The sequence below is a fragment of the Lithobates pipiens genome, unplaced genomic scaffold (assembly GCF_037356315.1).
Source record: "Lithobates pipiens isolate NorthernLeopardFrog02 unplaced genomic scaffold, aLitPip1_a1.2 Scaffold_23, whole genome shotgun sequence".
NCBI classification, from domain to species: domain Eukaryota; kingdom Metazoa; phylum Chordata; class Amphibia; order Anura; family Ranidae; genus Lithobates; species Lithobates pipiens.
Window position 1 is genome coordinate 243,620,962 of NW_027507785.1, and position 72,089 is coordinate 243,693,050.

Consider the following 72,089-nt stretch of genomic DNA (forward strand, 5'->3'; position numbering starts at 1 on the left):
TAACTTGATTTTTGCTCACTAATTGCTGAGTTTAGAAAGTGTTCCACATATCAATAGACAGTAGTGGCCAAAACCTTTGGGACAAGAAAGAAAGATGTTGGGCACAGAATGATAGTCTTTTCTATTGGTTAACAGTTTGCAACAGTGTTGATGTGAAAATTGTGTGTGTTTGATGAACCAAAAACTAAAACGATGTCCCTTTTCATACACAGGAAGAACTCAGCCAGGAACAGGAGGGTGTGGAATGCAGCAGCCAGGAGGTGGCTGTGGAAAGTGGCAGCCAGGAGGAGGCGGGAGTAAGCGGCAGCCAGGCGGTGGGCGAGCAAAAGAGCCTCAAAGAATGCCAGGTCCCTCCCCTCTGCCTTCCACGCAAAAGGGCGAGAAAGGGGGGGAATGTTGAGGAGTCGGCCCTGAGGCTGATTGGTGAGGCATCAGCGGCCCTCCAAGCAAAACCCACCTACCAAGAGGCCTTTGCCGCCTTGGTTGCATGCAAGCTTGAGAAAATGGAGGAGGGGCAACAGCTCTTGTGTGAGGAGGTTATTATACACACCCTCAACAAGGGTCTGTTGGGCCAAATGACACAAGAAACACACTTGTGTGGTTTGGCCCATGCCCCTCCTCCTCCTCCTCCTTCAGCCACACCTCCAGCACCACAGCCACAGCCTGGAAGGAAGCGTGGAAGGAAGACCAGAGAGTGATGACCTGGGTTCAGTCTGGTCTGACAGAAGATGCAGCCTGTTGTAGTACCACAGCCTGGGAACATAGATGTCATCTGCTGCTGTTCCGGGTTTCTTGGACTTCAGGACCAGACTTCTCTCCCTCAGATATGTACTCCTCAGGCCACCAAGTTTTGCGTTTAAATATTTGATGTGTGCCCTGGGGGCCAAAGGCTTCACTAATCTCCCCAGTTTCTCCATCGCTGCCTCCCTCTTTTTCATTTACTGACACCTAAATAAAGGTTTTTTTTGTTTGAAGAAATACTTGCGTATGTGTTTTACTTCAAAAAGGCCAGTTTATTTGTGAGTAGGCAGGTTCAAAAATACAAAGTGACATGAATAACAAGGGGTACCAACACTAAACAACCTCCTGTAGATTAAAAAAGAAAATCTAAAAAATATAATAATGTTGTTGTGGTAAGTTTACACACAAAACATACCCCAAAAAATGGAAAGATGAGCAAACTGTCAAAAAAAAAAGGAGATGTTTAGGAAAAGAAAAAAAAAATGCAGGCAAAAAAGAATAAACAAAATATAAAATTGTGTAGATGTGACGAATTCAAAAATTGTATTGCCGAAATGAGTAAAAAAAGAGTCAGGAAATACGTTTGGGAGAAGTGTGTGTGACTATGAGCATCAAAAGAAGTTCCTTCTTGCAGCATTGTAAAGAACAAGAGAATGCGCTTCATGAAAGAATTTTTAACATTACAGCGTGGCGAATGTGCTATATCAATTACAAGCAGTAGTTTTACCTGAGCGAGCGCTTCCGTGTCGGAATTTGAATGTGAGCATGTGTGGCACCTTGTCCGTCGGAGTAGGCTACACATGATCGAAGTATGTCCGATCGGAGCATTTTGTCGGAAAATTTTAACAACAAGTTGGAAAACTTGTTCTGTCGGATACTCCCAGGAAACAGTCCGATGCAGACCACACACAGTTGGAATATCCGACAAAATGCTCCGATCGGACACGTTCCGACTGAATCTCCGACCGTGTGTACAAGGGCTTAGAAAGCCTGAAAGCGGTGATATTGTTTTTTGGGTCCTGTACATGGCTAGGCTCCCAAAAAGTCTCACACATGTGGTAACCCCGTACTCAGGAGAAGCAGTAGAATGTATTTTGGGGTGTCATTCCACATGTGCCCATGGCATGTTTGAGCAATATATCACTTAGTGACAACTTTGTGTCATTTTCTTATTTTTTTTTGTCATTTTTCAATCACTTGTGACAAAAAAAGAAAATATTCAATGGTCTCACCATGCATCTCAGCAATTTGCTTGGGGTGTCTACTTTCCAAAACGGGGTCATGGGTGGGGGGGGGGGCAGATAGTACTGGCCTGCCATTTTAGCACCTCAAGAAATTAGATAAGTTGTCATAAACTAAAAGCTGCATAAATTCCAGAAAATGGACCCTAGTTTGTAGACACTATAACTTTTGCGCAAACCAATAAATATAGGCTTATTGACATTTATTTTTACTACAGACATGTGGCTGGATACATTTTGGCCTAAATGTATGGCTAAAATTGAGTTTATTAAAAAAAAAATTAGAACAAAAGGTAGAAAATATCTTATTTTTTTTCAACATTATAGGTCTTTTTCCGTTTATATCGCAAAAAAATAAAAATCGCAGAGGCAATCAAATACCATCAAAAGAAAGCTCTTTATGTGGTAAAAAAAGGACACAAATTTAGTTTGAGTACAGCATTGCATGACCGTGCAATTACCACTTAAAGCGACGCAGTGCCAAATTGTAAAAAGTGCTCTAGTCAGGAAGGGGGTAAATTTGGTGCTAAAGTGGTTAAACACTTATCTGAGTTCTTTCCCAATCCAGTACTGTCCCATGTGCAGCAGTGCTGTTCCTGCCTTTTTACCATTTTCGGGGGGGGGGGGGGGGGGGTGAAGGAAGGCGCACATAGCCCAGCCACAGAGCACACCATGTACCAGTGCAAATTTTTATCTTTTAAAGCGGAAGTAAACCCACTGAGGTTTTTTTTTCTGACCTGCAAGGGAAAAGGCATAATGAGCTAGTATTTAACATATATATATATATATATATATATATATATATATATATATATATATATATTGTGGCAGAGCGTCCCAGAGAGAGCCAGCAAAAGTCCTGTTCGGGGTTTATACCTCTCCCAGGCTCCTCTCATACACATTTAGAAATCTGTGATCCATGGTCTAGTTCGGGTCTTGGTCCTCTTCCCTTGGCTTATTTAAGCTCACCTGAGCAGACAGCCTTTGCTCTCTACCTGGGACATTCACACGAAGTTTGTCTGTGAAGAGAGTAAGGTTGGTAAAACCTGTTAAGCAGTCCTTTGTAGAGACTGACAAGTGTTAGGCTTGTTCAGCCTGGTAGTGAGGGCCTGCAGACTGTATAGCTAGAGCCGTGACACGGCTAGGTTTTGTGTCTTGCTACTTTGCCCTTTATTTTGTTTTCTGGAGCGCTGTACAGCACCTGTATATGGACTTGTATATACCACAAATAAACACTGCACTGTTGGTCACTTCATTTCTGGACTTGGTATCTGTGTCTGAGAAACTGCTCATCCCAGGGAGCTTTATACCTGCTACCTGTCCTCCAGGTCACAGTGTATATATATATATATATATATATATATATATATATATATATATATATATATAATTTTTTTTTTTTTTTTGTGTGGGCTATCACATCATGTACATGGAAGAACTTTTTTTGATATAGTTCACATTGAAGAACTTTCTTATTGTAGTTATTGCAGCAAATGCTGTCACTGGAGGAGTTATCACACGAATGTGTTTTTTTATTTTTGGTGTGTTGTATTCATGAAGGTAAAAGCACTTTAATTAGTCGCACATATGTTATGTATTATTAATTAGCCAAATTATTGATTATCAATAAGGAGGTATTATTCACATTGGTGATTAATAATTTAGCGCCCCCCCTACATGTTATTCATATCTTGAATTGAGAAGTGTAAAATTTGTATCCTCTTTTTTCAGGGGAGCAGCAATAGTATATTCTTAATTTTTTTTTTTATTTGTTTAGTTTTTTTGTGTGTGTATATATATATATATATATATATATATATATATATATATATATATATATTTATATTTGGTGCGGGGTTTCTTTCTATATTTTCTATTATAGGCTTACCTGTAGGTAAAATTTGTAAAAAAAAAAAAAAGACTATACAGCCGCTTTAACTACTGTTCAAGAGGAGAGGGTCATTTAAAAGTGATTTCCTCTTTCACAAATTACACTTTTTTTTTTGGTGGAGGAAGCGGGTACCTAGATTTGCCTAGGTGATCCGAGTGCAAGTTCTCTGCCCCCTTCTTCATCACAGGTCCCAGTAGACTGTGGGACCACTCATCATGTGCAGCGGGCAGCTACATACGGACGCGTGTCCTGTCCACTATATACGGACGCGTGTCCTGTCCACTACATACGGACAGATGGGGACCCGTTGCGTATCTGGCAGAATGAATCGGATGGCAGTTGGGTATAAACAGACCAGAACTCTGTTTACAGCTGATCTCAATAAACATATATTGATTCGTTAGCACAAAAGTTATAGCACCTACAAAATAGGGGAAAGATTTATGCCATTTTTATTTTTTTACTAGTAATGGCGCTGATCAGCAATTTTTAGTGGGACTGCGACATATTGGACACTTTTGACACTTTTTTGGGACCAGTGACATTTATACAGCGATCAGAGCTAAAAATAGCCACTGATTAACGTATAAATGTCACAGAGTGATGTTCTATGGGGGACAAAAATAAAAACTGTATTCATAAACACAAACAATAGAAAAAAGAAAAATATTCCATGTCTTCCTGGATTCCAGAACTGCGAAAACACAGAACTCTAATGGCACTGAGTTGTCCTAAAGTGGACCTCTTGTAAGATTATTATTTTTTTTGCATGCTCAGAAATTAGTCTATTTTTGACACTTGTTGCTTACATGCTTACAAATTAAAATCAGTATTTTTTGCTAGAAAATTACTTAGTAACTAGACTATGGAGAGAATGGTGTCGTTGCAATATTTTATGTCACACAATATTTGCGCAGCAGTCTTTCAAATGCATTTTTTTTTGACAAAATACACTTCACTGAATTAAAAGAAAAAATATTATGAAAAGTTATATTAGGCCGAGTAAATAGATACCTAATGTGTTACGGTTTAAAATTGCACACACTCATGGATAGGTGACAAACTACGGTACTTAAAATTCTCCATAGGTGACGCTTTAAAAATGTTTAACGGTTACCAGTTTGGAGTTACTGAGTAGGACGTTTGCTAGAATTATTGCTCTCGCTCTGATGTTTGTGTGACGGACTGGGGTTTATATGGTCACAAAACAGACACCCCAAAGCAAAGTACATATTCATTTTTTTATTTTATTTCTAAATATGTCCCTTCTATTCTATTAATAACCGGTAGATGGCAGAGAAGGTACACAAACAGTCTATATAAGGCCACACACCATGTGACTGGAAATTAAACTACTTCCAGCCATAAAGTCAGTGGTCATATCTCATGCTGTTTGTGTGATTCTTTGCAGGTATGTACTCTAAATTGTTCCTAATCTGTATTAACCTGTGATAGAAAGATTCCTAAACATCTTGAGCAGATGCAGAAAAAGTCTCAGCAGATGTTATGCTATAGGTTTGCTGTAATTAGAAGTTTAGAACAACATGTGTGAGAAACAAGTGAAAAGGGCATAAGAACATGAAAATACTGCATTAGTCAGAACAAATGTCTATTATAAGCACTAAACCGTTCTAAATAGGTATATTTAAACCTGATTTATTGAAAATTGCATAGATTAAAAAGCACATGTTTTCTGTTATTAATATAGAAAAAAAAAACTATTATATGTAAAGCTTATGCATTGCGTCATACAGACATGCAAAGTGCACCATCTAGTGGTTGAAAAAGAGTACTACCATGATAATATTTGTATTAAAGCAATGCATTGCCAGTATGATTATTGCACAGTTAACGTGTACCAGAGAGATAAAGATAATTATCTATAACACTGAATAACAGGGATATATATGTTGTTAAAATATAGTAATGTTCGTTGTTGTAACTATGTTTTAAAATACTGTAGTTAAAATCTGTATTATATATGGTTAATGGTTATAAACATGTGACTATAAAAATGTAAAAGATGTATTGTTATGTAAAAATTCAACTACTTCCAGCCATAAAGTCAGTGGTCATATCTCATGCTGTTTGTGTGATTCTTTGCAGTCCACGCCAAGCTGATCACCTTATCTCATCGCGTCTACAATCATCGGCTCTCTTAATTCACATTTTGAGGCTGGTAACATTTGCGGCGATACCTCACATGTGTGATTTGAACACAGTTTACATTTGCGGGTGTGACTTACCGTACACATGGTCCTTATTTGGTGAGCATGCAGGGACGGGGGCACTTTGAGAAACGGTTTTATTTTTTTCCTAATTATTACATTTTTTGTCTGTCTCTGACACTGTTAAAAAAAAAATTGAAAATCTGATCACTTTTATTGCTGTCACAAGGAACGTAAATATCCCTTGTGACGGTAAAAGGCAGTGACAGGTACTCTTTATGGAGGGATCTGTGGTCTATAAGACCCCAAATCACTCCTTTGCACTTAAAAGTATTCAAACCGCCAAAATCTGCGTTTCTGAATACTGTTGATTTTTTTTTTTTTTTTTAAATCAACGCCAAGTAATGTTGCAACATCGCTTCCCCAGTTTTTACATCAAAGACCCGATAGAACCGATTCTGGCTTAATTCGGGTCTTCGGCCAGCCAGCAGACGCGCCAGTGTTCCCATCAGATATGACGACCCGTTAGCCCTGCACAAACTGTTGGCACTATATAACTCCTGTATAATAATCCCATATGTCTTTTAATTACATTGAGGTCTTTGTGTTTCATTTTCCTAAAGCGTATTTTCCATCAGTACCTCTCAGATTACTTCCTTCTTGGTTTCCCCTCACATATATACAGTAAAAGGTCCAGAATTTCTCCATTGTCATGGATTTACAAGATTTAGCAAAGTAAAAAAAGTGGTGAATTCAACCATTTGTTTTATATTGGCAAAGTTTTCTGCTTGCCTCACCCACAGGGCACTTTATTAGCTCCTGACAATGGTTGTCAATATTTACTAAAGACCCACATACAATAAATACTCCATACTGGAGTCTGTCTTACAATTCATAGTCCATACTGGACTCGGTCATACAACACACACCACTTGTCGAGAGTAGAGGTTGCTCAATTAACTTAGTACATAAAGTGAAGCTGGGATTACACTGAATACCCAAAAATGTGTGAGAGAAAGTAAGAAAATAAATTTTTGCTTGTACATGATTGGATGATTGTGAACACAGCTTCCCCTCCCTCATTCACTAAGCTCAGTAAACGTTCACTCTGCAACGTGAACAGCCTCTATTCTAAGTAAATCACCCCTACTGTTTTCATATCCCTGCAGCACTCACTCCCTCAGCAGCTTCTGAATTTTTTTGGACCTCAACTCTTGGCAGTAGCACGGGGGGGGGGGGGGGGGCAAAGGCACAATTGGAATTTCACCCCTAATATTTCTTTCTTTCCATGGGGCACCTCACTGGCATAAATCTTTCACTGATTGGCCAAGGCTGAATAAGCATCTTCTTACTCCACTGGAGCCTTTCTCAACATTTTTAACACAGAGGAACCCTTGAAATAACTTTCCGGCCTCAGGGATCCCCCGCTGATACATTAGTGTGATGGTCAGTGGGAAGAATGCTCCTTACACTTGTGGTAATTAGGAATATTTACCCCTGTAGGTAGGTAGGTAGCTAAAAAGATCAATGGTGTCAGTGGGAACTTATCTAATGCCCCAGACACACAAGCAAATTTTCTGTTGGAAAAAAAACTTGTATGGTTTTTCTGACGGAATTCCGCTCAAGCTTGGCTTGCATACACACGGTCACACAAAAGTTCTCTGAACTTTCGACTGTCAAGAACGCGGTGACTTACAACACTATGACAAGCCGAGAAAATTAAGTTCAATGCTTCCGAGCATGCGTTGAATTGTTTCCAAGCATGCGTAGGAATTTTGTGCGTTGGAATTTGTACAGATGATCGGAATTTACGATTGGAACTTTTTCAGACCGAAAAATTGAGAATATTCTCTCAATCTTTTGCTGGCCTAAATTCTGCCAGCAAAAGTCCGATGGAGCATACACAGGATCGCATTTTCCAACTAAAAGCTCTCGTCTGACTTTTGCTGGCGGAGCTTTCGATCATGTGTACGGGGCATTAGAGGCAGAAATTATTAATTGCTCGAGGAATACCTATCAACCTCTGGAGGAACCCTAGGGTTCCATGGAACCTTGGTTGAGAAAGAGGGCAGAGCAGACAGCATCCTTGTACTTCAGAAAATTGCAACTAACCCAAATAACAATAACAATCAAAGCTCAGGCTGGCTACAGCCTAGTTGCAAACATTGCATTTAGACTAGGGACGATCCAGCTCATTGCAGGGTCTCTGTATCCTTCCACAATGACCATGTGTTCAGAATTTATTTGGCTCCTGGAAAGTCATTGCCCATTTTCTCAGTGGCACAAGGAAGCTAAATTGATGTTATGTTATCTTCACACTTTGAGCAACTCTCACCTTTAATATATACTCACAATTAGTGAGAGAGCTGGTTTGTGTTGGGTATAGAGGTTCCTCATATCACTATCATTCATCTCTCAATTTGTTTCCAATTTAAAGTGAATTCTCATTAATTATATCTCAGAGTATTTTATTTTGGTTTCCCCTCACTACGTACAAATTCCAGAATTTCACCTATGTCCCAGAGTCATCAAATACATTGGTGAATTCAGCTCTTTGTTTCATATAGGCAAAAATGGCCCTTATATTTGTTGCTTGGATGTGTATGTGGAATCTGAAGGGAAAACCATATTAACCACTTCAGCCCCGGAAGGATTTACACCCTTCCTGACCAGAGTACTTTTTGCAATAGGGCATTGTGATGCTTTAACTGACAATTGCGCGGTGTGCAATGTTGCACCCAAACAAAATTGATGTCCTTTTTCCCACAAATAGAGCTTTCTTTTGGTGGTATTTGATCACCTCTTCGGTTTTTATTTTTTGCGCTATAAATAAAAAAGTGCGACAATTTTGAAAAACAATATTTTTTACTTTTTCCTATATTAAATATCCCCAAAAAATATATAAAAAAACAAATTTCTTTCTCGGTTTAGGCTGATATGGATTATTTTACATATTTTTGGTAAAATAAATTGCAATAAGCGTATATTGATTGGTTTGAGCAAAGTTATAGCTTCTACAATATAGGGGATAGATTTATGCCATTTTTATTATTATAATTTTTTTTTATTAGTAATGGCAGCGATCTGCAATTTTTAAAATCTGGCACGGCTGTATGAAGTGTTTTATATGCAGTCTGTTTTTACTTATTTTTATTTTTTTTCCACCTTTTAAAATTATGTAGTACAATGTTGCAACAAAAAAGGAGATCACAAATTAAGCCATCACACTGTAGTACCACTGGTTCCATTTTGACCCATCCATACTTGAAGGCTTTAGCTCTATTTTTTTTTTTTTTTTTTTTTTTTAGAAAGACATTTCCTTGTTGTTTCTCAATCTGCTTTCAGGTAGGTCATGGTTTATACCCCTACCTATTTTTGTTTCTTAAAAGGCTCCCGCCAGTTTTTAGTAGAAAAAAACTGTTTTTACAGCAATATTCACCTCCTCCACTATGCTGTCCCCTGCAGTTCCTTACCTGGAAATGAGTTGAATTTTCCAACAGTAACAAAGACAGAATTACTAATGCATATGTAGCACCTTTCAAGCATAGGATGCTAGGTAGTTTCTGGCTCCTTCTGTAATCGAAGTAGCAGTAATTGTTTGTTCCAGCCTGTTCAGGGTTGCACAAGCTGTTTGATTGCTTTCCCCTGCCTCTAGAAGAAGCTTCTAGAGCAGGGATCTCCAAACTATGGCCCTCCACACACTAAAGAGAAGATTGTCCTCTAACTACTATGTGTAAATTTTGGAGTATCCCATGCCCTAACCCATCTCTTGTTAAAGTTCTTCAAGTAATTACAAAAACGACATCCCCTACACTGGTTCATTGGAGCCAGAGAGTCTGGTGCTTGCAGTGGTGAGCAGCCTCTGTACTTTTAGGGAAGAATCAGTTAATACCAGGGCCCCCTACATGGGTAGAGCTACACATGGAACCTAAGAAGACTAAGCCTAATACCTTTCCATCTATTAAATCTTCAACCCTTGTTGTTTTAACTTTGGATAGTAAAACATTTTTTTTCTGCCAGTAAATACTATATACAGCCCACTTCCTCTTTCTTGTCTGGTCATTAGCCTAGGCTTATGACATCATGCACAGCTCTCACTCCCGTAAGAGTTTGCCAGGAAGGGAGGGGGGATGAGTCATAAGAGGGCCAATGAGAACTGCAGAGCTGAATGTGTGCCTCTGTGTGTCTGTGTAAATCCAGGAAGTGAACAGGCAGCAGCTTTAGCTGCCCACAATTAAAATGGCTGCAGCCAGACTCAGTGGAGGGAGATTTCTGCAGCATATTTAGCAAGTACAGAATCACAGTATATATAAAATGATAAGCAAAGTTATTGGAGGGAAGCTTCAGAATGGCAAAGATCTTTTTATTACAAATTATGTGAGCAGACTGCAGTTCCTCTTTAAAGATTCACTACAGAACCAGACTGTTGAAAATATTCTCCTGTGGACACAGTTTGTTCCCAGTTGGGGTGCCTGGTGGGGGGGGGGGGCCCTCGTTCACCGCCCTGTGCCCAACATTCGACATTTGGTAGTAATTACACTAGTCATCAAGGTATAATCGTAAGCTATGCCAGACAATTTTTTCTCAATGTAACTTTGAAACCACGATATATTGTATAACAATTGAATCTGGATGTATTCATTCTTTGTTAATGTGAAACCTTCAATAAAAAAATAATGAATCGAAAACATTCTGGGTTAGCACAGGATACAGTTACTTCATATTCATAGTATTTAACTTCAGTCAGTGTCTGTTTTTTTTTTTTTTTTTTTTTTTTTAAAGCTTCCAACATAACTTTTTTAAAATACAAATTTAACTTTGCAATGCCACAAGGCAAAATTCTAAGGCAATTTCAGAAAAATGTTCCCAATTGTGAAATTTTGCTGACCATCTCTATTGATGCTATGATCTCAGCCTAGGCAAATCACTGCCTACAGCTCAAGGAAGTCTTTTTTAATGATGAAAGGTTTAGCTGTTGTGATAAAAAACATTTTTACAGACTTGTAACATTAAAGAACCTAAATAGACACATGGGTGTGACATGCGCTCCGACTTAGAAAAAAGGTTCCTGCACTACTTTTGGTCCGACTACAGCATGACTTGCATTGACTTCTGTTATAAAAATCATATGCATGTCGCGCTGCAATGTCGGCTTCAAAGTCACACAGAAGTCACTGTGAACCGGACCTTACATGATAACTTCAGACTGGTCTATTATACTTTATATCTGGGAAAACTTTCTGTTTATACATCTTTTTTCACATGGAAAACATTATTTGCATAGCATATGTCAGAAATCTTAAGAACATTTCAGAGAAAGATTCAGTTTATTCTATTATTTCTGATCTACTAACATATAATGGTGTTATCTCCCGAGGGCAGGGTCAGTTTGGCGCGGGACAGAAGTGCAGAGTCTGGCGACGGTTTTCTCTTGTGGTTGTGCTGTTGCAAAATGAATACCTAGAGCCAATGAGAACAGGCTTGTCATTTATATATTTGTACTCTTGTTGTGCACATTTAATATCATTGTTTGATATAGTTTACTATGCTGCACATCTTGCCTTACTAATTAACACAATGCATCACAATACCAGAAAGAAAATTTCACCATATATTTTATTTCTGGACTTCTCATTATATGTACGCGAGGACACCCCATGGGGTGGGGGGAGAGTAAAGGTGAGTAAAGATAGAACCACAAACGGTAGGTGGCAGATCCCATCACTATAGGTCCCAAAAGTTATTGAGCCCCCCCATGCTGAGTCTACCCAACAACTGAGATTCAAGTAAATAGTCAATAAGAGCACCAAATGACAGATCTGAAGGTCCAAGAATGTATTCTTGGACTCTCAAACCTTTCAATTGGCACGCACACTTGACTATATACATGTGAATTGTCATAGCCGGAGTCCCTGTTTGATGGGTACCCCATTTTTGTTGAGAGCAACCTCCCTAGAGCCACTGTGCCCTGCCACAATCTTGAACACTCAGTAGCCTGAAATCCAGCACCTTATCTCTACTTGGAAAAGAAGGTTCCCCCCTCGCCATTGTATGGGATTTCAGGCTCAGAGAGTAGACATAGAATTAAAAAAACAGTAGTTTTATTATCCCCAAAAAAATTTACATATAAAATAAATAACAGACATATCAAAATGTACACAGTAAAAAAAAAAGTGGGGGGGGGGGGGGGACGACACGTTTGCCGAATGTAAATTCACACAATATCTATATTGACATATCCAATGTGTTTCGGAGTCACTTGGCTTCTTTCTCAGGGATAGCTCTGCAGATAGTGTAGATATGGTCTATGAAGTGAAAATCTGTCAGGGCTGGCTTAGCCCTTCCTTCTCTGGGCTGGCTGCTCAGCTGTCGGCTAATTGCCAGCTCTCTTCTCTTTCCACAGTTACCAGCTGTTCCTGATCCTGCTCGTCTGACCACAGATCACATCACAAGAAACTATCTTCTGAATTCCTCTTTAAAGACCGACTTGCTGACATCCCTTCTGGCTCCTTATCCTGCTTGCTGTTCCTCCACTTGGATTCTTGACTTCTGGCCTGGCTGATTCCCCGATCTGGACTCTGGCTATGCTTTGACTACGCTTACTCTATTTACCTTTTTTATTAATAAATAAGTATGATTTAATTGTACTTCTGTCTTGGTCTGGTTCATGGTTTCTGCCAAAATCATATCATTATATTGGCACACATATATACATGTACAGGCATCATATCTGGCAAAATTGATCTATATGCAGTACTTACAGAGTGTCCCCAAACTATGGCTCAAAAGGGCATGTCAATAAAAACTCATCTCTATCCTTCCTATTTGGTGCCAGGTGGTCTCAGTGTATGCCAAACTGACCCCCGCTTGTTTTGAGGCCCCCACCTATTCCCCCTGCTCTACACCCAGATGAGCCAGGGGTGTTTTCTGGATGTGATGGTATTTGATGTGACTATCAATATAAGGTAGATATTGCGTGAATTTGCATTCAGCAATCGTGTACCCCATTTTTTCTTGCAGCACAAAGGTTTTTTCACCTTAATTCATTAAGGTAAAAAACTTTAAGGCTTTAGAATCACTTATGAGTGGAAACCAATCACAATGGTTCTCAATCATTTGTTCTCAAAAATAACATAGTGACTACATGAAGGCAGGAGATTTCATTTCAACAAAACGTTTCAACATTTCAACAAAAAACACCTACAGTCTGCAGATGTTGCTGCATTCTAAAGGTGCCAGTTTTGTTTAATACTGTAGTTGTCAGATAGCCTAACCTGCATGGCTAATTGTAAAATAAAATAGAAGAATAATAAAACTATCTTACTAATCAAAAGAACAGAATTTAAAAAAAAAAAAGCTTTTTTTTTTTTTTCCTTTTAAACCATTACACCTCATACATACGTTGCTTCATTGTTTCCATACTGTACGGTCACAGTGGAAGCACCAAATTCCAGGAAAAAAATATTTGGCCAGTCGCTGTGCCATCGAAATATCACTTTGTGGATGTTCCTAGCACTGATCTCAGCATCTATAAATGCAGAATATGAAGTGTCCGGGGTGATGACTCCTCTGCAAATGGAAAATACAGTCAGTGTTTAAAGAAAACCTGTCAGTATGGGAACATAGGGTCTGCCATCACTCTTATTGACTTCTCTCTGGCCTCCTGATCTGCTTACTTGTTCCAGTCAGTCACTCAGAGAAGGTATTAAGCAAAAAAGCCAAGCACCCAACATTTTTAGAAGGATGTCAGCAATGTCACATGCCTTGTGTCATGAATCTCCCAAGAAGAGAGTAAAAAAGAACAGATTACAGTCCCCACAGCCCCAAAGACCCTTTGGTTACAGACCCCATGTTATCGGTAACATGCCTGTAGATTGTGTGAACCACTGCCGTTTTACTGGAACCTTGTAGAGACACGTCTAAGGACCCCTGGATCTTCTGTGTGCCCACAATATGGACTGTCACTAAGCACCGCCAGCCTGTTAAAGCATAACTTTAATTATCTATCATGAAATGGTAAGTCAGGAGAAGGACTTTCTTTAACAGCATTGGAGACTTCTAATCAATAATCATTTCATCCTGAAGAATTACGGTGGAGGAATCATTGGCATTCCCAAAAGATATAAGAAATGGTCAGTGATTCCATCTGAAACAAACATATTTTATGGTGGCTGATCTTTAATGTTGTATGATCTAGTCACTCTAGTAAATTCTGTAAAGGACGGAAATAATGTGAAACTGGTGCCAGATAATGCTGGATGGAGCTGAAGAGAGTAAAATATTTTAAGTGGTTGCAAAGCTCAGACATCAAATATGCACAAAGCATATCCCTCTATAACAGTGATGGCGAACCTTGGCACCCCAGATGTTTTGGAACTTCATTTCCCATGATGCTCAACTACACTGCAGAGTGCATGAGCATCATGGGAAATGTAGTTCCAAAACATCTGGGGTGCCAAGGTTTGCCATCATTGCTCTATAATGTATACTTGTCTCAATTAAGAGCACCAAATGTAATTTGTGTCTGCTGCTTTGTTCCTCTGCTATCAGTATGAATCACTTCTGACAAGTTTTCCTGACACCAAGCGAAAAATACTGACAGATGAAGGAGCTCTAGCACACAGCTTCAGCTCTGTCCCTGTGTGTGTTGTGAAGGGGGTGTGTGTCCCTTCCCTCCAATTAGCTTTCAGAATTCTCCTCACTAAGCTCTGCAGTGTGTAATATCAGTTCCATGCCCCTTTTTTTCTGACAGCTCAGATAAGCTTTATAAATGTTGTACTTTAAATTGATTTAGAGAAGGGAAGGATGCAGATAGACAAGTACAACTTATGTAGGAAGATTTATTTAATCTTTGTGTATCACCTAAGGCCAGTAACTTGCCTAGGTATATGGAAGGTTTTACAACCTTTTTAAATCCAACTGAAGTCACAAAAATAGACATCCTTCCTAACCCCTTAAAAGAAGGGCTACACCTCTAATGATCAATGTATTCGTCCTTCTCAGGATTAGTGCAGTCTTTACCTTCCCTTCAGAGGCGGTCCTATAGGGCTCCTGAGAAATTCAAGGAGAAGCTCAGATGTGAACTTAGTTCTTCAGAGGGCCAACCGTAGCTAGCTGAAAAAATGCTACAACTTTTTTAAGGCCCAAATAACTTCTAATTTAACAGATAAATACGATGAGGAGAAAACTGAGGGTTTCATCGATACAATGTAATGAAGGCTTACCCAATAATACTTACGGGAATAGCTCTGTGCAACTCCAGTGTTTAGGTAAAATGTTAGGTTGCCTAAGGGTTGTCCAGAATATTTATCAGCATAATGTCCCATCATTGGACACCCAGTGTTGGGGCATGGAAACCCAGAACCCTGAAGGAAAAAAAAAAAGAAACGAAGGACGAAATAAAGAAAAGATATAAAAAAAAAAAAAAAAAAAAAAAAAAAAAAAAGCAGAGGAGAGATTTCCTTACATTCGACAATCAACTCGGGTTATTTTGGAATTCTGCATATTTCAATATATTATATTAGAACTCTAGACAAATACAATCTGCAGGACATAAATGGAAACTATATTATGACTTGTGGAGGATATAAAAATTGTATCTGGAACTTATGAGGGCTGTATATGGAAATATATTTAATTATATTTTAATGAATCCGCTTTTTCTATTTGTCTTTAGCTCTTTTTCAGTTCCTTTCCTGATTGTGTGCTGTTGGTAATCTGCTACTCAAACCTCTTTAAATTGTGTGGTTTCATCTGCACACTTGATCAGTCACGTTGTCATCATAAAATACCCTGTAGACATGTGTAGCGGGACCCCCCATGAGGGCTGCTAATAGACTCTGTACCCCACTGATTACCTTGACTCTGCAAATCCTACCTTACCTCTGACACCCAGGGTTCCATCATCTTGCCAACTGTAGTAGTAAATAGAGACTCACATAATATTGAAGAAACAGTTCAAATATGTTTACTGTGTTAGTAAAACAAAAAATTTGTACAGAATATCACAAAAGTGAGTACACCCCTCACAACTTTGTAAATATTTTATTATATCTTTTCATGTGACAACACTGAAGAAATGACATTTTGCTACAATGTAAAGTAGTGAGTGTACAGCTTGTATAACAGTGTACATTTGCTGTCCCCTCAAAATAACTCAACACACAGCTATTAAAGACTAAACCGCTGGCAACAAAAGTGAGTACACCGCTAAGTGAAAATGTCCAAATTGGGCCCAATTAGTAATTTTCCCTCCCCGGTGTCATGTGACTTGTTAGTGTTACAAGGCCTAAGGTGTGAATGGGGAGCAGGTGTGTTAAATTTGGTGTTATCGCTCTTACTCTCTCATACTGGCCACTGGAAGTTCAACATGGCACCTCATGGCAAAGAACTCTCTGAGGATCTGAAAAAAATATTTTTTTTGCTCTACATGAAGATGGCCTAGGCTATAAGAAGATTTCCAAGACCCTGAAACTGAGCTGCAGGACAGTGGCCAAGATCATACAGTGGTTTAACAAGACAGGTTCCACTCAGAACAGTACTCGCCATGGTCGACCAAAGAAGAGTGCACCTGCTTAGCGTCATATCCATAGGTTGTCTTTGGGAAATAGACATATGAGTGCTGCCAGCATAGCTGCAGATGTTGAAGCAGTGTAGGATGAACCTGTCAGTGCTCAGACCATAAGCCGCACACTGCATTGAATTAGTCTGCATGACTGTCGTCCCTGAAGGAAGCCTATTCTAAAGATGATGCACAAGAAAGCCCACAAGCAGTTTGCTGAAGACAAGCAGACTAAGGACATGGATTACTGGAACTGTCCTGTGGTCTGATGAGACCAAGATAAACTTATTTGGTTCAGATGGTGTCAAGCTTGTATGACGACAACCAGGTGAGGAGTACAAAGACAAGTGTGTCTTGCCTACAGTCAAGCATGGTGGTTGGAGTGTCATGGTCTGGGGCTGCATGAGTGCTGCCAACACTGGAGAGCTACAGTTCATGAATGTCAACATGTACTGTGACATACTGAAGCAGAGCAGGATCCCCTTCCTTTCGGAAACTGGGCAGCAGGGCAGTATTCCAACATGATAACGAACTCAAACACACCTCCAAGACTGCCTTGCTGAAGAAGCTGAGGGTAAAGGTGATGGACTGGCCAAGCATGTCTCCAGACCTAAACCCTATTGAGCATCTGTGGGGCATCCTCAAATGGAAGGTGGAGGAGCCCAAGGTCTCTAACATCTACCAGTTCTGTGATGTCATCCTGGAGGAGTGGATGAGGAGTCCAGTGACAACTTGTGAAGCTCTGGTGAGCTCCATGCCCAAGAGGGTTAAGGCAGTGCTGGAAAATAATGGTCACACAAAAAATTTACACTTTGGGCACAATTTGGACATTTTCACTTAGGCCGCGTATACACGCGGGGACTGTTCGCCCAACTTTGTCCGTCAAACAGTTTCAGCGGACAGTCCGCTCAAAATTAGCATGGACGGACATGCCCACACACGACGAACGAACAGTCCGCTGAAACCGTGCGCAATGACGTGAACGGCACGTACGACGGGACTAGAAAACGACGTCCTATACACTGCAATGCAAACTTCGGCGTGTAAATCCTTTCTGAGCATGCGCGGAACTTAGTTTGACGAACAAGCCTACACACGAGGGGACTGTTCGCTGAAACAAAGTTTCAGCGGACAGTTTTTCGTAATTTCCGAAAAACTTTGTTCAGCAGACTGTCCGCTGAAACTGTCCGCTGAAAGCCCACACACGAGCGGACTGTCCGCCGAAACACTGTTCAGCGGACAAAGTTGAGCGAACAGTCCCCGCGTGTGTACGCGGCCTTAGAGGTGTACTGACTTTTGTTGCCAGAGGTTTAGACATTAATGGCTGTGTGTTGAGTTATTTTGAGGGGACAGCAAATTTACACTGTTATACAAGCTGTACACGTACTACTTTCCATTATAGCAAAGTGTAATTTCTTCAGTGTTGTCACATGAAAAAATATAATAAAATATTTACAAAAATGTGAGGGGTGTATTCACTTTTGCGAAATACTGTATATATCAACTTTGTCCATTAATAACAAAACACTCCTACACACACAGCTGATTTATTTATACTTATCCAAAAACAGTACAATGGTGCAAAGTTCCTTTGGTTGTAAATGAACACAAATATTAACCCAATCACAGTAACCTATGTGAACAGGTTAACAGGAGGGTAGACAATGGACACTATGGGGCTGATTTACGAACAGTTTGCACCATGAGTTGCAGTGCACGCTGATGCGCAACGGCCGTTTTCGTATTCACAAAACATTTGCACCTGTAACACAGCGCAATTCCCCATTTACTATTATATTGCCGGCTGCTGTAGACATGGCACATGCATTCAACTCAGAATTAAAAGAAGGTGGAAGTGCCAATATTATGGGGGTGAAGTGGGTGATGTGAGGAAGTATAGTTATAACTGTCCAAGTAACAAATATGACGAAAATAGAATGACAAAGTAACTTTCTGTGAACAAGCCTGCTGCGCCTGCAAATACACTTAGAACTGCACGAGATCAATTTATGCACTGCGCATGCGCAAGCGGCATTTGCACACATTCAAATGCTTTGGTTCAGTGCGCCGGCAAAATCTTAGTAAATGTCAAGCAACGTAAAGCATTTGCATAAGTTGAACAGGCGCACCTCTCAACTTGACTTTTTTTACGCTGGTTCACCTTTATGGGTTTTTTTTAAGGCTATTTGCACACAGGTCATGTTAGCATTAAGAAAAAAAACAAAATTAAGAAAAAAAAATGTGTGGGGGTCCCCCTTAAAATCCATACCAGGCCCTTCAGGTCTGGTATGGATATTAAGGGGAACCCCATGCCCAAAAAATATATGCCGTGGGGGTCCCCCTCAAAATCCATACCAGACTCTTATCCAAGCACACAACCTAGCAGGCTGGTGAAAAAGAGGGGGGAGGAGAGAGCGCCCTCCCCCTCCTGAACCGTACCAGGCCACATGCCCTCAACATTGGGAGGATGCTTTTGGGGGTAGCCCCCTAAAGCACCTTGTCCCCATGTTGATGAGAACAAGGGCCTCATCCCCACAACCCTGGCCGGTGGTTGTGGAGGTCTGCGGGCGGGGGGCTTATCGGAATCTGGAAGCCCCCTTTAACAGGGGGACCCTCAGATCCCACCCCCCTGTGTGAAATGGTAAGGGGTTACAAAAGTACCCCTACCATTTCACCAAAAAAGTGACAAAAAATGTTAAAAATGACAAGAGACAGTTTTTGACAATTCCTTTAGTAAAGTCTTCTTCTTTCCATCTTCTTTGGGTCTTAATTCTTCCTTCATCCTTTGGTTTCTTCCTCCATCTTCTTCCTTCGATTCCCTGCTTCTTCTCGTCTGGTGTTCTTGTCTGGCATTTTCCTCAGCTACCCCCAAAGCACCCTCCCAATGTTGGCTCTCTCATCCCCCCCCTTTTCCTGCGGCCTGCCAGGTTCTGTGCTCGGATAAGGGTCCGGTATGGATTTTGAGGGGGACCACCATGCAATTTTTTTTTGGTGCGGGGTTCCCCTTAATATCCATACCAGACCTGAAGGGCCTGGTATGCTCTTGGAGGGGAACCCATGACGGTTGTTTCTTTAAAATAAAGTCGCCTGGCCTGGGGGCAACTTAAAGTCATGTTGTAAGTCGCCCCAAGTCGCTCTGTGATTCATACTCAAGTCATGTCCAAGTTGCCTCCCAAAGTCGCGCTGGAAGTCGTGTTGCCCCTGTGTGCGCATTCATCTTAGTAAATGACCCCCTATATCTTCTGTGTCAGATTTCTCCCTTCTGCCTCCTCCAGTGACAGGCCAGTAATCCTGCACAATATGGAGAAACACTATGAAAACTATTACATTAAAATAGGATGGTGCCTTTTATCAGTCCAATGCAATTAAGGCAGATGAGGAAAAAGGATAACAAAAAGGTAAAAGGGTATTCCTTGAAATCCAGATGTCTTCAGCTAGCCTCTTTGTGTTGTAAATAAAGTAATCCTGGATGACAGTGTAGCAGATTTAGTAAAACTTTAGTTTATCCTTGTTGTATTATGACTTCCTTCTTTTGTAATCCTAAATGTGTTATCCAATATGACTACTAGAATCAATCATGTGAACTGAGCATAGGTGTCTGCTTTCAGTGTTTGTTTAAACATAGGATTTACTTCTGTAGGACAAATACCATCAGCGGAACTGTGTGAGTGATGTCTGAAAGCAGTATCCTTAACTATAACATGGGCTATGCCCGCTCACCACTGTGGAACTCAGATGAAGTTGGCAACGATGCAAATGATGAGAAGACTCCAGCCGGAACCCTCTCTCTGTATCCTGGCACTGGGTAATGGCATCCTCCACGCCAAGCTGCAGCCCACTGGAATCTGAATTTCAGACGTCTCTGGATGACCTTTAACACCCTCCGGTCCACTGCACTGAAGAAGCAAAGCTGTCTGCAGAGATCCCTTTGGGTATAGCTGTCTGGCTCCCTGCTGTGTAGGCCGCAAATCATCAGCAACTCACTGTCACACAGACCTTCTGCTGGCAGAGTCAAATGGCATCCATAGAGCCTGATATAAGCAGCACCAGCCCCTCTTATATCCTTTCCCAGCATTCTGTTCTGTCCACTCAGCATTCTGTTAATTGTAGTTCAGATCAGTCCTGCTGGCAAAGTCACTACAGCATTCTGAACTACATATCCCATGATGCTTTGCTCTAAACCCTAACACAGGAAAAGGGAAATTGACACATAGAGTCCAGCAAACACTAGAGGGAGCCAATCCCACATTAATAACATAGAAAATGTCTCTAGATTGTAGGCATAATAGCCAACCCTGGCTACACATGCAGCACCGTAAATATGGATCTGACTATAACAAAAATACAGTGATATATGGTACAGCATAAATACAGCGTAAATAGAAAATAATATAGAAAGATGCTGTAGGTGTGTCTGTAACCCAAACTCAGGCTCTATGCATAATTCCTAAAAAGGCAGAGAAACAAATACAGGAGCAGGAGAGAGGAGAAGGCAATACATTTTCAGAATGGGGAAGAGGATCCTGTCATTCTTCCGTTTCTCCCCCATTCAGAGTGTTGTATTATGTGAAAACAAAGCAAGGAATTTTATGAGTGCAGGGCAGAACAAGAAGGGATGAGTGACGAATTAGAGGACTTGTCATCACTGGAGAGAGGATTTCTAGACTCAGGCCGCGTACACACGGGCGGATTGTCTGTCCAACTTAGTCCGCTGAACAGTGTTTCAGCGGACACTCTGCTCGTGTGTGGGCTTCAGCGGACTTTTTCAGCGGACAGTCTGACGAACAAAGTCTTACGGAATTTCCGTAAGACAGTCCGTTCAAACTTGGTTTTGTCCGTCCAAACTTGGTTTCAGCGGACAGTCCGCTCGTGTGTAGGCAAGTTGGACGGACTAAGTATGGCGCATGCTCAGAAAGGGTTTACACGGCCGAAGGTTGCATTGCAGTGTATAGGACGTCGTTTTTCTAGTCCCGTCGTACGTGCTGTACACGTCATCACGCACGCTTTCAGCGGACTGTCTGCTCATCGTGTGTGGTCAAGTCCGTTCATGCAAATTTTGAACGGACTGTCTGTCGGATTGTCTGCCGAACTTAGTTGGGCAGACAATCCGCCCGTGTGTACGCGGCCCAAGAAAACAATAGAACATGGGTAAGCAATGGAATTAGGATAGAATAAAGCTTACTTCTAAAAATTCCTCATATGACGGACTCTGGTAGCCGATAAACCCATCAGGATGCAGGATACTTTCTCTATAATACTTCAAGCTTCGCATATGGCTACAGCTGACAATATCTGCAAATACTAAGGAGAACAGGAAAATAATCAAGGTTTAGGGTTTGCTTCACATCCAGAAGTAAAAAAAAAAAAAAAAAACAACTGACATTTTCAAAATGGGCAGATATAAATATTAGGATCATTCCTCTGCTACATCCGTAAATTGAAATTTTGAACAAGAAAAAAACCCTGGGTCTGACCACAACATTTATATTAAAAAATATATTTTATCTATACATAGGAAATATAAAAATAGTTTACATATACAAATAGAGAAAAAAATAAATTTAATTTAAAAATATGTATTCACATATGTTGTGCACGATCGACGCACACTGGGCAGATACTTCCAAACTATTGTTCATGTTACAAGATCTCATGTAAGTGGGCCCCCGTGCGTCAATGCATTTCGTTGGCCCACTTCCTCAGGACACACAAAGGGTAAATATAGGAAAAAAATGTGTAAATGAGAAGATAAATTAAATGACCTGATATCTTTTGTTATGTATGAAAAAGATGTATATATATTGGAAATGTCTCAAACAGTCTACCCAATTGCATTTTTATTCATCTTGTCTGAATATGAATATGCATGCATACCGTCAAGTCCCACGCAGTATTTTTGTTGGGTCTCAGGATCCACTTCCTGATTGGCAGAGAAGAGAAACAGAAAGACATTAGTGAATATTAATTCACTAATGTCACACAAGTGGGTGGGCTCACGGCACCGTGCTCTGCACCCTGAGCCCACCCTTTTTTTAAGCCAATTAGAGCCTCAGGCTCTAATCATGTGCTTAAAAAAAATTAAATCCGTGCGTCCGGCACCCTGCATGTATATTAGGGGCCGGGCGCATGGACTAGGGGTGCTGCCCCCTATATTGGATGGGCCGCCACTGTGGGTAACCCAACATTTTTGAGTTGTCACCAGAGAAAGTGGTGAGGGGAAATCTTCCAATGGGCAAATCTGTTATATTAAAAACGCTCTAACATGGGAATTTCCCTCATTTTGGAAAGATTTCCCCTAATTCGTACTGCACATAGAAATATGGTGAAGGGAATCAATAAGACAGAGAGTCACACAACTTTCATTAGCATTATGTTAACTACTGTATAGATACTGTACTACTACTGTATAGATAATTTGTGGCCCCTTAGTGAGGGGACCACATATGAGGCCCCGTTTATCAAAAAAATAGACACCACTGATCTATGAAGTGTCTATTGATTGGGGAAAGGACCTGAATACAGGAGAGAAAAAATATCCATTAATGAAAAACATGTGCCTCTAATTTTGTTGCTTGTGTGATGAATGTTGCATAATGTACACAGATATGAAATACTTGTATAGCGCACAATGCGAACTGAATCGCCTCTAGATTGCTCAGTACCTTCCATCACATCATCAAGGTCCCCCTTGAAAATAACATCTTCTTTTCCACATCCCGGCATGTGTTTTCCTCCGTTTGGATAGAAATCCAGGTGACCAACCATATGGCTGATGCCATACCCACCAAATCCTAAAATGAGGACATTTATATAATCATATTACATCACATGCAATTATATATTCTTCAGGACACAATTGGGCCGAGGGGAAAGCTCTCTGTACTACATCTCTATCAGTCAGGGCCAGGTTAACATAGGGGCTATTGGAGCTGCAGCTACAGGCCCCTTACCTTAAAGCGGGAGTCCACCGGGACTCCGCGTTTTTTTTTTTTTTAAAAGCCAGCAGCTACAAATACTGCAGCTGCTGGCTTTTAAAATAGTGACACTTACCTGTCCAGCGCGCCCGCGATGTCGGCACCCGAAGCCGATCGCTAGGTCGTCTGTCGGGTCCTGCCGCCGCCATCTTGGGCATGGGAATCAGGAAATGGAGCCTTTCGGCTTCATTTCCCGGTTCCCTACTGCGCATGCGCGAGCCGCGCGGCGCAATCCGGACGGTCCCCGCTGCCTCTGGGAACTGTGTGTTTCCCAGCAGGCAGCGGGGCACTTGCGCAAAGGGGCGGGCAGTTGCGGAAAGGGGCGTAATCTACGCCCCTTTCCGCAGACAGCTATCCCGGAAGTGGGTGCAGTTACCTGGATTATCCAGGTAACTGCACCCCCCTCCCACCTGAAAGGTGCCAATTGTGGCGCCGGAGGGGGGGGGGATTCCGATGAGCGGAGGTCCATTTTAGGGTGGACCTCCGCTTTAAGATAGGCCCATTTGCCAAAAACAAGTTTCGAGGGTCGTATAGACCCTCAATTTGGGGGGTAGGTAGCTGAAGACCTACCCCACCACTGGTCAAAATTGGGGCTCTTAGGACCTATGGTTTTGGAGATACAGGGCTCCTTATGCAGCCTGTCAGAAGCTACATACAGAACGGCGAGTTTAAATACAAGCTGGCACAGTGATGAGCTCACAGTGTCTCTCATCACTTCTTGTCAGAAGCACTGAGCTCAATGGACAGCTTGGAGCCTTAGACCAATGGTAAAGTACCATTAGCCCCAGCTGTCCAATAAAAGACATATGCTCCTTCCAGCCCAGCCCTCTTAATTACAAGGAAATACGTGGGTTTATGGGTATACGGGTTACCCATAATCCCATGTTTTTCTCACACAGTTAAGGGGGAAATTGAGACTCTTCTGCTGCAGAAAGGTACTGTTTTAATCAAGCTAAATCATATATTATTATGCTATGTGTTTAAGGCTACTTTCCCACTGGGATGGGCATTGGTGGTAAAGCACTTCTAGTTTTAGTGCCGCTTTACCGTAGTTTTAGCAGGGCTATTCAGCCGCTACTGGGATGCTTTTAACCCCAGCTAGCGGCCAAAAAAAGGTCTAAAAAAGTCCTGCAAGCAGCATCTTTGCAGCGCTGTAGGAGCTGTGTATACATCACTCCTGAAAGCGCCCCTGCCCATTGAAATCAATGGGGGCAGTGTCGCCAAACTGCCGGCAAAGCACCACTTCAGTGTGAAAGCACTCGGGCTTTCACACTGGAGAGACAGGAGAGCCTCTTTACAGGCGCTACGCAGGCGCTATTTTTAGCGCTGTATCGCCTGTAAAGCGTCTCAGTGTAAAAGTAGCCATAAGATAATAAATATTAAACACAAAAGTTAGCCCGTGTTTTTTTTTTTTTTTTTTGTATACTATGAACGATGATGTTACTCTGAGTAAAAGTGTACCTAACATATCACACTTTACAATGGCTCCAAACTTCAGGACTTAAAAATCTCCCTAGGCGACGCTTTAAAAATTAGGCGACGCTTTAAAAACAAGTTACATATTTAGAGTTACAGAAGAGGTCTAGTGCTAGAATTATTGCTCTCGCTCTAACATTTGCAGCGTATGTGTATCTGGGTCTGATACTAGCCAGTGCCTCACCAGCCACAGACCTTACCACATGTCCCAACCCAGACCCAGACCCAAATTTTAAAAATACACTTGGACAGGGCTGTACGAATGCCATTGCTGTGATGCTTTACATCACAGCTGCAAATTTTAATGTAATTTCTTTAGCTGCAGCATCTTTAACTCAGCCTGCAGAGTTTGACAGGCAGCACCGCCTGTCAAACTCTCCTATGGGTTTCAATGGGGCCACTCTGCAACTGTAAGTCAAACTTGCTCGCAGTAGCAGCATAGTCCAACAATGTAAAACTAGCATTCAGCAATGTAAAAAAAAAAAATAGGAGGCGGCAGTAGCACCTCATGAACATCTGTTAGCTGCTGCTATACTACTGGTTGAAAAGCAATCCACCACAGATCACTTTTCAGAGGGCAGTAAGCATTACCTCAAAAATGTGAAAGAAATGTGAAACACATCATCCATTTCACACTCCCCACCAACCAAGTCACTCCCCAGCCACTTCCCATGTTAGCCACCTCCCTTCAACTTATATCACAGGTGACCAATTTCCCAACCTGCAAATGAAAGACCCTACTCCAAAAAATATCACTCCCAGTTACTCCCCAAACCGCTGATTGATATCCCTCCATGACCACCTCACACCCCCCTGCTGACAGACCTCTCTCCCCAGCCTGTCCCCACACACCCTCTCACCTGCTGACCTGTGGATGGGGGAATCAATCCCACAGTGTTAATGTGTTCTACCAGTGGGGAGCCTCCCCTACCCACACAATACAATGATCAGTGTTGCTAACTATAGCTTCCAGCACTGATGGTTTTGGGGAAAACCTGACAGACTGGTTGTACTCAAGTCAATTCATTAAATTTGACTTGTGTACAACCAGCTAGCCCATAGATGGATCGACTATGGCTGGTCTCTGCTTAATTGGCTTAATTTCAATCCATGTAGGGCCCGTTTAACCACTGTGCAGTCCCTAAACGGGGACAAATGTAAAGACCCTATCTTGTTTGTAACCTGGGGACTGCCTGTAATATAAAACATTATCTTATCTATATTGTGCCAGGTGATAATAAAATGTCATATCACTGCTGTTTATGAATATTTCTCTAGATTAGATGGAGCCATAGACATTGAAAGGTATATTTCTGAATCTCAAACCTACTTGGAAGCCAGAGCAACTGTAAACATGCTCACATCCAACAATTTATGCAGCGCTTTACAAATATTGTACATTCACATCAGACCCTGCCCTCAAAAGAGCTTACATTCTAGGATTTATACAGGTACTAGGGCTAATTTAGACAGGAACCAATTATCCTACCATTATGTCTTTGGAGATTGGGAAGAGGGGAATGAAAATACCTGGAGCAAACTCAATGCAGGTAGTGTCCTGGTGGGATTGACTTTAGTGCTGCAAGGCTAACGTACTCAGAGGCGGCTCTCTAATTAGGCAAATTAGGCGATGGCCTAAGGCCTCGCCCTCTCAAGGGCCTCGCCCTCTCAGGAGCCTCATCACCGCCTAGTTTGCCTAAAGAGCTGCCTCTACTATCCTCCTGCATCAATCCTAGTACAGTCAGCGCAGGGGAGCTTTGTGCCCGCCTCCTTCAGTTTACAAACAGTCCTCCTCCTCCTTTCTGCTCTGTTACACCACGCCCCATGAGATGACTGCCCAGTCTCCATTGGAACAGCCGACAGACTAGCAACTGCCCCGCCCCTCACAGCCCCGCCAGCAAATGATGTCCGTCCCTTGAGCAGATATCTTGTGCAAAGGCTGGGTACAGCTAGCACCTCAGCAGGATTGCGAGTCCACCCTCCTTCCAGGGCGGGGCTTCTGTGGTGGAGGCGGAGCCAATTCCAGTCCTCTCGCTGTAGCCTGTCTGTGTGCAGCCGACTGACTACTGAGCTCAGTGAGCTGAGGATGTGCTGACCGAGCTGTGAGGGGACAGAGCCTTTATGTGTGAGGTACATGTGAATGGGGGGGTGTGTGCATGTCACTAGGGGGGTGAATATGTGATTGGAGGGTACATGCATGTGACTGGGGGAGGTGTGTGCATGTGAATGGGGGGTGTGTGCATGTCACTAGGGGGGGTGAACATGTGATTGTAGGGTACATGCATGTGACTGGGGGAGGTGTGTGCATGTGAATGGGGGGTGTGTGCATGTCACTAGGGGGGTGAATATGTGATTGAAGGGTACATGCATGTGACTGGGGGAGGTGTGTGCATGTGAATGGGGGGTGTGTGCATGTCACTAGGGGGGGTGAACATGTGATTGGAGGGTACATGCATGTGACTGGGGGAGGTGTGTGCATGTGAATGGGGGGTGTGTGCATGTCACTAGGGGGGTGAAAATGTGACTGGGGGTGTGTGTGAATGTCACTAGGGGGTGAACATGTGACTGGGGGGGTGTGAGCATGTGACTGGGGGGGGTGTGTGCATGTCACTAGGGGGGGGTGAACATGTGACTGGGGGCACATGTGATGGGGATGTGTGTATGTGACTGGGGGAGGTGTGTGCATGTCACTAGGGGGTGAACATGTGATTGGAGGGTACATGCATGTGACTGGGGGGGTGTGAGCATGTGACTGGGGGGGTGTGAGCATGTGACTGGGGGGGTGTGTGCATGTCACCAGGGGGGGTGAACATGTGACTGGGGGCACATGTGATGGGGGTGTGTGTATGTGACTGGGGGAGGTGTGTGCATGTCACTAGGGGGTGAACATGTGATGGTGGGAGGTGTGTGCATGTGACGGGGGGAGGTGTGTGCATGTGACGGGGGTGGTGTGTGCATGTGACGGGGGGGAGAACATGTGATGGGGGAGGTGTGTGCATGTGACGGGGGGAGGTGTGTGCATGTGACGGGGGGAGGTGTGTGCATGGGACGGGGGAGGTGTGAATGTGACTGGGGGGGTATATGCGACAGGGGGGGAGCATGCAACGGGAGGTGCGAATGTGACTTGGGGGGATACATGTGCCTGGGGTTTACAGTCAGGTCTGCTCAGTCCTCTGCCAGTGTCCCAATGTGCCTGCCTGTGATTGACAACCCGTGTCCTCCTGACCTGAGTCCACCCCACCCTCATCCCCAGCCATCCAGGGCTCCACTGCGGTGGTCGGGAGGTCCCAGCTCAGTCCAGTGTGATCCTCAGCCAAGGTGGGCAAGGCGCTCTTCATTCTGCGCTGGCACTGCTCATGATCGGCTTCTCTGTGGCTATCTCCCACCAGGAGCTTTTCCACTATGAGGAGTCCGAGGGGACCTACTGCTGCACAACAGGGATGATGAAAGAGACAGAGCACTGACACCAGCACTGAGAGAGACAGAGCACTGACACCAGCACTGAGAGAGACAGAGCACTGACACCAGCACTGAGAGAGACAGAGCACTGAGAGAGACGGAGCACTGACGCCAGCACTGAGAGAGACGGAGCACTGACGCCAGCACTGAGAGAGACGGAGCACTGACGCCAGCACTGAGAGAGACGGAGCACTGACGCCAGCACTGAGAGAGATGGAGCACTGACACCAGCACTGAGAGAGAGCACACTGCACTGAGGTGGAGTGCCCTGACACCAGAATTGGGAGCGTGTCAGCACTGACACCAGCTTTGAAATAGAGGACACAGACGCCAGTACTCTTAATATGCAATTCAATTTTATTGCTTGAATTATTTTTTCCCTTATGAACATGAGTGGGGCCTCATGTCTAAGTTATGCCTAAGGCCTCACAAAGCCTGGAGCCACCTCTGAACGTACTAACCACCAAGACAAAACTTCAATTCATTTAAATATTGCTTATATGTAAATTAAAGCTTTGTCCTTTGACCAGCATAAAATCTTTCCTAATTAGTTAGTGTTAAAGTATAACTAAAGGCAAAACTTTTTATTTACTTTTGGATAGAGCAGAGATGGATTAGAACTCTTGTTAATTTGTATTGCTGTCTGTGCCCCCATTAAGGAGATGCACCCTCTCTATTTGTCCTGTTTACCATTATCATTTAAAGCGAAAGTAAGAGAAAATCCCCAAATTTTTAGTTATCCCCAGAAAAGTGATAGAGGGGAAATTTTGCAATGGGGATGCTAGTTCTGGACTTGGGGGTCCCCATGGAATTTTCTAGGGATTTTCTCTCACTTCCTGTTTGCCTATGAGACCGGAAGTGAAGGGAAAACTCTGCAATGGGACAAAAAATGTTGCCTATAGTTCTACTTTAACTCTTTTCTTTCATCGTTAACATGTATTCATCGTTTTTTTAACATGTTAATACAAGTGGTACATGGCATATGGAGGAGAAAATAGTGAAGGGCCAAGATGTTTTAACCTGTTTAGTCACAATTTCCCCCTAGAACCTTCAATACTGGGGGGTGTGAGGTTTGCATTGAGTGGTAGAAGTAAGAAGCTACGATATCCATAGATTTCCCCTTACTCTGTCTATTTGCCCCGTATTGGCACTATATGTCCATTAAAGTATGCTGTAAGCAAGCATTTGGCATCTTGAACAGTAGAGTGGGGATTGACCAGAGAGGAATCACTTAGACACAGTTGACCAGCTTGAACACATATTGCAATATACGCAAACCAAAAATCCCTGGAAAAGTTTGCTAGTAATATGTAGGGGGGTAAAGTAGTGTGAAGAGGGTTAATTTAGAATTTTTAGTGTTCACAATGGAAACTGTCCCCAGACTGTGTGCACATTCATAAAAAAAAAAATACTACACAACCTAATACATTCCATCACCACAGTGACCTTTACACACTGGCACCATCTACCGTATAGGGGAAATAATACCAAGGACTCACCCAGGTTGGCAGCAGTGGAAGAGCTATCAGTGTGGATGACATCAACAAAGAGTGCATCTAATGGATCCAGTCTGACCTCAGCCGGGGTATCCTGGAAATAGGGCTGAGCTGGGTCCAATCCTGAATCGGAAATCAGCAGAAAGGGTCAGTACCAATGTTCCTCTAAGGAGGGCAATTTATGTCTGTAAATCATTTATTTTCATAAAGCATTCTTTAAAAATAAAACCTGCCATAAGAGTTATATGGATGTTGCAATTCCAGACTCCTCCTTTAAGTAGATAGATGTGTGTGGTACTGTTAAAAGGTAGTGGTTAGGATTAAGGATAAGCTTATAGTTTAAACACCACTTTGGACCAAACTTGGACTGTTTAGGTATTTGAATGAATGCCCAAACATTTGTCTGTTCAGCGGGTGTCAAACATCATGTATAATAGCAGTATTGCTATCAATATTATACTTGACAGCTTCTGGCTGTCAATGGTTGTAAAGGTGGAGTGGAGCCCCAACAACCAATTACCTCACTGGCCATATGCACATACATAGCTAGAAATTCTTAGCTGTGTGAGCAAAGAATCCAAGGATACAGTAGGTTAAAAAAAATATGGTGTAAGAGTTCCCCCAAAATCCATACCGGACCCTACAGGTCTGGTATGGATTTTAAGGGGGAATCTCATGCAACAAGAAAAAAAAGTATGAGGTCACCTTAAAAATTCACACCAGACTTTTATGAAAGCATGCACCCTCACTCCTCCTGAACCATAACAGGCGGCCATATGCCCTTAACATGGGGGTGGAGAACCTTACCAGTGGGAGACCCTCCTGGCAGAGCTTTTTGTCCCCAAGGGCCTCTTCCTCACAACCCCGGCCCAGTGCTTGCAGGGGTCTGTGGGCTAGAGGCTTATCAGAGTCTGGAATTCCCCCTATTTGAATGAGTAAGGGGTACATAATACTTACATGAGTCCACGTGATGTCTTTTACAATATATGGTCATGTACATATGGCCATAAATGCCACCCCAGCCCTTTTGTAAATATCAGTTCTCATCTGCCAGACCTTTCATTTGGTGGGCGTTGTGTACCAGACATATGTTGGAGGTCTGAAGGTTGTATCTTTAAATTACTTGTCAAAAATTATGTATGTTTTTTATTTGCACTTTACATTTTTTATGAATGAGCAAGTTAAGTATGTTCCTCTTACCCCATCCCCATTTGAATGAGTATCTGTGGCTCTCTTATTAAAGGGAGCTTCCAAAATCTGATAAGTTCCTTACCTGTAGACCCCCACAACAACTAGGCAGGGTTGTGGTGAAGAGTCCTTTGTACTCATCAGCATGAAGACAAAGTGCTTTACCAGGGCACTACCTACAGTACCCTCTCACGTATTGCAGGTATGTTTCCTGTTATGGTTCAGAAGGAAGGGAGCACATGCTCCTTCCCCCCTTTTCTGGCCTGCCAGGCTGTAAACTTAGATACGGGTCTGGTATAGATTTTTATGAGGGACTTCATGCTTTTTTTTTGTGTGGGGTTTCTCCTTAAAATCCGTACCAAATCGGATATGATCTTATAGAAGACCCCATATCTAGGATAAGGGTCTGGGATAGATAAATGGAATCCCCAACCACTTTTTTTACAAACAGAACAATGGCCTGGGAGCCGTCATTTTGCCGGGAATTTAAACACTTTTTATAAATGGTAGTGTTGCTTCAGTAGGTACATATACATTGCAAAGATACACTACTTCACAAGTAGGATCAAGGCATCCACCAGGCATGTTATTTAAATAAATCTTTAAATAACATGTCTTTAAACATTACAAAAATTGCTGCTTCCAGCATTAAAAAAAATCAATTAAAAAAAATATAGGATAATTTTGATAAATTATATATATTTCATAGGAAACCAATGTGCAGCTACACATTTCAATGATTGTTGACTCCTTCGGGGCTTGGGAAAAGTCTTGTGGTTGGGTTTAGCCTGTGCACAAATTAAAGATTGGAGTGAAGATATGGGAAGCTGGGTGAGAAGCGTCCTGTGTCTGCGGTATTGGCTATACTTTGCTTCCCTCGAAAATAAAAATTGTCAAATGAATTACATAGTTGTACAACTGTTTGTACTAGTTGCTCCTCACCACACTACCATGGGTTGACCTCTGTTTCTGCCAGCTGCCTGTTTTTCAGCAATCAGTGTTGTGTTTAGAAGTCAGGAGTACTATGTGTGGCCAATCCTGGAGAACCCACCAGTGATTCTGGAAATTCCCGGTCTCCTCTTCCCAGCCTCCCCAGCGGCGTGAGCCCCCAGACTGTGTCCAATGAGATGGATATTAGAAGGAAAATAGTCAAACTTGTCCTAGATGAGAAACAAAACTAAAAGTAAGGTTGATTAGAGGATATAAAGCTTTCTCTCTCTATGCCCTTGTACACACGGTCGGACATTCCGACAACAAAATCCGTCGGATTTTGTCCGAAACTTGTGCTGCATACACATGGTCGGACAAAGACATTATTTCGTTACGACAGGACTACATTCAGGCTAGTAGCCAATAGCTTTGGTCTAGGAATTTGATCTGAGCATGCGTGGCACTTTGTCCGATCGGAATTCTCTACACACAATCGGACAAAGTCTGTTCAGATCATATTGTCAGAAAGTTTTACAGCCTAGCTCTAAAACAGTCCGATGGAGCCCACACATAGTCGGATTATCCGACAACACGGTCCGATCAGACATTTTCCATCGGAATGTCCGACCATGTGTACAAGGGCTATGTCTTACCCTCCATTTTCTTAACCCCTCTCTCTCCCTTATTCCAACTTTACCCCCCCTTTATCCCCTTTTCTATCTCTTACTCCAACCCTCCATTCTATCCCTCTCTCTTTCACTATCTCTTCCTTTATCTTTTTTCTCTTTCTCTCCTTTAACTTCCATTTACACTCACATCTGTAAAGCTCCATACACACTATCAGATTTTTTGCTGATTTTTGTCTTCAGATTTACCAAAACCATGTAGTGCAAGGGCCTGTCTGATTGCATACAAATTGAAACTCCTAAGGTTTGACCTTATATTATATGGTTTTGGTAAATCTGAAGGAAAAAATCGGCAGAAAATCTGATAGTGTGTATGGGGCTTAACTGTTTAGAGTATAAGCTGCAGAACTAATTTAAGCCTGGTATACACAATGAGAATGTGTCCACACATCGCCTGTTTTTTTTTGTTGCCAGATAGTCTCACATCGAAACCTTATAGGTTACTAGAGTTATGAAAATTCTTGCAAGACTGAATACAACTTCCTGTAATGATGTAATGTATTGTATTGTAATGTATTATTTTGTTTCCGAGCATGTGCTGTCTTGGTCACTCGATTTTTTTTTTTTTACTATACTATACTGATTAAATGGAAATCGCTTGTTCTGTCATCTTACGAAAAAATACATTTGTGCATGTATGTTTGAATATTTTTACCTGAACTGTTATGATCAGCTCTTGAAAGCTGTGTACTAATTATCAGATTATCGAACGATCACTTCAAAAATATTTTTTTCCTCTGATTTTAGCTAAAATCTGACTTTTGCCGAGAGGAGGGGGGCAAACCACGACAATGCACCAACAAATGGAAATCCAGAGCTATTCAGGACTTTCAAAACTCACATTTAGCACTCCGTAATGCACAAATGTGAACTATCTGTGCATTGTGGGGGGGCACGGCTTTAAAAAAAAAAGTGTGCAGGTCGTTTTTTATGTCTCACATTAATGCAATGCATAGGGATCTAGTTATAAAAAAAATGTTAGTTGAACGTCACAAGCATTCACCCAGCCTGCATGATTACTGACCATACTTTGCCTAGATGTACTATGACTGTCAGCTCCATCTAATGACCCATAATGCGGTATTTCGTTTAAATAGCTCAATTAGGGAAAATACTGCATTCCAACCACTAGATGGAGCTGGCCGTATTAGGTAATCATTGTATAAAGCACAATACAGTTAGAATTTGTGAGTGATCAGTGAAAGCTTGTGACATTTGTGCAACAACTTTTGTAAATAGACTCCATTTTGTGAATGCTACCTCATGGAAAAATTATATTCTTGCTAAAAAAACAATATGTAACATATATAGCAATTAAACAAACTATCTTTTAACTTAATGTTATTATAAATGACCTTTACATTTCAATCTACAGATAATGGGATTTTCTGAAACTTTTAAAACATTTTGATTAATGCTTTCATGCATCAATGATCATATCATAAGATGTTAAAGCCTATTGTAGGGGCCTTGGTCCTTCAGCACAACACCAGAATGACAGCAACTGAGAGTTTGCCCTGCTAGCAATGCTTTAATGCCATAGAGACACACAGCATTACTGTGTATGTTCAGTTCCTGCCCACAATCAATAAATCATAACTACTCTGGAAACTTTGTGAACCAGAAGAAAATATATTGGAGAAAAATAGGAAATTACTTTTTGCAACGCTAAATACTCTGGCCTTTGCAACATTTTGGAACATTAGTCCAAACTATTTTTTAAAGACAACATTTCTTCATGTTTTGCTCAAAATGGAAGACATTTTGATTTTTTCTTATACCTGGAGAACATTGATGAAATAGGCCACCTCTGCCCCGACAACTTGGATATTATTAGCAGCTTGAGTGTAGAATGCCCGGGATCCGGCACCCCAATCCACACATATACAATTCACATCTTCCACTTGTAGCATCATCTGGAGGAAATATAAAATATAAAAGCATATCCCTTATTCCATAGAAAGGTGAGGGTTCAATTGTGCAACTGTGGTTAGTGGGTTTTGCAGTGCAGCTGGATCTCACTGGGTCCAAACACTGTAGATAAGGATAAACCAAGCTAATTTAGATATCAACAGGTGGGAATGTCAGATGAATGTATGGAGAATGTAATGTTCACCCTGTTCTTACATACAATGAATGTTACAGTAAAGACCTTAAAGCCCCATACCGGGCTAAGTATGACCCCCATCCCTTCCCTCTTACCAATCCTGCTGTAGTGTTTGCATTTTCCTTTCCTGATGAAGCCATATATATCCTAATAGGACCTGCCACTGGACATCCAATAGGAAGTGTCCACACCCCTGACTGTCTACACAAAGTCAGTGTCCACACCCCTGACTGTCTACACAAAGTCAGTGTCCACACCCCTGACTGTCTACACAAAGAAGGACCTATTTTGGAAGTAAACAGAAGAGGAAAAGACTTGGACCAGCAGCGCATATGGCCATGGCTTAAGGTTCTTTACTAAAAGGTTCCATTAAAGGGGAGTGGGAGGGAGATGTGGGACAGGAACAACTTTAACCCAGTAAGGGGCTGTACCTTTGGTAAACTAGTTTTGGAATTATGTGTAAACATGAAGCATTTAGGATCTTCATTTTGTAGACCAGAATTCCCAACAGTTTGAACTTTGAATGGGATCTGACTTATTTTTACAGATGGATGATAAATTGGATTTATTTTTGCGTGGGAATATCCAGCTTTTTTGTGGTTTTTGGTTTACTCCTTTAGAGAGTTGATTCTAGAAATCATTTTAAAATGTGTTTGCTTTAGGTCAGCTTTATTTATGCATATATACAGTATATTATTTTGTGAAAATATTCACCACAACTGTGCACATATGTTTTTAATCTTTAATATTCATGTTTTTTGTTAATTGTAAGTTTATGTTTATTTTTCAATCTTTATTTTATTTTGTTATTTACTATACTATGAGCTCCATCTCTGTGCATGGGTGTATTTAAGTGCTGTTGCCACTTTTGTGTGAGGCTGGAGATGATGGTTGCAGTTAATTGATTGTGCTCACCTGTTTCTTTATTCAATATCATTATATATAGAGTGTGCAGACAACCTATCTTTTCCCTCCCCTGCCTTATCAGCACTTGTTGTTTTTTTGGATTTTGTACAGGCATAAAGCCGTTTTTGCAAGGATTGAGTGTGCAGCCATTCTATCTTTTGTGTTCCCAAAGAAGGACCTATCTTGGAAGTAAGCAGAAGAGGAAAAGACTTGGAACATCAGCACATATGGCCATGGCTTCAGGTTTTTTAGTAAAAGTTCCATTAAAGGGGGGTTGGAGGGAGATAGAGGCATGACTTTTAACCCTTGAAAAAACCCATGTGACTAGGGGGAAACATGTTGGTCATGACACCACAGCAGTGACATTTTTACGTTGCGGATAACGCACCACGTCATGTCAGCACAATACACACCTTGAGGATAGTGGGAGCCATCCTCGTCTAAACAAACAGGACGTGTCTAGATGGCTCAACAACGCCACAGCGCAACAGGCAGATCTGTTCTGTGATACTCTCAATCGAGCATCCGAGATGACTGCAACTGGTCAGTGTAAGACTCTCCTACAGACGGATCCTCACGGAGATACCCAGGACACTTGCCAGCCAACAGACTCCTGTTTAATGGTTGGGTGAGCGCACCATTCATCCTCTGACTGTCTAATCACTCCATAGCTATCCTGGTTGTGACTTGTTGTTAACTTCTTACCACTGTCCCAATTATTACCCCTCCCACGAGCTACCTCTGTCAATACGGTTCTGTCTGAGGTTGCAATATTGACTGATAGTGGCTATATGGCACCCTTTACAATCTACACCATTTACTGCCTACAGTCAATCTAGCCTTCTTAGTGGCACTGGCTCTATAGGGTGGGGCCTGATGGCCAATGGTGGCTGGATATGCATGTGCCCAGATGGTGCTTGACACCTGGACAACGTTGTCTTATTTTAATCTAAATTAGTCTACGTGTTGGTGGTGGGTACCTAGTTTTTGTGTTCCCATAAACTAATTGTGCAATAAAACTTTTTCCCTATAAAAGCTGCTCAGTTGTCACCTGCTGGTGGCGCTGTCAGACCTTCGCCCCGCAGTACTGGTGTCCACCAGCGGGTGTCTCCTAGCAGTCTGGAACTGTCAGGAAAGGTTTCAGGTGCTGGTGGCACTGTCTGATCTTTGAACCGCAATACTGGTGTCCACCAGCGGGTGTCTCCTGGCAGTCTGGAGCCGACATCTCCTGCGATCAGGCGTCACCTGAGGCTAATTACAGATGTGTACTTATAACCAGCAAGCACTCATACACTTGTCTTGGTATTGTCCTTGAGCCCTGACCTGTATCCTGTGATTCTGAGAACCTGTACCTGTATTTGTACCTTTTCCTGTCCATTCTGGGATCCTGTATTCCTGTACCCCTGTCCTGCAGCCTGATCCCTTCCACCTTTTTCTTGTCCTGTCTTGCTCCTTGCCCCTACTATCTACTGATCTCCTGTTTATGACCCTGGTCTGGCTAGGTTTACTATTCTGGTATTCCTCATCTATTGTACATACCTGTTTTGTTTGTTTTGATTTGTGGGTCACTGTCTGGTTATTGGATTGTTGTACACTGTTTGGTATTGGAGGTGATTTATATCTATATTTACTTATCTTAATAAACTACATTATTTCCCTTTACATGCGTTTGGTTCCCTTTGTTGCAGTCCACACAGTTCTGGTCACACCTGTTCATGACATCAGTCTTCCCGTGACTTCTTTCTCAGGGGTCTCTTTCACCTGTAATTCTGGTTTTGTCATAGCTATCGGAGACCGCACCTTTACAGATGAGTCTGCAATTTAGGGGGCGCTGTACCTCCAACTCTCAATTATCTGGTGATACAGTACCTATACTATAAATGAGTTGATGGTTTCTTTTTCTGAGGGACAACTTTAACACAGAAAGGTGCTGTACCTTGGGTAAATCTTATTATTATTATTAATTATTATTACTAGTCAAACAACATTAGAATTCGTTTATAGCTTATGGGCGGAGCATTTGACCATAAATGTCTACTCGCATCGTTTGTATGTTTTTAGCTGCTTCGTTGAATTCTTATGTCGAAAGGTATATACATATTTTTGATCGTATCGCATGATACGGTACTTGTTTGTTTCTGCTCATGTAACATTCATCATCATCATCATCATCATCATCATTTTACTTCCTCAACCCATTCCAGCAGCGACCACTAACAGCTCTTTTACTATTGTATTTATATGTCAAATCTTTTCTCGCTATGTCGAATAATCTTGGACTGATAGAGTTAGGTTAGGCACATTCGATAGGTTAGATAGACACAGAACAATATTGTTACCGTCATGTCGAATATTCTATCTATATCGAACTGTTGTCGCAACGATCCGAAAATATAATGGATACGAAAATAAAGCATTTTTTATTTTGGATTTCATTTTGTTAAAATGAACACGAAAATCCCCGAAATTTGGAGGAAAATGCATTTGGACGATAACAAATGCACATGTCTAGAATATTCAATACAATCGGTTCAAACAAAAAAATTCAAGGAACTCCTAACCTTTGGCTTTTCCAGGGTAACTAACACACTTGGGTCACTCAGGAAAAAAAAAACTTTTTCAATACTTCATTATTATTGTTAACAAGAGAATATTCCTCATGTTAAATGGTTTGAACTTTGAACTTTGATATCTAACTTTATTTTATTGCCTTTAATCACGACAGTAAAAAAAAAAAATCACTACCAACACATTTGTACATTGTAATTCCTCCACATATTTAATGCTGGGTGATATGATTTGATTGTAAATGGCTGCACAAGTGCTCCTTGGAACTCTACATGAAAGACAAATGGCAATGAAGACCCTAAACTCTGTTCAGAGCTGGTTGTTCTCTTTTAGCATAGAATTTGAGAATTGGTTGTCCTCTGTCCAAAACCTTACTAACCTCGAAAGAAGGACAAGGTGGAGAAATCTGCTATAACCATAGAAACAAGCTATAATTAATTTCCCATGCGGGATAGAAGGGCTAAATACTGGGATATTTCTAGTACCCATTGCCCCATACACATGCCCTTCTCACCCCAGCTATAAACGAATAGATCTTGTTTCCATTTCCGTGTCCTTCCTGTTCCATATAGGATGCACCTACCTTACACATGTCCGAGAGCCAGATCTTCTCCCCATCATCCAAATATCCGTGGATTATGAATCGTGATTTCCGACTGGTCTTAAAATGGGACTTGGAGATGGTCTGTGGGTTTCCAGCGCTGATCTCCTGATATAATATAGGTGGGATATTGTGAAATTTAGTGATGAGAAGAAAAGTTTGATGGGGGTAACACAAGGATGAAAGTGTAGTAGTATTTATGTGTGAGGTTGGGGATAGATAATAAGAACACTGAGGGGTCAGGTAAGTGATATCTCTACAGAGGAAACTTACTTGATAGTTGTTGGGGTTGTCTCTGGTGTAGAGCAGGAATCGAGTATTTATCTCCTCTGGTGACCAGGGTAAGCGGTTAATCGGTCTCTGTGGAGTCCCTGACCAGGGAGGGTTCCCTGAGAAACAGCCAAGATGATGGTAGCACACCTCCCCTGGGAAGATGAGGCAAAAACAACCCAGGATCATTAAAGTGTATTTAAAACCAAAACTTAGTTTTGGATGGAAGTCTTAGAACCCCTGTTAGGTTTTTATAACTCGTATAAAAAGTTTAATGGGAGGGCATGACCAAAGAACTAGAGTACAAAAACTTTTAATGTTGATTTTATGTTTAATCAAGTTTCAAGATCTGAAAAAAAAAATTGTTGCTCTACATGAAGATGGCCTAGGCTATAGGAAGATTGGCAAGACCCTGAAAATGAGCTGCAGCACGGTGGCCAAGACCATACAGTGGTTTAACAGGAAAGGTTGCACTCAGAACAAGCCTCGCCACAGTCGACCAAAGAAGTTGAGTGCATGTGCTTAGCATCACATCCAGAGGTTGTCTTTGGGAAATAGATGTATGCAGGGCCGGCGCTACCACTAGGCGGACTAGGCAGCCGCCTAGGGCGCACTGCCGCCTAGGGCGCAGCCATGGCCTGTCACCTCCTCATCCCCGCTGGATGTAACCTATGGATCCGCTGTCCCCGTGTGGCGGGTCTGCAGGAGTGTGTCCGGAGGAGGAGAGGGAATGTCTGTTGCCAGGGATGGTGCAGGGGCGCGTGGAGGGAACTATCACATGTATTACACTGACAGATCCATCCCCCGACTCCCCCAGCTGCAGAGCTGTTCGGCGGCTCAGGGCTCTGACTGATACCGAGGAGTTGGCCCACCTCCTTCATTGTCACTGGTCAGGACTTGTGAGGGGGTGTGGTCAACAAGGGGATGATCCCAGATGTCACTGGGGGACGGGGGACAGGGGGCGGAGCAGCCAGCCTCAGGGATGATCGCAGGTCCTTCTGGGCAGAGCATCATGGAGGTAAAAAAAGGCTCTAAAAATTCTGTTTTGTTTGTTTATGCAACCACTGGACTGGGAGAAATTGGGTTAAAATCTGCTCTGCCCAATATCTCAGTCAAGACACTGCTACAGGAAAGAGCAGATATCATCTTGGTCTTTGTCTACTTTATTATTTCTATCTTTAGACTTTTAAACATAAGTAAAAAAGTGACAAAGATCAAGATGATATCTGGTCTTTCCTGTAGCAGTGTCTTGACTGAGAAATTAGGCAGAGCAGTTTTCAACCCAATTTCACCCAGTCCTCTGCCCTGCTGTCACCCAGCCCCCTGCAGACACCCAGCCCCCTGCTGTCACCCAGTCCTCTGCCCTGCTGTCACCCAGTCCTCTGCCCTGCTGTCACCCAGCCCTGCTGTCACCCAGTCCTCTGCCCTGCTGTCACCCAGTCCTCTGCCCTGCTGTCACCCAGCCCTGCTGTCACCCACCCCTCTGCCCTGCTGTCACCCAGCCCTCTGCCCTGCCGTCACCCAGCCCTGCTGTCACCCAGTCCTCTGCACTGCTGTCACCCAGCCCCCTGTTGTCACCCAGTCCTCTGCCCTGCTGTCACCCAGCCCTGCTGTCACCCAGTCCTCTGCCCTGCTGTCACCCAGTCCTCTGCCCTGCTGTCTCCCAGCCTTGCTGTCCCCCAGTCCTCTGCCCTGCTGTCACCCTGTCCTCTGCCCTGCTGTCACCCAGCCCTGCTGTCACCCAGTCCTCTGCCCTGCTGTCACCCAGTCCTCTGCCCTGCTGTCACCCAGCCCTCTGCCCTGCTGTCACCCAGCCCTGCTGTCACCCAGTCCTCTGCCCTGTTGTCACCCAGCCCCCTGTTGTCACCCAGCCCTCTGCCCTGCTGTCACCCAGCCCTCTGCCCTTCTGTCACCCAGTCCCCTGTTGTCTCCCATTCATCTGCCTATCACCCAGTCCCCTGATCTGCGTTCACCCAGTCCTCTGCCTGCTGTCACCCAGTCCTTGGCCCTGCTGTCACCCAGCCCCCTGTTGTCACCCAGCCCTCTGCCCTGCTGTCACCCAGTCCTCTGCCCTGCTGTCACCCAGACCTCTGCCCTGCTGTCACCCACTCCTCTGCCCTGCTGTCACCCAGCCCTCTGCCCTGCCGTCACCCAGCCCTGCTGTCACCTAGTCCTCTGCCCTGCTGTCACCCAGCCCCCTGTTGTCACCCAGCCCTCTGCCCTGCTGTCACCCAGCCCCCTGCAGACACCCAGTCCCCTGTTGTCACCCAGTCCTCTGCCCTGCTGTCACCCAGTCTTGCTGTCCCCCAGTCCTCTGCCCTGCTGTCACCCAGCCCTGCTGTCACTCAGTCCTCTGCCCCCGCTGTCACCCAGTCCTCTGCCCTGCTGTCACCCAGTCCTCTGCCCTGCTGTCACCCAGCCCTCTGCCCTGCTGTCACCTAGCCCTGCTGTCACCCAGTCCTCTGCCCTGTTGTCACCCAGCCCCCTGTAGTCACCCAGCCCTCTACCCTGCTGTCACCCAGCCCTCTGCCCTTCTGTCACCCAGTCCTCTGCCCTGTGTTCACCCAGTCCTCTGCTGTCACCCAGTTCCCTGTTGTCGCTCAGTCCTCTGCCCTGCGTTCACCCTGTCCTCTGAACTGCTGTCACCTAGCCCTCTGCTGTCACCCAGTCCCCTGTTGTCTCCCATTCGTCTGCCTATCACCCAGTCCCCTGATCTGCGTTCACCCAGTCCTCTGCCTGCTGTCACCCAGTCCTTGGCCCTGCTGTCACCCAGCCCCCTGTTGTCACCCAGCCCTCTGCCCTGCTGTCACCCAGCCCTCTGCCCTGCTGTCACCCAGCCCTCTGCCCTGCTGTCACCCAGACCTCTGCCCTGTTGTCACCCAGCCCTCTGCCCTGCTGTCACCCAGCCCTCTGCCCTGCTGTCACCCAGCCCTCTGCCCTGCTGTCACCCAGTCCTCTGCCCTGCTGTCACCCAGCCCTCTGCTGTCATTCAGTGCCCTTTTGTTGCCCAGTCCTCTGCCCTGCTGTCACCCAGCCCTCTGCTGTCGCCCATTTCTCTAAAAAAAATAATTTTAAATGTTGTCAACTATGCTCGCTGTGTACAACAGTTCAATGGGGGGGGGGGCAACAAACATCACAGAGGGGTATAGATAGGGCCGGTGCTAGACTATTTTGCGCCCATTCTATACCGTATAGAGGTATATAAATTATATTTTAGCGGTTCAGAAGTGTTTTGTTTTGTTTTGGGGGGGGGGGCGCAAGTAGCTGGTCTCGCCTAGGGCGCAAAATAGTCTAGCACCAGCCCTGGATGTATGAGTGCTGCCAGCATTGCTGTAGAGGTTGAAGGTGTGGGGGGTCAGCCTATCAGTGCTCACACCATAAGCAGCATACTGCATCAAATTGGTCAGCATGGCTGTTGTCCCAAAAGGAAGCCTCTTCTAAAGATGATGCACAAGAAAGCCTGCAAACAGTTTGCTGAAGACAAGCAGACTAAGGACATGGATTACTGGAACAATGACCTGTGGTCTGATGAGACCAAGATAAACTTATTTGGTTCAGATGGTGTCAAGAGCATGTGGTGGCAACCCGGTGAGGAGTACAAAGATAAGTGTGTTTTGCCTACAGTAAAACATGGTGGTGGGAGTGTCATGGTCTGGGGCTGCATGAGTGCTGCAGACACTGGGGAGCTACAGTTCATCAAGGGAACAATGAATGCCAACATGTACTGTGACATACTGAAGCAGAGCAGGATCCCCTCCCATCAGAGACTGGGACACAGGGCAGTATTCCAACATGATAATGACCCCAAACACACCTCCAAGACGACCACTGCCTTGCTAAAGAAGCTGAGGGTAAAGGCAATGGACTGGCCAAGCATATCTCCAGACTTAAACCCTATTGAGCATCTGTGGGGCATCCTCAAACGGAAGGTGGATAAGCGCAAGGTCTCTAACATCCACCAGCTTTGTGATGTCATCATGGAGGAGTGGAAGGGGGCTTCAGTGGCAACCTGTGAAGCTCTGGTGAACTTCATGCCCAAGAGGGTTAAGGCAGTGTAGAAAAATAATGGTGGCCACACAAACTATTGACACTTTGGGCCCAATTTGGGCATTTTTACTTAAGGGTGTACTTACTTTTGTTGCCAGCAGTTTAGACATTAATGTCTGTGTGTTGAATTATTTTGAGGGGACAGCAGATTTCAAGTGTTATACAAGCTGTACACTCTATACACTGCACACTCTATATTTTCAAAAATTAGATGGGTGTACTCACTTTTGTGAGATGGTGTAGCGATTTATTAAAAAAGCATAAAAGACAATAAAAATGCACTCACTACATAAAAGTATACCCAGGAAGTCACATCCCCTCCACTTCCTGTCTTCACTCAGCCAAGACAGGTGCTGTTTGGAGCCTGCAGCCATGTTTCCACTTCTGGAAGCTGCTGATGCTTATGTTACAGCTTGAAGTCTGACAGCTGCACTTCATTTAAGAACTCTGTTTCAACCAGCCATGTGCTTGCGTGAGCTCTGCAGCCTCACGATGATCCTAATGATATCTATATGGGTCTATGACAAGCCCTGATCTACTTTTAGATCGAGGCTCTAGAGGCTTTAGAGCAGGCTCCAAACAGCACCTGTCTTGGCTGAGTGAAGACAGGAAGTGGAGGGGATGTGACTTCCTGGGTATACTTTTATGTAGTGAGTGCATTTTTTTGTCTTTTATGCTTTTTTAATAAATTGGTACACCTAGATGAGGGCACCCTCTTGTGTTTTTTTTATATGTGTATTAGGATCTCAAGACCTAATTTGAGAGGAGCTGCATCAATTTTACCTGGTGTTCCCTACCACTCTCCTTGCCCTTTTATGCGCCCCATTTAATGACGGTTGGGTTCTGGTCAGTGCAATAGGTTATTATTTTTCTTTGGTTGCATAATGTAAGATATGGTCTTGTAGGTAATGAGTAATATGGCTTATCTTATAGCAAGGACATAAGGAGAAATATAGGGAAGAGGAAAGGGGAAGGGGGCAAACAAGAAAGAATGAAGCCAATGGGAGGTTGTCTGGAGCGACTACATTTTCACCATTTCAAAGAGATGAGCCAAAATCAGAGGAATATCCCAAATGAGACAACACTGTCCCCATAGGATTGTAGGATTCTGTTTTTCCAGTATCATCCATTCCACATACTCAATTTTAGCCACTTCACAAGCCCATTCAGCCAGTGATGGTGCTTCGACCTGTTGCCAGAGTCTTGCTCTTACAGAGCGAGTAGCAGGGCCAAATGCTAAACTAAGCTCTTCTTAATTTGTTTATAGGAGCCTGGCAGCATTGACAATATAGTTATCTAGGTGTTGTTGGGAATTTTAACTCCAAAAGTTTATCAAATAAGTTTAACATATTATTTAATATTGATTTTATATAATAACAAGGAAAAACCATAAAACGGCCAATACATCAAAGCTCTTCCCCTTCTGCAAGTTTACAAAACAGATACAAAAATAGTTGTAAAACATTATATTCCTATAACGATCAATACATCACAAAATTACTATATCATAACATTTAATATGTATTAATACATATTTTTGTTAACAGGGTAAAGGAATTTATATCTTTACAACTATTTTTATGTCTCTTTTTTAAGCAGGGGGGAGATCGTGATCCCCCAAAACACATTGGATGCTTTTTCTTGTTTTGAACCAATACTAACATTAACATTTTGTTTGGATTTGGTCTGACCCTGTTTGTTTTGACAGAGGGCTCTCCTGAGTTATTGTGTCCTGTATAAATCTGCTTGACAATCTTCCAGGCTGTACCACCATCCTCCATTCAGAAAAAGCCTTGCTTTCTTTTCACAAAATGCAAGGTGTTCTTTGATTGGAACAGGGGAGATTATGACATTGCATAGCACACACTTTGAGAACATGATTTGGATGTCAGCAGACAAACAATGTGAGATTTGCGCATATCATTTAATAGATATTTAGAAATATGATATATAATTAAACAAGACCACCTACCTTTTAGAAAGGATACCAGGGACACAACAGGCAGAAAATTGCCCCACATCTGAAATGAGACGTTACATTGCCATTTAAATAAAAACATTAGGAACAGCTATGAAAAATAAAAAATAAAACATTTGGCAAGTGTTTGAACCTCCATAAAATAATAATAATGATACAAAATAATCATAATAACAGAAGCATAGTGGCTTAGTGGTTACTGGTTAGCACTCCAGTAGTGCAGTACCGGGGTCCTCAGTTTGAATTTAAACCATGACACCGCATGGAGTTTGCATGTTCTTCCCATTCTTGTATGGGTTACCTCTGGGTACTCTGATTTCGCTAACACTCCAAAGACATGCTGGTAGGTTAATTGGCTCCTGTCTAAATTGGCCCTAGTATGGATGAGAGCTATGGATCTTAGATTGTAAGCTCCTTGATTGTAGGTAGTGAATGTACAATATATATGTAAAGCACTGCATAAATTGTCGGCACTAAATACCTGTAATAATAAATAAATAATAATAATTATTATTATCTGGTAGATGTTTCCCACTGACTTTGTACAGGTGTTCATTAGATGAACAGAGGTAAACAGTGGTCATATAATACATCAGATCAGATGTAGGGTGAATTGCATCACATTCGCCACAGCACCTTTCTGAATTAAACATATCTAACGTAATAAAAATGTAATGGAAGTTAAAGGGACCCTGTTATGTTTACAAAAAAATCCAGATGAAATGTTTCTGCAACAGAAGAGGTCTTATGCTCACCTTCCGTCTCCTACTTCTTCTCTGTTCCAACACTGCAGCTTTATCAGATACCAGTGCCCTCGCTGTGATTACATCTTCTGACCACTATGCCACCATGATGTAGGAGACATTGGACATTGGAGAGGGAATATAAAACCTCTTCTATTACAGGGAAAGGAGTAGAGATAAGTATAATATCTCTTCTAGTACAGATAATGGAGGGTGGTAGGTGACACAAGACACCAGAAACAAGAGTAAAATACATCTATTACAGCAAATGGAGGGGTGATAGGAGACATGGGACACATGAGAGGGACGTACAATGCCTCTTATTACAGGGAATGGAGGGGTGGTAGGAGACAAGGCATGCTAAAGTGGTGAGTATAATGCCTCTTAATTACAGGGGACAAACGGGAGGCAAGAGACACAGGACATTAAAGAAAGCAGTGTAATACCTCTTCTATTACAAGGAATGGAGGGGTAGTAGGAGACACAGGACAGCAGAGAGGGAAGCATAACATCTCTTTTATTAGAGAAAACCGAGAAGAGGTAGGAAACACACTGGATGGGGAAGTATAATACCTCTTCTATTACAGGGAATGGAGGGTTGGTAGGAGACATGGGACAACAATCGATATTGAGTTGGCCCACCCTTTGGAGCCATAACAGCTCCAACTCTTCTGGGAAGCCTGTCCACAAGGTTTAGAGTGCTTATGGGAATGTTTGACCATTCTTCCAGAAGTGCATTTGTGAGGTCAGGCACTGATGTGGACCTGGCTCGCATTCTTTGCTATAATTCATCCCAAAGGTGTTCTATCAAATGAAGGTCAGGACTCTATACAGGCTAAGGACTCTGTTAAGTTCCTTCACCCAAAATCCGCTCATCCATGTCTTTATGGACTTTGCTTTATGCACTGGTCGAAATCATTTGGTGGAGGGGGGATTGTGGTGTGGGGTTGTTCTTCAGGAGTTGAGGCTTGATCCCTTGATTCCAGAGAAGGGAACTCTTAAGTCGTCAGTATACCAAGACATTTTGGACAATTTCATGCTCCCAACTTTATGGGAATATTTTGGGGATGGCCCCTTCCTGTTCCAACATGACTGAGCACTAGTGCACAAAGCAACGTCCATAAAGACATAGATGAGTGATTTTGGGGTGATGGAACTTGACTGGCCTGCGCAGAGTCCTGACCTCAACCCGATAGAACACCCTTGGGATGAATTAGAGCAGGGAGTATGAGCCAGGCCTTCTCGTCCAACATCAGTGCCTGACCTCACAAATGTGCTTCTGGACGAATGGTCAAACATTTCCATAGATACACTCCTAAACCTTGTGGACAGCCTTTCCAGAAGATGTTATAGCTCAATATTGAAACCTACGGACTAAGACTGGGATGCCATTAAAGTTCATGTGTGTGTAAAGGTAGGTGTCCTAATACTTTTGGTAATATAGTGTTAATTTCTCAAAAAAGTCTTGTGAGCTACCACGTGTATTCACAGAAATTAAAAGCTGCCGACACTGATCACACTCCCATATGCATGTGCAAAAATCAATCAACTCAATAAATGTGCCACGCTATACCTACCTATCCAGATGTGTGGATAGGTAGGTATAGCGCAGCACATTTATTGATTTGAGTGCATAATTCTATTACAGGAAATAGAGGGTAAGTAGGAGACACAGGACTATGGAGATGGAAGTATATACATCTTTTTAAAGGAAATCCAGGGAGGGGGAGCAGTACACTAGACAGGAGCATAATACCTCTTCTATTAACCGCTTACGGACCAGCCACCGCAACTTTACTGCGGCAGGCTGTCTCCCCTGTGTGAAATCACGTTACTGTACGTGATCTCGCGGGGTCTGGATAGCAGGCGCGTGCGCACCCTCTGCACAGTGGGGGTGCCAATGCTCATGCCAAATGACCGCAATGACTGCCAGCCATGAGCGATCGTGACCAGGAGACACAGAACAGGGATGAGTGTGTGTAAACACACACTTCCATGTTCTGTTCTGACAGGAGTGACAGATTGTGTGTTCCTATTAGCTAGAACCACGATCAGTCACTTCCTGTAGTTAGTCCCTCCCCCTTCAGTTAGAATCACCTCCCAGGGAACACAGTTAATTCCTTCACTGCCCCCCTAGTGCTAACCCCTTGACTACCAGTGACATTTTTCAGTAATCAATGCATTTTTAATTGCACTAATCGCTGTATTAATGCCAGTGGTTCCAAAAATGTGTCAAAATTGTCCAATGTGTCCGCCATAATGTCATTGTCACAATAAAAATTGCAGCTTGCCGCCATTACTAGTAAAAAAATAATAATAATAAAAATGCTATAAATCTATCCCCTATTTTGTAGACGCTATAACTTTTGTGCAAACCAATCAATATACGCTTATTGCGACTTTTGTTTTACCAAAAATATGTAGAAGAATACATATTGGCCTGAGGAAAAAAAACTTTTTTATATATATTTTTGGGGGATATTTATTATAGCAAAAAGTAAAAAATAATGCTTTTTTTCAAAATTGTCACTGTTTTTTTGTTTTGTTTGTTTATAGCAAAAAAAAAAACGCAGAGGCAATCAAATACCATCAAAAGACAGCTCTATTTGTGGGAAGAAAAGGACATCAATTTTGTTTGGGTACAGCGTTGCACGACCGCGCAATTGTCAGTTAGAGCGGCGCAGTGCCGAATCGCTAAAAAGTGCTCTGGTCAGGAAGGGGGTAAATTCTTCTGGGGCTGAAGTGGTTAAAGGAAATGGAGGAGAGGTAGGATACACAGGACAATGGAGAATAAAGTATAATACCTCTTCTTCTACAGTATCACAGAGAATGGAGTGGTGGTAGAAGACTTGAAACAATGGACCTGGGGGTGAGAAAGAGGACACTAGAGAAAAGAGAGAAAGAAGTATAATAACTCTTCTATTACAGGGAAAACCAAAGTGTAGATGGAGACATAGGATAACGCAGAGGGGAGTAAGGTACCTCTTCTATTACAGGGAATGGAGGGGTGGTGGAAGACAGGTGACAAAGAAGAGGAGAGCATAGCATCTCTTCTTTTACAAAAAACAGAGGAAAGGGCTAAGAGGCACAGAATAATTGATGGGGATGCATAAAACCTATTCTATTGCAGGGAATGGAGGGCATAATGAGACACACTGGACAATGATGAGGAGGGTATAATACCTTGTCTATTAGCGTAAACTAGGGGGACAGGAGGAGACACAGGACACTGAAGAGAGGAGTATAATACCTCTTGTACTAAAGGGAATGTAGGGGAGTTGGGAGACACAGAACACTGGGAAGGGGGATTATAATCAGGGCTGATGCAAGGATTTTTAACACTCTAGGCGAAACCTAAATCAAATGTAGTCACCAGCACTCATCAAATCCAGCCTCACCAGTGCCCTCAATGCAGCCTCCCAAGCGCTACCTCATAGCAGCCTCACCAGCATCCATCAAATGTAGCCTACCAGCGCCCATCAAATGCAGCCTACCAGCACCCATCAAATAAAGCCTCACCAGCACCCATCAAATGCAGCCTCACCAGCGCCGAATCATCAATGCAGCCTTACCTGCGCCCATTAATGCAGCCTACCAGTACCCATCAATATATGTTTGCTTGCTTCTATTAATTCAGGAGTCGGGACACAGACACGGTCCTCTGCCTGCTGAGACTTAGTTGCTTGCTACAGAGAGAAAAGTGTAGGAACACTGTAGGCTGCCTAGTTTGCCTAGTAGTAGCACCGGCCCTGATTATAATACTTCTTCTATTACTCATCTTAAATATTTTTTAGCTTGACGAGGTTGCTTGAAATTCCCAAGTCCAGATGTAAACCTACTTCAGCTCCGAGTGACAGACAGAACTCTTCTTCTTCTCCCGCAGAGATCCCAGGAATACTTAAGGTGGCTGTTGTTGTGAACTTCGTCCCTCTGAGTGTCACTCCTCCCTGACAATCTTATCATCATTATTCCCTCGTCATCATTGTGATTTTAATGACACATTTACTATAACTGCTACTGAGCTCCTTCCAGGAAAAATAATATATAAAATAACAAGCCTCAACAGTAAAATCAATGTGTGCATGAAGGGTCCAAATGGTAAAGGTAAAGGGATTCTGTCCCATGTGAGGTTAGTTTTGCAGAGCTCTGTGAGATAGCATAGAAATCACGCTACCATAGCTGGAACATCAGCAGTGGAAAAATCATCTTTTTGGAGCCTTTGTTTTTTGTAGCAGGCTTGGAGAGTTACAGTATTTCGATCCTGCATTATTAAAAGTAAGGTAAACATAGAAAATTGTGTTATACCCTTCATAACTTTTTTCTATATGTGTTTCTAAAACAGCAAACACAATAGCCATTACTCAACTCTCACAGGTCCAGTAAGAAGATGAATAAAAGTATTCAAAGTTCTTCTAAATATTATAAGGACATTTTAGGAAGAGGGGGAGGGGATGTTTTACAAAGAAGATGCACCAGGATAGGAAAATTTCCATTTTCCTGGATCACCCAGGTTGGCACACACAGGGAAATTAACTGGCACACAAAGGAAGAAATTCCGAACTAAGAATGTTAAGATTAGGAATAAGCTCAGGCGTGTTCGCATGGAACATGTGCAGAGCCCACCAGGAAGTTGGCGCAGCGCTAATCACAGGCAGTGAGACATTGCCCCAATGTGCGGCTGCAGAGATCTGGCAATGTCTCATTGCCTGTGATTAGCGCAGCGCTGCGCCGACTTCCTGGCGGGCTCTGCACGTGTTCCATGCGACCATGCCTGAGCTCATCCCTACTTAAAAAGGCAAAGGCAATCTAAGGACTGACTGCTCTCGAACAGACTTGTTGGAAAATTGGCTGCAGTGCTGAACAGTGTAACCTGATGGGGGTTCCACTGTCAGAATACAATGACACAGCTCGCTGGCTGATCACAAAAAACTGATATGTGTATGGCCAGCTTAAAGCCCCATACACATGGGTTAAACACTGGGTGTCATCAGTCAGTTCAAAAGAAACCAGCAGACATTCAGCCCATATGTACTGCAGCCGGTACGACAGACTATAATAAAGATACTTTGAGAGCTGCAACCTCAAAATGAAATATGTATCTCAGTTTATCATTTCCCAATTACCCTCTAGTTCAGGGGTCTCCAAACTTTCTAAACAAAGGATCAATCGAATTGCCCTCAGACTTTAAGGGGGCCAAACTGTGGCCAGTTGGAGTAGAAATTGCTGCAGCGTCAGTGGGAGTAAACAGTTTCAGACTTGGTGATCAGTGGGAGTAAAACAATTAAATAGTGCCTGTGGCCATTAGGAGGAGGAATAGCGCCCTATCATTGGTATTAGTGGGAGGAATAGAGCCCAATCATTGATGTCAGTGGAAGGAATAGTGCCCCATTGTTCGTGTCATTGGGAAAATTAGAGCCCCATCTTTGGTGTCAGTGGAAGAAATAGTGCCACATTGTTGGTGTCAGTGGGCGGAATAGTGCCCCGTCATTGGTGTCAGTGGGAGGAATAGTGCTCCAACTGTCAGTGGAAGTAATGGTATACCATCATTTTTTATCAGTGGGAAAATGATGTTGGTGTCAGTGTGTGGGGAGGTGTAGTGTGGTGCGGTGGCAGTGAACACACAGATTTCGGTTGTAGGAACAGAACTTTTATTAAGGTCAAAGTTCAACTTCACAAACAGATCAGCAGGATGACACCTGACTGGGAACACTCACAGATTGTAGCGGCAGAGTGGATTAGAGCAGGTCTCGGATGTGCCAATGGTGTCTGTCCTAGAAGGTGGAATGCCGCCTGGCCAGTCTGTACACAAATGGACTCCAGAAGAATGGTGTGTCTTTAGCCTGTCCGTTCTCGTGTCTGGAACCTTTCCTAGGGCTGTTCACTTTCCCAGACAGATAGGTGACCTGTTCCTACACTAACCATTCGCAAAAATAGACTCTGTGTAACTCATGATGCCCGCCAGAGTCACATGGGGCAGCAGCATCTAACCGGATCCCTTCCCCAGTGACCCAGGAAAGCAAGTCTCTGTCAGTGGTCTGCGCAAGAGGCCACTATAGATAAGCTAAATGATCTTGAAGACGGTTTGCAGCAAAACAATTTATGCTTTTTGGGGTTCCCAGAAGGGTCTGAAGGGAGAAACCCTCAATCATTTATGGCCGGCTCACAAATACATTTGGTGCTAATACTTTGTCACCATTATTTGCTATAGAAAGGGCACACAGATTCTACTTAGGCCCACTGCTGTCAGGCACACCACCTTGCTCTCTACTCATTAAAGTGCTAATTTGCTCGATAAGGAGGTAGTTCTAAAAGGCCGAGATATCTATAACGGTAATTACATCACTATATTCCCTGATTTTTTTCTGTGACTACGCAAAAACAAAGGGCAACATTCCTCTCCATTAAGAAGTGGCGACAAGACCTGCAACTTCCCTACAGCCTGCTTTATCCAGCATGTCTGTGCATTATCCATCAAGGAAAGGCTTCTTCACTGATCCACAAAATGCAGCACAATGGGTGGACTCCTTGGGGGTGTCAGCACCTTCACATTCCAAACGACGCACACCGCCTCACTGATTGCAGTCGCCTGCCTAGGATTCTTTTGATCCTCATCTTCTGTGAATCATTCTGCACTAATGTCCTCATTGGATCGCAGCTTGCAGGACATAGAAGGTTGATCACTACTTCAGTCTGCGTAGCATGACATTCCTGCGGAGCTTATTTCATACGCCATGATGTTTATGTTTATGGGGTTTCTGCTAAGTATTCTGACCCCCTCAAGTTGAAGGACCTATTGTTTATGGTCGCAACAATTTAGGTAGACTTTATCCTCCATTCAGGGTTTGGAACACCTACCTCCTCTCCGGAAACGGGCACAAATGGAACTCTCTTGTTATACAAACTGTTGCCTTATTGTGCCTACCTTCAAAAGCTTGGAACTATCCTATTGATTGTGTTTGATGGGGTGATCCATGTCCCCTCCGCGATGCAGTTTCTGTTCTGGGATGGAAGCTCTCAAAAGTTTGGGTTTGGGGGCTGGGTGGCTTAGGGTAACATTTGCTTTCTGGGAGTTTTTATTTTTGTTTTTTTGGATGTGTCCATTCACACAGTCCATTTACTGTGTATGACCTTGCACTTTTACTCCTGATCTATGTAGTACCTGAGCCAACATGATGTACATATGGTGCACCCTGGTTTCAGATCCTTTCAATATGGGTGCATAAAGCATCTTTCTGATATTATCCTACATCATTGATGTCTATTGTTTATTTATGTTCACATTACATTTAATTTCATGGAGTATTAAAGGGCTTAATTCTAAGGTGAAACGTTAATTGATGTTTGACTATCTGGCTTGTCATAGCCCATATGTTATCCTGAGTTATGGCGCTTAAATGAGCCAAAATAGCCTTGCGTTGATTTGTGTTTAATTTCTCAGGCTTTTCTGGGCATAGTGACTGCAATCAGATATCTTCTTAGAGCAATATCTGACAATGCTCCGTTGTTCATGACCAGCTCATATAATATGTGGAGATTGAGCCCTCTGTGGCTCGCTGATTCAGCTTTAACTGACCAGGAACTTGTATAAATTGATTCTTAATTTAGAAGCGTATGCCCCCTGGGATAGGCCTCAGGTCTCTGGCCTAGCAGCCTGGGGCAATACAACACACGTCCACCCAGACAGCCATCCAGGCGGCACAGAACCCCCGAACACCTGAACTCACCCAAATAAATAGGCTCTCCCAGTAGGACAAGGGACCCAAGAAGATCCCTGCCCATTGGCTGAGATACACAATCTATTCCTTATCTGTACTTGCAATGCCCTCGTCTTATCTAATGTCACCAGATACCCGGCCATCTAGTGACAGAAGAGAGAAGTGCATCAATTCCAGAATTAGGGTGGAATCAATGGATCTCTTATCAAATGGCCAAGGCAACTATACCTGGCAGGTAAATTTACTAGCAATATAAAAAGAGGAAAGGAGTGCGTACCGACCTTGTGCATTACCAATGGTAAAATTTATTAAAAAACTATAACAGCAGTAGTCATATTCACATATTGGAGGTGCCCCATCCAATGTTCAGGGGCACGTTCCAGGCAGGGAACAGGGTGGGTGTACAGAATATTCAATATGTGCTGTTCCCTGCCTGGAACATGCCCCTGAACATTGGATGGGGGCACCTCCAATATAGCAGGGGACGGATATGGGATTAGATTGATTCACTAGGTGGTCGCTGCCCACTCAGATGGGTGTGGTATGCTCTGGTGGGCATCGGCCTGGGTGTATGCATGTGGATATATATATAGAGGTAACTAGCAGAGGCAAGTTTTTCATCGCTTTGGCTCTGAGGAAGAGGGTACGCCCTTGAAACGCGTTAGCCGTTTGCGATTCCTTCTGACCCCACCAATATCCGGTCTGGGTTGCAGGCGTTCAGAGACCCGGTCTCATCTACTGATAAGCCTTTTTTATATGCTTGTTTGTGAGTATGACTACTGATGTTATAGTTTTTTTAATACATTTTACCATTGGTAATAAACAAGGCCGGTGCGCCCTCCTTTCCTCTTTTTATGTTTCAGTTTTAAGAATACCCATTGTTCTGAGGAGGGCAGCAAGACTGCAGTCATTGTTTTATCCGGAGGGTTGGCCTCACCACTTACTTATAGACTAATCCCCCAAGCACAGGAGATTGTTTTTGTGAAATTTACTGGCAACCCAGACTAAACATCAGGGTGCTACACCTTTGTTTCTTTTTACTCCACGTTATACACTTCTAGGACACACTATACCATAGTGTAACTAAATGATTATTAGATGATATCCACATCCCTAAGCTATGGGCAAGCCAGGTTTCACTATTAGATGCCCCTTTAACCTATGAAGAAATAGGAACAGCCTTGCAGTCCTTCGCGCATTATAAAACGCCATAGCTGGATGGCTTTCCCATAGAGTGGTATTTACACTATAAAGAGATTTTTAGACTTGTGCACAATGGAAAATTTTGTTTCGTTTCGGTTTGTTGTCGTTCGTAAAATACATCATTTTGTTCTGTTATATTCGTTATGTTACGTTAATACGTTTTTGGATAATTCGTTATTTCTGTAGAGTGACGAAAATCGTTATACTGAATCTCGAATCATGTTGAATTCATTCATTATATGCACCTATAAGTTCATTTGTATTCTTTGAAATTCAATATTTATGTATGTATATATATTTGTGATAATGATTCATAGTTTGGAAAGTCGTTTGTCTATTGAATCTGTTTCTATTGAATTGAAACACACAATGACAATATCTCTTCTCTTCTGCTCAAATACAATACAACACCCTTCTCACTCAGTTCTCAGGAATGCACTTTGCCAGTAATTCAACCTCCAGCACAAAATTAATCAGCTGATTGGACTTGAAGATTTACTTTGAGTTGACCTTTTGTTTCATTAGATCTTTAACGAATCATCGAATCATCTCAAATTCATTCGTATCCACTATAATTTATTTTGTATTAGTTGAAATTTGATATTTATGTATGTATATTCATTCGTGATATTTTACTCCCTCACTTGCTTAGGGTTTTTTGCTCTTAAAGACAGACGATTCCCACCTTCTATGTCCAAAGCACTGATTGTGCTTATTCCAAAACCTGGTAAGGACCATCTCTATTGTGAATCATATCACCCTATTTCTCTAATTAATTCAGACATCAAAATCCTAACTAAAGTCCTTGCCCGTAGGTTGAATGAAGAAATTCCAAATATTATAAAATCAGACCAGACTGGTTCAATTCTCGGCCGATCTACCTCCATTCATTTACGTAGACTTTTTACCAAACTGCAGGCCTAGCATGACACCATGGGTTCTAGGGCTGTTTTGGCACTGGACACCCACAAGGCCTTTGATTCGGTTGAGTGGCCATACCTACAGAGGTACTGGCGAAATTCGGCTTTGAAGATACTTTCCTTCAATGGATTCAGCTACTGTATTATAAACTAAGGGCTAGATTAAGGGTGAATAATTATATCTCTGAACCCTTCCCTATAACATGAGGCACCAGCCAGGGATGCCCATTATCACCATTATTGTTCACTTTGGTGATTGAACTCTTAGCTGAATTGATTAGGTCTAGCTCCACTATTAAAGGTCTGGTAATTAATGGCCTTGAGGAAAAAGTGTTCCTTATATGCTCTTATATTTAACAGATTCCCAGTCTTCTTTATCTGCTCTATTGCACATTATCCAAAGAATTGGCCATTTTTCAGGCTTTCAAGTGAATTGGGAAAAATGTCTCCTTTCCCCAATAGACCAGGATGCATGGATTTCTCTACCATCTTCCTGGCCACTGAAAATTGTCCCTAGTTTTCATTATTTAGGTATTATAATACAACAACTTATTCCTTATATATCAAGAATAATTTAAATCCTCTTGTTACTAAACTTAAAAACATGTTAAAGGTCTAGGTCTAATCTCCCTTTAACCCTGCTAGGTAGGGTAAATATATTTAAAATGATTTTCCTGCCACGCTTCCTTTATATACAAAGAATTACCGCTCTAAGGTAATGACTTCTCCCAAAACAGCTGTCTCCACAATCCCACAGGGTGCTGGCTCTGTTTGCAACAGGAACTGAAGTAGAAAAGATGTAGCTGGATAGCCGCACTCCAAATTATTCAACTTTATTTCAAAAATGTAATTAAAATCATAGCATCTAGGCTGGCAAACAGACTAACTGCACAGCCGCTGACATGTTTCACACCGAACACGGTGCTTAGTCATAGCTCATGCTATGACTAAGCTATGACTAAGCACCGTGTTCAGTGTGAAACATGTCAGCGGCTGTGCAGTTAGTCTGTTTGCCAGCCTAGATGCTATGATTTTAATTACATTTTTTAAATAAAGTTGAATAATTTGGAGTGCGGCTATCCAGCTACATCTTTTCTACGCTTCCTTTATATATTGAGTAATTCTCCAGTGTATATCCTCAAATGCAGATTTCAGGAAATTGATTCTATTCTTATGTCTTTTACTTGGGGAGGCAGGGAAATTAGGATAGCTAGAGCTATGCTGCAACTGCCTGTTTTGGAGGGTGGTCTTGCTATCCCCAATCTTCAAGTTTACTATATTGCTTCTCAGTTAGCCCATGCCCACTGGTGGTTTTACCCTGAAGCAAACAATGCCACCACGACCTTGGAGGCAGCTATACTCACCTCCTTTAAATCTCTACAGAATCTGATCCATCAACAGAGACGGCACTGCTATACTACTTATGACACTATACATATTTAAAATTTTAAAACTGCTCCCTTCTAGAGCTGATTCTGCACACTCCCCTAATAATCCATTATGGAACAACCCATGTTTGCAGGATTTTTTTTTTCGCAGAACAGAATCCCTTTCTAAACACTCTCCACTTTTTCTATGTTTACTCCTATTCTATGCTAAACAAATCTAGAAACTATGCAATGGAAATCCCAGAACTCTCCTAATATTAATTTCTGGCTTACCCTGGTCAATCAAACGCCCACGATTAAGGATGAGCTTCGTGTTCGAGTCGAACCCATGTTCGACTCGAACATCATCTGTTCGCCCATTTGGGGAAGTCCGAACATTATGGGCTGTTTGCGCCAAATTCGAGTGGCGCATCACGGCCCATAATTCACTGTGGCATCGCAGTGCATTGCTGGCTGATGACTGACAAGCATGCACTATGACCTACCTGCTTGGCCAATCACAGCGCATAGACCTTATCTTGCCATCGCAGAGGGAGCAGAGGATGAAACATCTTCAGGAGGCCTTGCAGAAAGGTCTGTGCAACGCGTTCCCAGAGACTGGGAGGTTACAAATTCCCGGTCCTGGACAACGTGTTGCTGAGGCTTAGGTCAGTCACAGAAGGAGCAGTGGAGAAGATGTCCGTCTGCCCAATGCGTTCAGACAATTTTTTAGTCTGCAGCCGCAAAGTATGATCGGTTCCAGCAACCATCGCCAGCGTCTGATTTACATGGTGCAGGAATACCTACGGGCAATATCAGACTTGGACACCTTTCTCACCGAAAAATCCTCTAGGTTACTGGGTCTTGAGGATGGATCACTGACCAGAGTTTGCACAGTATGCTATTGAGCTACTGGCCTGTCCTACATCCAGCGTTCTTTTGGAACGCACATTCAGTGCTGCTGGAGGCTTTGCAACCGATCACAGGGTGCGCCTGTCCACTGGCTCGGTTTATCGACCAACCTTCATAAAAATGAATCAGTCTTGGATCACCACCAGCTACCAAGCACCCGATACTGATGTAACCTAATAATTTTTTTTGAAATGTCAGATACCTTCAAGACTGCCTATGCTGATGCTGAGTGACTATCCTGTTATGCTGAGTGACTATCCAACTGATTCAACTCCTACAATCCCGGTCTTGTTCGCACCGCCTGTATATTGCTGTTCAGAGTATATCGGGCCTGGGGGCCCCACTCCTTTGCTTTTTTTAATTTGGGTCCTTAATATCCATACAAGACCCAAAGGGCTTGGTAATGGACTGGGGCGGGTACCCATGCCGTTTGTCTCACTGATTTTCATCCATATTGCCAGGACCCGACATTACATTAAAGCCGCAAGCAGTTTTTTTAAACATAAGTTCTTTTTATTGAAAAAAAATTGTATGGTACATACAAAAAATAAAGGGTGTCAAAATGGAAACATATGGTTGTCTCGGTTTAACTTCTAGTACATAATAAAAATATGTGCTTCACATAGATAATTACATCAGTACATAGTGTTCGAATTATTATCAGAGCCATACAAACACCTCCATAGATCCACCCACCCCCCACTCACCCCACCCCGCCCGCTCCCGGCTCTTCTCCATATACTTAACCAAAGTATAGAACAATACTCATCTAAAATCAAACTATTATGTGCATGTTGCAGAGTTCTTGAGCCATCTGTCCCAGATCTTCTCATATTTGGAGGGGCATCCCCTATGGGTGTATACAAGTTTCTTATTCGGCAGGACATTATTAATTTCTCAGAGCCATTGTGAGACCATTGGAGGATCAGGTCTCATCCAGACTCTGATAATAATTTTCCGTGCAGAGAATAGGGTTTCATGCAAGAATATTTTGGTGTTTTCAATATCATCCTGCTTCTGTAGGATTTGATTCACTTGGTGCTGCATGGCCTCAGAGGAGATCCGCGGGGGGAGAGGGAGTCCTCTACATTGCCCAGGCGGGTCTCAGCTTCTGTAACCCTCTCCCTTAATTTCTGAAAATCTTGCCTAACCAGCGATATGTCTACTTTTACCCCTTCAATCCTGGCTGTGAGGTTGGTTTGGCAGTTCGTGACAGCTTCTTGACATGCTGTGATAGCATCAAGGAGTCTGGCTGTGTCTGTGTTCCGTGCGCCCTCCACCCCCTGCATGGCGGCGCCATCTTGGTCTGCTTCAACATGACGGAATTGAGCGGAGCAGCCAGAACGGAGAGAAAAGTGCAGTCTGTGTCTCAGGATATGTGAACAAGATATTCGGCCGGCGGAGCTCAGCTCACATGCGTCCTATCTCATGCCGCTCCAGGCCACGCCCCCTCGCCGCAAGCAGTTTTAAATGACTTCTATTCCTTTAAAAATGTTATTTTGTGCAGGGACTGTTTAAAGCATGGGAAACATGTGCCACTTTACAGGCATACTATAGACACTAGGTACGATATTAAAAGGAATATTTCACTTTTTATTTTCACTTTAAGCATAATTAAAATCACTGCTCCTGAAAAAACAGCAGTTTTAAAACTTTTTTTTGCATTGATCTCCCCTGGGGCAGGACCCAGGTCCCCAAACCCTTTCTGGGGCAGTAACTTGCATAGTAGGCTTTAAAATTAGCACTTTTTATTTAGAAAGTTCAAGTCCCATAGACTTTAACAGGGTTCTAAAGTTCCTGCAAACTTTCATTCCATTCGCAGGTTTTGGTGCAAACCGAACCGGAGGGTGTTCGGCTCATCCCTAGTCAGGGCCGTCTTTAATATTGATTGGACCCTGGGCAACAACATTTTTTGGGCCCCCCCCCCCCCCTCCATGTAGTTTCGCTCTCCATCTGCTTTGAGACATAATAAAAAGCAGCAAGACTCAAAATCAGCTTACTGAATCAGATCAGACAGCGATTGCATTTGGTTGCCAGAGGTTACAGTGTATCATTACCACTCACTGACTGGTTGCTAGAGGTTACAGCACATCATTTCTGCTTGTTGATTATTTGCTAGCGATTACTGTACATCATTACGGCTTACTGATTGGTTGCTAGAGGTTACAGCACATCATCTCACTTCCTGCACACCATGGACTGGGGAGATGAGGGGGCCCATAAATAGACATTAAACTCCTAGGGATCTTAGGACTCTCTGGCTCAGTGGCAGTGCAGACTTTCAAGCATGCCCCTTCACCTCCCCAGTGGGCAGCATTCAGTATAGGTGATGGTGGATATGACCTCAGGGGGGCATGATATACATATGAATACCGCCTCTATTTACATATGAATCCTGCCAGTCTGCCTCTATTTACATATGAATGCCGTCACTATTTACATGTCACTATTTACATGTCAATTTCGGTATTTACATATAAGCACAGTGTCTGCAGGTGAGTCATCTGTACACAACAATAGGGCAGAGCTGGGCAGCATTAGTAACAGAACTTCACACTGAGATATCAAGACACAGCACGGAACTAAAACCTCAAGGAACAAGGGAATTTAACCACCTTCAGACCGGACCATTTTGCTGGTAAATGACCAGAGGTCTTTTTACAATTTGGCACTGCGCTGCTTTAACTGGTAATTGCGCGGTCATGCAATGTTGTACCCAAACAAAATTTGCGTCCTTTTCTTCCCACAAATAGAGCTTTCTTTTGATGGTATTTGATTGCCTCTGCGTTTTTTATTTTTTGCGATATAAACGTAAAAAGACCGCAAATTTTGAAAAAAAATGATATTTTCTACTTTTTGTTATTAGAAAAATCCAATAAACTCAATTTTAGTCATACATTTAGGCCAAAATGTATTCAGCCACATGTCTTTGGTAAAAAAAAAGTCAATAATTGTATATTTATTGGTTTGCGCAAAAGTTGTCACATCTACAAACTAAGGTACGTTTTCTGGAATTTACGCAGCTTTTAGTTTCTGACTGCCTATCTCATTTCTTGAGGTGCTAAAATGGCAGGGCAGTACAAACCCCCCCCCAAATGACCCCATTTTGGAAAGTAGACACCCTAAGGAAATTGATAAGTGGCATGTTGAGCCCATTGAATATTTTATTTTTTTGCCTCAAGCGATTGAATAATGACAAAAAATAATCTTTTTTTTTTTTTTTTACACAAAGTTGTCACTAAATGATATATTGCTCACACATGCTATGGGCATATGTGAAATGACACCCCAAAATAAATTCTGCTGCTTCTCCTGAGTACGGGGATACCACATATGTGGGACTTTTTGGGAGCCTAGCCGCGTACGGGGCCCCGAAAACCAAGCACCGCCTTCAGGCTTTCTAAGGGCGTTACAGTTTTGAAGGCCATAAAATGCCAAGATGGCACAAACCCCCCCCAAATGACCCCATTTTGGAAAGTAGACACCCCTAAATTTAGGGGTACACTAGTGAGACTAGGTAATAAATGGCGGGTGCCCTGAAACTATAAAAAAAATAACTAACCAACCAGCGTCACCTGTAACAGTTATATGGTGATCACTGGTGAAAGGGTTAACTAGGGGGCAATCAGGGGGCTTTATGCGGTAGTATATGGGGGTCCCTGGCGCTATAAAAAGCTGCGGCGAACCTAAATACCTACCTGCCTAACTAGCGTCACCTGTGACACTAATACAGTGATCAGAAAAACGATCGCTTATTAGGCTGGGTTCACACTGGAGCGATGTGGGAACGCCACGAATGCGCGGCGGGTTCCCACATCACATGCCTCCCGGCGGCAGTTCACACTGCCCTATGCGAACTGCTGGGAGTGTCAGTGAAATGTTAATGACCCCCCCAGATCAGTTCGCATATCGCAGTGCGATCTGCAAACTCGGATCGCATGGTGTGAACACCCATGTGATCCGATTCTGCTGCGGACCAAAAAAAGGGTCCCGTGCGAGTTTGCGGCGGGTGCGACACGAATTCAGCCATACTATCTGTATGGCTGAACTCGAATCGCACAGAGATCGGATGTGATTTGCACTGCAGTGCGGTGCGAATCACATCCATTCTCATAAACCGCTGCAATGTGAACCCAGCCTTAGTGACACTGGCGACGGGGGTGATCACGGGGTTAAACCTTTATTGGGGGGGTTAGGGGGGTACCTTAGAACTAAAGGGGGCTAACCCTAACTGCCCTAACAGTTATTACAGTCACAAATGACACCCGCCGGGTGATCAGGGGGTTAAACCTTTATTAGGTAATAAATGGCGGGTGCCCTGAAACTATAAAAAAATAACTAACCAACCAGCGTCACCTGTAACAGTTATATGGTGATCACTGGTGAAAGGGTTAACTAGGGGGAAATCAGGGGGCTTTATGCGGTAGTATATGGGGGTCCCTGGCGCTATAAAAAGCTGCGGCGAACCTAAATACCTACCTGCCTAACTAGCGTCACCTGTGACACTAATACAGCGATCAGAAAAATGATCGCTTATTAGGCTGGGTTCACACTGGAGCGATGCGGCAACGCCATGAATCCGCGGCGGGTTCCCGCATCGCATGCCTCCCGGCGGCAGTTCACACTGCCCTATGCGAACTGCTGGGAGTGTCAGTGAAATGTTAATGACACCCCCAGATCAGTTCGCATATCGCAGTGCGATCTGCAAACTCGGATCGCATGGTGTGAACACCCATGCGATCCGATTCTGCTGCGGGCCAAAAAAAGGGTCCCGTGCGAATTTGCGGCGGGTGCGGCGGGTGCGACACGAATTCAGCCATACTATCTGTATGGCTGAACTCGAATCGCACAGAGATCGGATGTGATTTGCACTGCAGTGCGGTGCGAATCACATTCGTTCTCATAAACCGCTGCAATGTGAACCCAGCCTTAGTGACACTGGCGGGGGGGGTGATCACGGGGTTAAACCTTTATTGGGGGGGTTAGGGGGGCACATTAGAACTAAAGGGGGCTAACCCTAACTGCCCTAACAGTTATTACAGTCACAAATGACACCAATGCAAAAAAAAAAAAAAAAAAGCAATTGGTGTCACTGTGACTGGGGGGGCAGGGGTAATTGGGGGGTGATCGGGGGGTAAAGGGGGGGTGTGAGTGTGCCTGGCATGTTCTACTGTGTAGTGTAGTGCTTGTGCAACTCACCGATGCTCTCTCCTCGGTGCCGGAACGAAAAATACCGACACGGAGGAGAGAATACATCACTTCCTCTCCTGTGTTTACATTACAGGAGAGGAAGTGATGTCACCGGACATTTTCATTCGTCGGGAGCGATCGCGAGGGGGTGGCCATGAATGAATGGCCGTCCCCTCGTCCGGGATCGCTCCCGAACGAATACCGACTGCCGCAGGCACCGGGCGGGGGCCCGATCGGGCCCCCGACCCGCGGGCAGGCAAGGACGTACATGTAAGCCCTTATGCCTGCCCGTGCCATTCTGTCGACGTACATCGTCGTGCGGCGGTCGGCAAGTGGTTAAACTGGGATAGTTGCCAATTATGAGGCAGCTGCTTTGGGCCCCACAACAATGACAGGGCCCAGGGCAGCTGCCTCTTTTGTCCTGCCTTAAAAATGGCCCTGTCCCCAGTGTTGAGTTATTTTGAGGGGACAGCAAATTTACACCGTATACAAGCTGTACACTCACTACTTTACATTGTAGCAAAGTGTAATTTCTTCAGTGTTGTCACATGAAAAGATAGAATAAAATATCTACAAAAATGTGAGAGGTGTACTCACTTTTGTGAGATAATGTGTGTGTATATATGTGTGTGTGTGTGTGTGTGTGTGTGTGTGTGTGTGTGTGTGTGTGTGTGTGTGTATATATATATATATATATATATATATATAATGTGTGTATATGTATATGTGTATTTATGTGTGTGTGTGTATGTATATATATACACACATATATATATATATATATATATATATATATACACATATATATATACAGTGTATATATATCTATATATCCCCAAAAATATTGTACAGGTCACTATTAGCCAATCCTAGTGATATCAGAAGGTATTATCATACTGTATGATTCTATGCATGCTCCTTAAGCTCTACTGATATCCCACAAGCTGACCACTCTCAGGGGCTGACTTCTTCAGTATGTGTGTGTGTGTGTGTGTGTGTGTGTGTGTGTGTGTGTGTGTGTGTGTGTGTGTGTGTGTGTGTGTGTGTGTGTGTGTGTGTGTATGTATATATATATATATATATATATATATATATATATATATATATGATGTGTGTATATGTATATGTGTATTTATGTGTGTGTGCATGTGTATATATACAGTGTATATATATCTATATATCCAAAAAAATATTGTACAGGTCACTATTAGCCAATCCTAGTGATATCAGAAGGTATGATCATACTGTATGATTCTATGCATGCTCCTTAAGCTCTACTGATATCCCACAAACTGACCACTCTCAGGGGCTGACTTCTTCAGTATGGATGGCTTTTTCCCAGCCAATCGCAACAATTAATCCACTCCCCCAAAATGAGAGGCTATCTTTCTGTTCTTCCTCTTCTAAAGATATGAACATGCATATTTGGATGATCTGAACATGTTTTGACAGCAAAATAATTTATTGGGCATATTTGTGTATTGGGTCAAAATCACACAGAAAGCCAGATGCTTCTCAGGAATAGACCATAATAACAAGGAGATCAGATTACACACACTGCAGCAGATTGATTTACCCAGCTTTTACACATCCTCCCTCACCATGGTATCTGATTAGGTGGACTTTGCTGACAGATCCCATACCTTAGTTTAACACAGTGATCTCCAAACTGTGGCCCTTTGCTTGCTTTTATCTGGCCCTTGGGACACTATTCCCCCCACTGATTCGAGACATTATTCTGCCAAATAACATCAACAATGGGGCACTATTCCTCCAAATGATACCAACGATGGCACACTATTCCTCCCCTATTACCAAATGTGGTGATGTTTACTTCCACTGACACCAGGAAAATTTCCACTCTTGCTGGCCACTGCCCCCCCTAAAGTCTGAAGGACAAAAAACTGTCCCTTTGTTTAGAAAGTTTGGAGATCCTTTGACTAGTGTAGTCTGAATGTTCCCCTTATATTATACCTTACCCATACCTTCCCCTAATAGAAACGAGACCACACCATAGGTTGGAGTAAACTGGCCACAACAGCCTTTATTAAACATAACTCAAAAATTCACTCCAATAACTTGCAAATATAAAAATATATATAAATATATAAATATAAATAACTTTATTAACATTAAACCACATTAAATAACATTGACTGCCCATTCTGGTGATCTCTGACGGTGACCCCACTTAAGCCAATACCAAATCACTGCGGTACACCTGACCAACTTCCCAAAGGCCTCCACCTGTGACCGGTCGGAGACAACTTCCGCCAGTGAACATAACCGTATTCCCTCCAACGTTCAGGAATACCCAGAGGGGCCGATCGTTTGATGAGCCCCCCACACCCTCAGATCCCTTCTGAGTACCTGTCTACCGTCAGAAACCACCAGAAAACACACCGCCACAGCCCGAAAGGGTGACCCCCCTCAACCTTGAGGGCCACCCCACACCCGAAGAGCTTTTTGTATCCCCTCCTGCAAGCCCAACGACCAAAGGTCGATACCCACGTCCGAGAGGTGAACGCCATCCTTCCGAAGATAAAGACCAACGTTCACCTCCAACTCCCGATGTCGAACCACAATGCCCCCGTTCTGCACCACAAACCTCCCAACCACCTTATTCACCCTTATCCTCGTTTTCTCAATGCTGGCCAAAGACCTAGCCCACCGCCACACCGTTCTGGCCACAAAGTCCGACCATACCAAAATGGTGCCCGGGAAAAGGACCCGCAGGCGCAACACGTCCGCCTTAATGTCCGCTAAAATATCCTTCACCTTCCGAACGCCCAGGTCGTTGCCCCCCGCATGAATAACCAGCACATCCGGGGGCCTGTCTCTCAAAGCAAAGCGCTCCACCTCCCTCATAACACGCACCCACCGCATACCCGGGAACCCCAACCACATCACCCTAGCCTCCCGCCTGGGGATACCCAATTGCCTGCCTGCTGGTAGAGAATCACCTCTCCTGGCCCCCCAGCACATGTACGAATGCCCCAGGATCCAAACGAGGCATGGAGAACCTCCATCTGGAATAAAAACAAAAGAAATAACACAACAACCAACGTAATACTACAATCACAGTATTCCCCCAGAAATCCCAACAACAAACAACACCCCCAGCCGCACCCCGAATTACCCCAGGATCAACTGCGGCCGGACATAGGACCGGAACCTCCTAGACTCCCACCTACCAATCCGGCGAACCACCGCCTCCTCCAGCCCACATCGTGCAGCTTCCGTGGCCGCCCCGATCCGGAAAGAATGTGACACGTATTCCCGTTCATCCAAACCCACCGCCCGCAGGCATCAACGAAAAACCGACACAAACTGAAACCTGGATAGAAAAGAGCCCTCCGCATGCACCAAAAAGGGGCCCGACCCCGCAGGCCACACCGCCCGGAAAGCCCGTACCGCCGCCACCGGGCACACAGCCGAGCCCGGCAGGGCGAGCAGCATAATCGCCACTCCCTTGCCCCGTTGGTCAGTCTTGGACCTACGCAACCGTATACTCACCCGATCAGCAACCACCTGCACATCCTGATCCAACAAACCCCCAGCCACCCGTTTCGAGCGACACACCAACTCCCCTATCCTAAACGCCCCGTAGAACGCCAACGAAAAAGCCACCGTAAACAGAACGGTCTCGTAAGCAGACGAACAAATGTCCACCAGCCGAGAACAAATTGCCACCAAATTGTCAAACGACACCGGCCGGCGCGCATCCCGACCCTTCCGATCTTTCCTGTACCCCTTCAACGTTTGCCGCACCCAAAAATCCTTCGTCCCATCCGGCTCGCCCCACATCTTAAACAAAAAGGCCAACCCCGCCAGCTTCCGCTCAATAGACGCAGGCGACAGTCCCATCTCTATGTTCCGGGCCACCCAGTACAAGACCACCCAGCGCTGGTCGGAGCCCCGACCAGCTACGCCAACCTCCCGCAGTAACGCCCACCATTCCGCCCACGCCCTAGAATAGGCGGACCATGTAGCCTCGCTCAGTGACCTCTTTAACCAACCTGCGGCGATTCCACGGGCAGCTCCCACATCCACCCGGGGCAGGGCGCCCCCGACTCCTCCGCTCCCGGCGCCAGCTGCCGGAACTTGTCCCACTGAAAACGAGAGAGCGAGTCAGCCAAGGAATTCTCCACCCCAGGTATGTGCACTGCATAAACGTAAACATTGAGCCGCAAACATCGAAAAACCAGCTGCCGTAGCAGCCGGATGACCGGGGGCGAGGAAGCAGTCATCCGATTAATGACCTGAACCACCCCCATGTTATCGCAATTGATGCGCAACTTCAAATTACGAAACTCCTCCCCCCACAGCTCCAAAGCCAACACCACCGGGAATAACTCAAGCAGAACCAAATTGCCCAACAACCCCGCAACCTCCCAGGAGCGCGGCCAAGGTTCAGCACTCCACCGGCCCCGAAAAAATGCCCCATAACCCGTAGACCCAGCCGCGTCAGTGACCAACTCCACATCGAAATTGCTCACTGGCCCCGACATCCACATAGCCCGCCCGTTATACGATGCCAAAAATTCATGCCACGCCCGCAGGTCCTCCCTGTGTTCCTTCCGCAAACGCACAAAATGGTTAGGTCCGGTCACCCCGGCGGTGGCCCCCGACAGCCGTCGGCAGAACACACGGCCCATAGGGATGATCCGGCAAGCGAAATTCAGCTTGCCTAACAGGGACTGCAGGGCCCTTAGGCTGAACCTTCTGCCGGCCCTGCATCCCTGACAACTCTGCTTGCAGATCCCGTAATTTATTCTCTGGCAATCGACACTCCATTGCCAGCGAATCAATCACTATCCCCAAAAAACTCAATTCCGTAACCGGGCCTTTCGTCTTGTCCCCCGCTAACGGCACCCCGAACCTGCCCGCAATGTGCTGCAACGTGGACAGAAGAATCGCACACACATTGGAGGCAGGCGGGCCCACGCACAGAAAGTCGTCCAAATAGTGGATGACCGACTCCAGGCCCGAAATGTCTCTCACCACCCATTCCAAAAATGAGCTAAAAGCTTCAAAATAGGCGCAGGAAATGGAACAACCCATGGGCAGGCACAAATCCACATAGAACTTGCCCCGCCAATGGCACCCCAACAGCCGGAAGCTGTCTGGGTGGACTGGTAGAAGCCGAATTCCACATCCGCCTTGGCCATCAGAGCCCCGCAACCATGCCGCCTGACCCACCGAACCGCCGCATCAAAAGACGTGTAGGAAACCGTACACGCTTCCGGGTCAATGAAATCGTTGACCGACCCCCCTTTCGGAAAAGACAGATGATGAATCAAGCGAAACTTCCCCGGCTCCTTCTTAGAAACTACACCCAACGGGGAAACCACCAGGTCCCCCCACGGCTGTACTTCGAAAGGCCCGCCCATCCGGCCCAGCGCCACCTCCTTACCCAATTTGTCATCGACCACCCCCGGGTGATCCAAAGCAGAGCGCAAGTTCCGGGCTATCGGCGGCACCCCCGCCAAAGAACAGGGAATCCTAAAACCATCCCGAAAACCCGAAATCAACCCTCGCGCCGCCTCACCATCCGGATACCTATTTAGGAAAGGAAGCATCCTTCCCAGGTTCACCGGCGTCATCCCTTTTGTGACCGGCATCGCCGGCACGCTTACCCTTTTTGAAACAGCGGGACAGGGGGTGGTTGCCGCCGCAGCCGGAGCACTCATGTTTGAATCGGCACGCGCCCCCGAATTTACAAGCCCCTTCATTAAAGGGCCAGCACACCCCCCACTTCTTTCCGGCCGGCAGCCCCGAGGACGACGCACTCCCGGCCCCCCCCTGAAGAAGCGGAGTGGGCGTCCGCGCCGCAGACATAAGCCTCATCTAGAGGCTTATGTCCTTGTGATCCCAGCGCAGTTCCGCCTGCACCGCCTTACGCTGACGAAACTGCTCGTCATAGCGCATCCACGCCAACCCCCCATACACCCGATAAGCCTCACCAATCGCGTCCAGGTAACAAAATAACGCCGAGAAATGCTCGGCGTTCTTTTCCGCTATCACGCTAGCCAAGATAGCGAACGCCTGAAGCCAATTCGCAAATGTGCGCGGGATCAGCCGATACCTACGCTTCTCCTCGTCGTCCTTCGTGGAACTGTCCGGCTTGACCCTATCCAAGTTAAACTTCTCGAGGGGGAGTAAAGAGAAAATCTCCACATACTCACCCTTGCCGATCTTGTCCCGCACCTCCTGCTTCAAATGCGCCCCCAACGGGCCCTCGAAGCAAACATAAACTTCGCACCGGGCAGCATCCGCGAGCCTAACCACATCGGACCGCGCCCCCGGGTCCGCGGCCACTGGGGGAGCCCCCGCGTCCACACTCCCCGACGCCACCACGGTCGGGGCGTCCACCACAGGCGCAGCCCCGGACCCCCCGGCCCCCACCCCATGACTCAGCCAGGGGCCCACCTGTGGCAACCCCCGAGCCCCCAGCAAACCTGCCTACCAGGGCCTGCAACCCCTCCAACAGCTCCTGCAGCGGACCCGAGGGCCCCCCCGAGGCTACTGGCCCCGCCCCCCCGACGGACCAACCGAAACCCCCCATGCCGTCCCGGGACCCCGGGGGCCCAGAACCCCCCTGTGTCACCCCCATCAGACCTCGCAAGGCTTCCGTCAGCAAAGCAGAATCATGCAACTTACCTGGCCCCACCGGGGCCCCGCCGACCTGCACCAGTCCAGGCGCAGCAAAGGACATCTCCTCCTCCTGGGACAGCTCACTCTCGGACCCGATCTCCTCAGCGCGCACCGGGGACGCCGCCATCCCCCTGTGCTCTGCGCGGTCCTCCCGGTCCATGCGATCCGGAAAGGCCGGCAAGGTCCGTATCCCCCCACCGCCCCCAGCATGCCGGCGTCTGAAACCGGCCCTGCCAGGCACCTTGGCGGCCCCCTGCGACCCGCCCGCCCCCCTTCAAAGATGCGGCCCCCCCGAGACACCCACCGCGCGGGTCCCAGCCCCTGAGCCCCCAGGCCGTGGATCACCCGCCATGTGCTCCCCCCCTGAAGGCCAGACCCCAAGCCTCCCGCCCGCCCCCCCCCTCCACCGGGCCCCGTCCAGGCCCGGAGCCAGCGCCATGCTGCCGTGAAGCCCCGCCCCCCTCCGGTCGGCGGCGCAATGACCGCCCGGACCGGGGAGAGCCGAGTACCGGATGTTTCGCCGGGGGGACCGAACGGTCCTCCCCCGGGCTCTGGGAGTCACGAGGTGGCCGAGGTGTAGGCCCAGGAGAAAAACGCGCCGGAGGCCGAGACCTCCGCACGCGCAGCTGCAGCTCACCCGTCCCGCCGACATCCTCCGCGCCGTCCGCCAGGTCCCCCACACGGTCCCGCAGCCAGTCCGCGCCGTGCACCTCTGCCGCCCGTCGCAGTCGCGCGAAGATTCCCTCCAGGTCGGCCATCACAGAGGAGCAGCGAAAAACTGCCTCCTCTGTGTCACGCTGGGATCCGAATGATCCTCTAAGCCACACCCCTCCCTTTTATATGACCCCTCCCCTACACTAAACTTGCTTCCTGCAAACCTTTCCTCTCAGCTCCACCCATAAAGCTTAACCCTCTGTGTCCCTCATCCACACTGTCATGTCCAGCACTCCTTATCATTGCATTCCTAATCCGTGCTTCTCTGGTTTAGCATATAGAACATATTATCTCCTCACAGACCCTACAAGTAAAGAAAACTACACACCGATCTGCAATAAATGCTCTCAGCACCAAATTTTCTATTGTGGGCTGACAACACACAGTATTTATGTGGACTGAGTGGTGTCAGCCCCGCCCAGCTGTTTTTCACTAAACTACGCAAAACCTTCCCTTATCCTTAGAGAATATGCATTCTGTAGTCCCAAGATAACTAGGAGGATTAAATGCCACCCCCTTTGGGATAATACAGGAAGTGTGCAGGGGGCACGAGACAACTGTAAATTGATTTGCACTTATTGAACATATATAACAAAACACTTTCAATGGTATATTTAGCAGACCAAAAGGTGGCAAGTAAGAGAAGTTCATTGTAGGGGGTTACATATACTGTAAGCATAAACTTTGTTATCAAATGAAAATAAAACATATATTCTACATGTAGAGTTTTAATGAATAGGGCCAATTGGGCCCCCACAACATGGATATTGCTTGACGCCGGAGTGTAAGGGACCTTTGCGGAAATCCACGGAGATAAAGTTGACATCCTCAACTTGCAGCATGGCCTGGAATCAGAGATGTTATTAATTATGACTCAACAGACCTAAGATACCTCAGTGGACTTATGGGCGACTTATGGGCGTATTGTACTACACATGTGTAAATCTTTAAATGCAGAAATCTAAACACTAGGTGACATACAGAATTCCATATATATATACTTGAACATATGCAGGGCTTTTTTCAGAGGTAACGCAGTTCCTTCACCTCCAGCACTGAATGAGGTACTGGAGGGTCTATTGATACTGGTTTCTGGGGCATCTATTATAACTGGACGGGATCTTTGTTGCTGATGAGGTCTATTGTTGCTTGTGGGAGATGTATTTTTGCTGGAGGGATCTTATGTTACTAGAGAGTGAATTGTTGCTGGGAGGGATCTATTGTTGAACGAAGGATCTATTGTTGCTGGCTGCTGGAGGGTCTATTGATTGTGGCTGCTGGAAGATTTACTGCATTGTTCTGGTTGGGGTTTATTGTTGCTGGGGAGATCTATTGTTTTTGGGAAGGATCTATTGTTGCTGTTGGGTGTCTATTGTTGCT

At 44.2% G+C, this 72,089-nt stretch overlaps 1 protein-coding gene across 2 annotated transcripts; it reads right to left on the minus strand.

Annotated features, from left to right (window-relative positions):
- Nucleotides 1-10,383: 10,383 nt before the first annotated feature.
- LOC143928220 (pancreatic lipase-related protein 2-like) lies at nt 10,384-49,952 on the minus strand. Of its 2 annotated transcripts, XM_077452964.1 has the most exons (14): nt 49,871-49,952; nt 45,283-45,331; nt 39,267-39,418; nt 38,976-39,101; nt 34,593-34,727; nt 32,247-32,355; nt 30,011-30,130; nt 23,265-23,393; nt 21,785-21,903; nt 15,280-15,406; nt 13,909-14,020; nt 13,443-13,610; nt 11,396-11,501; nt 10,384-10,701 (listed from the first exon to the last, which is right to left on the minus strand). In XM_077452964.1, the coding sequence occupies exons 2-13, from the start codon at nt 45,329-45,331 to the stop codon at nt 11,426-11,428; spliced, it is 1,422 nt and encodes a 473-aa protein (XP_077309090.1). In that variant the 5' UTR covers nt 49,871-49,952; the 3' UTR covers nt 10,384-10,701; nt 11,396-11,425. The 2 variants fall into 2 exon arrangements, with proteins under 2 accessions (XP_077309090.1, XP_077309091.1); XM_077452965.1 differs by lacking the exon at nt 10,384-10,701 and having other exon boundaries at nt 10,980-11,501; nt 49,871-49,933.
- Between the last annotated feature and the right edge of the window lie 22,137 nt (nt 49,953-72,089).

Bases quoted from the DNA above. Each gene is read 5' to 3' on its own strand.
- LOC143928220 (XM_077452964.1), bottom strand. From the start codon at position 45,331: ATGTGGGGCAATTTTCTGCCTGTTGTGTCCCTGGTATCCTTTCTAAAA. The intron at 32,356-34,592 runs GTATAAGAAAAA...TTTCTCATCTAG, and splicing joins ATTTCATCAATGTTCTCCAG to GACAAGTTTGACTATTTTCC. The intron at 14,021-15,279 runs GTAAGTATTATT...ATGCTTTAACAG, and splicing joins AGTTGCACAGAGCTATTCCC to GCTGGCGGTGCTTAGTGACA.